The 72,089-nt window shown below is 38.9% G+C and overlaps 1 protein-coding gene across 1 annotated transcript; it reads right to left on the bottom strand.

Annotated features, from left to right (window-relative positions):
* Window positions 1-32,501: 32,501 nt before the first annotated feature.
* Window positions 32,502-68,476, bottom strand: LOC132823308 (membrane protein FAM174A-like). The gene is made up of 3 exons (XM_060836981.1): window positions 67,967-68,476; window positions 52,360-52,494; window positions 32,502-37,479 (listed from the first exon to the last, which is right to left on the bottom strand). Exons 1-3 carry the CDS (start codon window positions 68,284-68,286, stop codon window positions 37,476-37,478), a joined length of 459 nt encoding a protein of 152 aa, XP_060692964.1. The 5' UTR covers window positions 68,287-68,476; the 3' UTR covers window positions 32,502-37,475.
* Window positions 68,477-72,089: the final 3,613 nt, after the last annotated feature.

The following is a 72,089-nucleotide window of genomic DNA, read 5'->3' as shown; positions in this document are numbered from 1 at the left end:
CAATGCTTAAAGGTGATAAAACACTGGGACCAGATGAGATGCACTCAAGAATATTGAAAGAAGTAATCAGAAAATGCCAAAGTCCTGACAGTATTGTTTCAATCATCCCTGGATTCAGGAATGGTGGTGAAGAAATAAAGCATTGCAAACATCATGCCTTTGTCCAAAAAAGGTTGTGAAGATAAAGCAAGCAATTACAAATCAATCATTTTAACTTTATTTTTGGTGAAACTTCTGGAAAATGTATTTGGAATAAGATTCACATGGAAAATATGTGTTAATTCAGTAGAGTCAGCATGCATTTGTTAAAGGAAAATCATGTCTATCTAACTTACTGAAGATTTTGTTAAATGGTGACAGATGAGGGCAATGCTATTTTTGTGGAATACATGGATTTCCCACAGATATATGATATAGTGCCTTATGGGAATAGGCTTGTGAAAATAGTTAGGTCTCTTGGAATAAAATGGACAGTAGCAAGATACGCAATGTCAGGAAGATGAAGGAAAGAAGAAGAAGAAAGAAACGATCAGAAGGAGAGGGAAAAAAAGAAAAAAAAAAGAAATTGCAGATGAATACAAAACATTGCAGACTGTGAGAAAAACAGTATGGAACTTCAAAGAGGTATTGGCAAGTTGATGGTATTGGTGTATAACTGGTAAGTGGGTTTTATTGCTGAGAAGTGTGAAGTTGTGCATTTTGTATAAGGAACATAGCAAGACAGCATAAAATGAAGTGTACTATTCTAAAACATGTTCAGGAGCAGAGAAACCTGGTGTATACATTTATATGTCATTAAAGGTGGTAAGGCAGGTAGGGAAAGTAGTTAATAAAGCATACAGTGTTCCATACCTAATTAATAGGAGCAGAGAATATAAGAGGAGGGACGTTATTTTGAACTTATATTGGACACTAGTTAGGCTTCAGGTGGAGCATTGTGTGCAGATCCGAAATCCATACTTTGGGAAGAATATAGATGTGTTAGAGAATGCAGAAGCAGATTTATGAAAATAGTTCCAGGGATGAGAAACTTCAGTTTTGACGATAGTTTGGAGAAGTTGGCACTGTTCTTGTTTGGGAGGAGAAGGCTAACATGAAATCTGATGGAAGTTTTCAAAATTATGTGAGGACTGGTCAGAATATATGGAGAGTAACCGTTCCCCCTCATGAAGTGATCAAAAATAAGAGGGCACACTTGCAAAGTATTTTGCAAAAGAAGCAAATGTAATGTGAGAAAGAAAAATGATTCATACAGTGAGTGGTCTGCATTTTAAATGTAGCAGAGGCAGGTTCAATCAAGGTATTCAACAAGGCTGTAGATGATTATTTAAACAGAAACATTATGCACAGATATAATGGAAAGGCAAGGAAATGACTCCAAGCCAAAATCTCAGCAAGCCAGTGAGACTCAATGGGCTGAATGGCCTGTAGTGGATTGTAATTCTGACAAAACCAAAATGATCACTAACATATCTAATTTAGGTCTGCTGTATTATAAGGCACCTCCTGTTTGTGCTGTGTACTGGCTCATGATAAAAATCTTACCATTTCACCTACATGGAGCACATTTCAGAGAAGGCTGGTTTTAAAACTGTAAACTTGTTTTAAATTGTTGATTTATTTTGATACATTTATTCTAGTTCAAGTTTTGGACTTTTCTTCTCTAACAAAGAAAAATAAATGTTCTGTCTGGAATTCCAAATATTAATGCTCAACAAGGCAAAGGACTCTGTCAAGAAATGAAAATGTTTAAATATTGAACGGAATTAAAATCTGATCCAAACCATCGTAATAATGGGACAAAATGTTTGTGGGTCATAATTTTCCCAAAACAGTCCTTCTGACCTTTGAAAGATCTCCAGATTCTTCAATGGTTCCTGTAGATTGGAAGGTAGCAAATGTAACTATTATTCAGAAGAGGAGGGACAGAGAAAACAGTTAGCTTTTCAGCACAAGGTAAATGCTAGGATTAATTGTTAAGGAACAATAACAGCACATAGAGAATAATATGTTTAGGCAAGCAATATGTTTTATGACAAATCCATTAGAACTTGTTATGATAAAACGGGAAGAGTAGATAGTGGGGAACTAATGGAAGTAGTTTGGTCAAATTTTCAGAAGGATCTACAGAACAAGTTATTACATAAGATCAGGGCTTGAGAGTAACATACTAGCATGAATTGAGCAATAAACAGAAAACAGAGTCTGAATAAATGGTTTTTTTTTGTAAATGTATTTATTAACAAAGTTTTTTAACATTACAAACATACAAAATTATTGAAAAATACAATAACAAATATCAGCATAATAAAAAGAAAGAAAACACAAATTACAATACAACTACTGTCTACTAACTACTAACCTACCCTATAATACAAAATAAACCCTAACACTATGCAAAGCAAAACCAATAAATAAGTAAATAACTAATAGATTAAAAAAAAATGAAAAGCAAAAAAAAACACAGAATACAAAACAGCTATGCTCGGTGCAAAACTTCCAAACAAAGGAACAGGAGCATTGTAAATATACCCGTATTAACTCAGAAGACCCTCTCCAGGGCTCGACAAGGCTAACCATCCTGGTTAAACAAATGCCCTATTTTAAAAATCTGACAAATCTATATCCAAATAACTCAATGATAAAGGGGCCTAGTGTAATGTATTTTAGTCTCTTGCATCTGCCCCACTCTTACCCACATCCTTGCTCCTGCTGGACATTTCATTAAGCACCTTCATCCCTGAGATTAGGACAAGTATGTGTTCTAGGAAGATTGGCTATCCTATATGTTTAGTACCAAGAACATGCAAAGTGATGCAAAACAATAAGCAAAATGAAAAGAACATTGAAAAGTGGATGTCATACAATTTTGTGAGCTATTTTAATTTTAAACCTCTTGCAATAATTCATGAGGAAATTTGCTTGTGTACACATTTTATTCATAAATAGTTTATGGTTGTAGATTATCCACAAAGGTCATGCAGTTATTTTGGTGATTTTCTTTGTGTGTTTGTTAAGGAGTGAGCTTTATAAGATGGTAAAGGTCAGACAAAGCAACGTGAATTCTAAGGGTAATGTTCTCTTTGTTGTTTCCCAATAATCTACTTTAATCTCAACCTCACAAACTAATTAAACCCTCTTTCTGGGAGCTTTATAATTTATTTTAAATTCCTAGACATTGTCATACATTTCAAACTAGAGCTTCCTGGAGATGCACTGTTAACAAATTTGATTAAAAAAATGAAAATGATATAACACCTCATGTAATATCTCAATTGAACATATTTTTAAAAACGTCTTTCTTATTCCAATGCAACTACTTCTCACACAACCTACTTTACGAAGAAAATATAGCACTTTTGGCAGATAGAGATCGACAATGGTAAAACAATTCAATAATGGATTTAATGGCTTTAGCAAGGGACAAAGATGTCCCTCAAAGTAAGTGACCTCAGCATTTACTATAAAAAAACATTTTATATTAGTTGTATTTGTTCTTACATCTTTTTGGCATTTGGCAGGAAATGTGTAATGATTGTAAAATTCTATAAAAGAAAAATATGGATTAAACCAAAGGCTAAGTTATAAACAATATTAGACATCCTTACAACTACATTTTAAAAAATTCAGAATTTGATGGTGAGGGTTTTCTTTCAAATAGTAATGATAAATTAACTGAATTCCATATTAATATGAAACAAAAAAAACTGATAAATACATCAAGTGCCATTTCCCTGATTTCTCCCCTGTACATTATTCATTTTCACATATTTATTTCCATTCTCTTTTGAACACTTTGATGGAATCTGCCTCCACTACGGTCTCTAGCAGTGCACTTCAGATTTCAACAACTTTCTGTCTGAAAGTTTCTCATGTCTCCATTGCTTCTGTTGTTGATTATCCAAAAACATTGCATCTTGTTCTCAATCCTTCCATGAGTAGGCACAACATTTCCTGATCCACTCTGTCCAAATCTTTCATTATTTGAATACCACAATCAAATTCCCTCTTAGCCTTCTCTTCTCAAGAATTGTGTCTCAGCTTCTCCAAGTTCTTTGTCTCTGAAACTATTCTTGTGAATCTTTTCTGCACTCTGCCTTTCCTAAGGTTTAGCACCCAATACTTCACTGTATTTTATGCAAATTTAATATCACTGTCTTGCTCTTGTCGTCTAGTCCCTATTGATGAAACCAACAGTATGCTTTATTGCTCTTGCAACTTGTAATACCAGCTTCAATCACTTACTCAGGTCTCTCTGATCCTAGATCTCCTTTAGATTTGTACCTGTTAATTTGTATGGTCTCTCTGTTTTCCTCCTACCAAAAATAAACACTTGAACCTCTTTGCATTGAAATTCAACTGCTACTTGCCCAAGTAGTCTATGCCTTTTTGAAGTTCTATATTATGCCCATCACTGTTCACAGTATTGCTAAGTTTTGTGTCACATACAAACTTTGAATTTGAGCCCTGTACACCAAAGGCTAAATCAGGGGGTGGAGTATAGTTTTTTCTTATTGGGGACCGGAAACACATGGACAAAATCAAGTGACAGTTACACATACAATTTAAAAAAAGCAGCTTAATTTTGTTTTTAAGAGAGAAAGCTGAGACATTCAACTCACCTGCTGTCCTAATGCAATGGGTAATGTTGGTTGGCCTAAATGACTCTTTCTATGTCTTCTGGCAATGAAGATGTCACTTCTTGCAACTGTGCCAAATACTCATCTGTTAACCTGGAAGGCAGACTTTTCTTTGAAAGGTAACGATTAGAACAGAATTGCTCGCAGTGATATCTAGTTCTGAACATCAATACAATTCTCAATGCATGTCTCCTTCAAATTTAAAAAGTCAGTGGTATCAACATGAAATATATGAAATTCCAGCAGAGGCAGATAGGGTTACTGTAAGGTTGTGAGGAAGGGTTACTTGACCCGAAACATTAACTCTGATTTCTCTCCACAGGTGCTACCCAACCTGCTGAGCTTTTCCAGAAATTTCTGTTTTTGTTTAAGGTTCCCGTATTCGGCTTTCAGTTCACTGTTGCTTTGTAGCTCCATAATGCGAGTTGAAGATTTCAGGTACTTTGGCTGCTTCAATATGAAATGATTGGCAGAAATATTTAATCCTCATTCTTGAAATAATGCCCTTCTGCACTCTGCATTGAACCAGAGTCGATCTCCTGGTTTACTGGTAGTGGTAGAGTGAAGCTGAGCCATGAGATTGCAAATTGTCTTGGAATATGATTCTGTTGCAGCTGATTGAATGGTGGAGCAGACCTGATGGGTCAAATGGCTGAAAAGAAGCAATGGAGACCATATCTTATGGTCCTAAGGTCTAAGCAAACTGTACTTAAATTATGTTTAGAGGTAATTATATTATGCAAATTATCTTCTCATTTCAAGAATGCAATGTTTTTTGAAGCTTTTGTTTTGAAATCACCAGGCAAACATATTGAAAACATTTCACCACGCCTACATGCTGACAGCAATTATAACCTAGGCTCGTATTATTTTGCAAAGGAGTAATGCTTTCCTTGTAATGTATCAACCATGATCAAGTGGCGGAGCAGACTCGATTGGGTCACTGGAGTCATAGAGATGTACAGCATGGAAACAGACCCTTTTGTCCAACCTGTTCATGCCGACCAGATATCTCAACGCAAACTAGTCCCACCTGCCAACAGGCCCTTCAGTCCAACTCCAAACCCTTCCTATTCATATACCCATCCGAATGCCTCTTAAATGTTGCAATTGTACAAGCCTCCACCTCTTCTTTTGACAGCTCAGTCCATACACGTACCACCCTCTGCGTGAAAAAGTTGCCCCTTAGGTTGAATGGTCTAACTCTGCTTCTATATCTTTTGATGGTCATACGGGTTCATAAATTGCTGAGGTCACTAAAAGTCTGTTAAAACATCTAACACTGAACTACCTGCTCTATTTTTATTTTTATTTCTATTTTTGCTTTTCCATGTGATGCGAGTGTCACTTGCAAACCAGTGCTTGCCCTTCCCTAGTCACTCTTAAAGCTAGTGGTTTTGTAGGCTATTTCAGAGGTCAGTTACATGGCTACTGTAACTAACAATATATTTCATTCTTTAAAGGGCATTTTTGGGAGCACCTTTTACTTCCAAATTTTATTAATTTGTTGTAATTCCATCAGCTGTCTTGAATTTTAACCAATGTGCCCAAAGCATTAGCCTGGCCCTCTGAATTACTGGTTTAGAGACATTACCACAATGCTACCTTCTAATGCTCTAAAATGAGATTTAAATATATGGACAATCTAAAGATTAAGATTCTTTATTCCACTGTAATCAGGTTTTTATAAAAATGAGGATAAATTAATGTTAATCTAGAAAAAGCACAGCATGCACATGGAATTAAGCCTGTAGTTTGGGGTTGAAGAAATTCTTTAATGATCTATCCTTCTTTCCATGAAGCCTTCTTCTCCTGCATACAACCCCTTCCTACAGAGAGGATCCACTCAACTGCTTGAACTGCCTTGCTCGATGTCTTACCCCACCATGACCACCTGTCACTGGAGGTCCTGTCATAGTGCAATCTCTAGTTTTGTCATGCTATTTAGCATGCTAGCTATTGCACTCTGATCTAAATATTGACAGGAAATAGAGCTATGTTACATTATCACAATGTGATTGTGTCAAAAGATATCAAAAGATGATTCTACTGATAATTATATACTGAACTGCTAAGCATGTTGTTACAAAGTTCAAAAAAGTTATGTTTTCAAAAATTACACATTCTCTTGATATTTATTTTAGTTCTCGAAGTGAATAACTGAGCAAAGTATGAAAGGATCTTTCATACTTTGCTCAGTTATCTTTTCCTTGTGATTTCATAAATAACAATTCTTAACACAGTTTAAACAGTCATAATCATATTGCATGGAAACAGGCCCTTCAGCCCAACTCATCCATGCTGACCAGGTTTCCTAAACTGAACTAATCACATTTGCTGCATTTGGCCCATAGCCCTTTAAATCTTTCCTATCTATGTACCTGTAAAAATGTCTTTTAAATGTTGCAATTATACCTCCTTCTACCACTTCCTCGTGCAGCCGTTTTGATATATGCACTACCCTCTTTCTGAAGAAGTTGCCCCTTAGGTCTATTTTAAATCTTTCCTCTCTCACCTTAAACCTATGCCCTCTTGGTTTGCAGTCTGTGCTGGGCCCCTAGTGAAGAAATTGGTGTCATTGACAGTCATAGGTGAGGTGCTGGAGATTGGAGAGTGGTTAATGTTAGCCATTATTTAAGAAAGGCTGTGAGGGACTACAGACCGGTGAGCCTAATGTCAGTATGGGAGAGTTGTTGGAGGGGACTCTGACAGACAGGATCTACATGTATTTGGAAAGGCAAGAACTGATTAGGGATAATGAGCATGGCTTTGTGGGTGGGAAATCATTTCTTACAAATTTGACTGAACTTTTTTGAAGATGTGATGAAGAAGATAGATGAAGGCAGAGCAGTATACATTATCTACATGGACTTTAGCAAGGCCTTCAACAAGGTTTCACATGATAGATTAGTTAGTAAGGTTAGTATCACATGGAATCCATGGAGAGTTAGCCAATTAACTTGGCAGTGGGAAACAGGGGGTGGTGTACAGGGTTGTTTTTAAGAGTGGAAGCCTGTGACCAGTGGCATGCTGCAAGGATCGGGGCTAAGTCCACTGTTGTTTGTCATTTATATAAACAATTTAGATGAGTATATAGGAGGCATGGTTGGAAGTTTGCAGGTGACACCAAAATTGATGAATAGTGGATAGTGAAGAAGGTTATCTAAGAGTACAATGGGCTGTAGATCAACTGGGCCAGTGGGTTAAGAAATGGCAGCTGGAGTTTAATGCAGATAAACATGAGGTATTGCACATTCGTAAGACAAACCAGGGCAGGACTTACGCAGTTAATGGTAGGGCCCTGGGGAGTGTTGTCAAACAGAGAGACTTTGAAGTGCAGGTACCTAGATTCTTGAAAGTGGCGTCACAAGTAGACATGATTGCGAAGAAGGCATTTGGCACACTTGTCTTCATCGGTCAGAGCACTGAATGCAGGGGTTGGGATGTCATGTTACAATTGTATAAGGCATTGGTAAGGCCACATTTGGAGTACTGTATACGGTTCTGGTTACTCTGCTACAAGAAAGATGTTATTAAACTGGAAGGAGTGCAAAAAAGTGTTACAAGAATGTTACTGAGACTGGAAGGTTTGAGTTATAAGAAGAGGCTGAGTAGGCTGTGACTTTTTTCTCTGTAGTATAAGAGGCTGAGGGATAACCTTATAGAGGTTTTTAAAGTCATAAAGGGCATAGATAAGGTGAATAGCCAAAGTCTTTTCACCAGGTCATTTGCAGCTTTGGGGACTTGCTTAAAGTTTGCTGATACAAGCTAGAATGACGGGATCCATTATGTCTATCTCCTCTTCAGTGGCTATTGTACCGGATAAATGTTGTTCATTCCAAGAACTTTCAACGTAACAACTCAAATCATTATCTTTGCCTAGTGCTGGTCAGAACTTACAGGACAGATTCTCATCTCCTATATACAGAGGTGCCAATTTGGGTTCCATTGGACAATGTAAATGTAAGAAAGGAATTAGAATTGATGTTAAAGGGATACAAAAGGAAATGAGATAATACAACTAAATGGAAGAGTAGGGAGACAGATCTATGCTATATTAGACCAAAACATATGGTAAGTATAAGAGACGTGAGTCAGTTCTTGAGAAGAGAAAGAATGGAAAGTAGTAAAATAGAGAAGAGTGCACTATTTAGCTTGCTTCCTTTGGTTTTTGACCATAGCCAGACATTAATGTTAATGACTTTTTCATCCACATTTTCATTACTTCAGGAGACCCTCATTAATCTTCGTTGTCCACACACTATCATTTACTACAATGGTCCTCAATATGGGATAAACTATCACAAGTGCATTCCCATATGCACTCCATCATGGATACTATAGAATTACACTGCTCCTTCCCTTTTCCTGTTCATCTGCTTCTGCATTATTGATGTAATCAATTGTCACCTTCAAACCTGACTATATCTAATATTTTATCCTCAAATCTCCAAAAACTTAAGCTGATCAAACAGTTTGATCTTTCCCCCTCTCTCTCCTTTCATGCACCGACCACTGTCAAGTACCAATGTCCTCCCTGATTTAAAAATAAAGTATTCACTCATATGTTGTGGACCTTGCTGGCTGGCCTGTTTGTGTTCCCCATCCCTGGTTGCCCTCTTCAACTGCTGCAGTCCTCCTGCTATGGGTTGACCCACAATAACCTAAGAAAGGGATTTCCAGGATTTTGACACAAAAACAGTGAAGGAAGGGCAATATATTTCCAAGGGAGGGGCTTGGAGGGGAACTTGCAAGTGGTGGAGTTCCCATGTATTTGCTGCCCTTGTCCTTCTAGATGGAAGTGGTTCTGGGTTTGGAAGGTGCTGCCTAAAGATCTTTGATGAATTTCTGTGGCACATCTTGTGGATAGCACACCCTGCTGTGATTGAATGGAAGAGGGAGTGGATGCTTGACGAAGTGATGCCAATCTAGCAGGCTGTTCAGAGGCAGAAACGTATCAGGAAAACATCCTGACAAACATTTATTCTCATCCTGCCTCCAAAACCACTTCTGTGGGATTGAGAAGACACTAATCAAATGGTAAGCATTAAGGATCATTGTTGAAGAAGGGAATAAATGTATTACTTCAATTTTATGGTGGTTGGGAAAACATGGGCTACATTCATTTGCCAAGGAAGAAGGAGAACAGTGTCTCTGTCTGAAGGGTGGAGGGTTAAATGGTGTGTGGGATTTGTGGACTGGATCTGGCAATGGTGGAATTTCTTTTTGAACTTGTGAAGTTTTGAAGAATAAGTATGGAGTAATGTATTTACATTAGCCTATGGGTGACACAGTGACTCACTGGTTAACATTGCTGCCTCACAGTGCGTGGGACCTGGGCTTGATTCCAGCCGAGAGAAGCAGCCTTCAAGGTTAAATATAACTTATTGACATTTCAAATCTTAGGGGCAAGGAAATTATTGACCACATCAATGCCATTCAAACCATTCTACTAATAATACTTATTATAGAGACCTAACCCCAGGCTAGGTAGTTGACAGTGGAAGGTGAAAACACACAGTGCAATCAGATACATTAATTAAGATCGTGGAAGTTGAAATATGAACACATTGCTCAGCTAAAAGATTGACGGTAGCCATATGGACTGTAACTGAGCTATTTTGTCCAGAATGAATTTGTCCTGACTTAACTAAAGTTGGCAACATTGAGCAGATGTCATGTGTGAGATTCCTTTTCATGAATCAGCTACAAAATGTCACCAAACAGTAAAAATGTAAATATGACTGAAAGTAATTGGATCCATCATATAGGTCACAGAAGATGGCTTTAAGCTGATTTAATTGTTTTGTTTGGCTCTCATATGTGCTCTGAGTCATCACTTTATTTCAGTTTTTGTTAGAGTGACCAGGTTCTCATGGTAACTATGAGAAGAGCGTACAGGCATTAGCAGGCTGGGAAAAGCATTCTGCCCAGTATTTGAATATTTACAGACAGAGTTTTCCTTACTGAATTCATAACAATGAAAGCAAGCATTTCAAATATGACTTTCATCTGCATCATGAGTGCAAGTTATGTTTAACACAATATAATACATTCAAACACTTTTCATGTTGATATTCATTCTTTGCTTTCATTTTTAAAAATCTTTTGCTTTATCATCTGGCTACAGAATTTCTGACTACTTTTCTTGCGGCTCTAAAAAAAGGATATATCCAGTTGATATAATGAATCTATCCCATTGTCATTCTGAATACTGGGATGGTCCATAATATTTCCTTTTTTTTAATTCTTCAGTAATACTGCAATCCCAATCATGCATGTAGGCACATTAATAAATGGTAGCATTATGATGGATTTGATATTAATCTGTTGAACATGTTCAGCTTTCTCTATTGTCCATGATTAAAGAGTACTAAATTCTTAACTTGCTCAAGCAGAAAATAAGCTCTACCTCTTCTTATTTAATCTAATGTTAACATTAAATTGGACAGGCTTTCTAAATAGAATGAAATAATCATACATCAAGATGCACAAGTTTTTTTGTCTTTAGAGTAGAGGTTAGAACACAAAAGAATGCAAGTTGTGCGAATTAATCCTTTATTTAAAAACCTAGATAGGTCTCGGTTGGAGTACTATGGCTAATTGTAAGCACCCCCTCCAGCAGATTCACATCCTTCCGATAGTGTGGCGACGGTAACTGCATGCAGTATTCCATCTGTGGCCTAACCAATGCACTGTAAAGTTGCAAAAATACTTCCCTGTTCCAATATTCTACATCCAGTCTAATGAAGGCATGCTGTCTACCTTTGCTGACACCTTCAGGGATCTGTGGACTTGTATACCAATATCCCTTTGCTCCTCAGTGAATTCATTGTGTAAATCTTTCCTTTATTACACCTCCCAAAATGCATCATCTTGTACTTATGAGGATTAATCTCCATTTGCCATTGCCCTGCCTAATTTACCAGCTGATCAATATTAGACTGCTCACAATCATCACCATCACCCATTTTCATATCGTCTGAAAACTTCCTAATTATACCTTCAACATTCACATTCAAGTTGTTAATGTACATTACAAACAGCAAGGGCCCCAGCACCAAATTCTCTGATGCATCACTGGTCACAGGCTTCTAATCACAAAAACAACTTTCCACCTTCACCCTTTGATTTCTATTTATTAGATTAGATTTCCTACAGTATGGAAACAGGCCATTTGACCCTACAAGTCCACACCAACCCTCCAAAGAGTAACCCCCCCCCTTTATTTATTCCTGACTAATGCACCTAACATTATGGGCAATTTAGATGGCCAAGTCACCTGACCTGCACATCTTTGGATTGTGGGAGGGAACCCATGCAGGAACAGGGCGAATATGCAAACTCCACACAATTGTCTAAGGTGGGAATTGAATCCAGGTCCCTGGCATTGTGAAGCAGTAGTGCTAACTACCATGCCAACCTGTTTGCAACCAAATTTTGGATCCACTTTCCCTACTTGCCTTGGATCTCATGAGCTCTTATCGTTTGGACCAGTCTTCCAAGTGAGACCTTGTCAAAGGCTATACTGAAATCCATTTTAACCATGTCAACTGCACTATTCCGATCAATATACTTAGTCAGCTTTTTGAAAAACTCAATTAGTTAAATAAATCTCCCTCTGACAAATCCATCCTGACTATCCCTATTCAATCCCTGCTTTTCCTAGTACTGATTAACCATGTCCTAAAGAGTATTTTCCAATAATTTCCCTACCACTGATGTCAGACTAACTGGTCTATAATTACCTGGCCTACCATTGCTGTCCTTCTTGAACAAGGAACCATTTTAGCTATCCTGCAGGGGTCTGTCACTTTACCTATGGCCTATCTCTGGCATGGGTCTAGCAATCTCCTCCTTGCCTCCCATAGCAACTGAGGCTACATCTCATCAGACCCTGGAGATTTATGCACCTTTATGCCTATTAAAACATCTAATACCTCCCGCTTATTAATCTTAACATGTTCTAGAACTTCACCAATCCAAGTGAAAGTTCCAGCTACAATGTCTTTCTCCTTTGCAAATACAGATGAGAAATAATAATTTAAGACCTTACTCATGCTGTCTGGCTCCATCTATAAATTGCTCCTTTGGTTTCTAATAAGCCCCACTCTTTTCCTGGTAACCTTCTTCCTCATATTAAACTCATAAAATATCTTAGAGTTTTCATTAATTCTATCTGCCAGAGATATTTCACAGCCTCTCTTTTCTCTCCTGATTTCTCTTTAAGCATCCCCCTTCACTCTCTACACTTCTGAAGGGCATCTCCCGTTTTTAATGTTCTGTACCTTACTGTGAGAAAAAGAAAATCTCCTCATGTCTGGTTTAACTGGCACTCCTAATTCTTAAACAGTGACTACTAGTTCTAGATTCTTCCATAAAAGGAAACTTCCTTTCCTATCAAGACCCCTCAGGATCTTATGTTCTTCAATCAATTTTTCAAGAAAGTCTAGAAAACCTTCCATAAACTGCTTCAGTTTGTTAGTCATTTTTTCCATGCAAATATGTTAATCTCTATACCTGGTGAGATCACACTTGGAATATTGTTTCCAGTTCTGGCTACCCCATTATAGGAAAGATACAGAGGCTTTGGAGAGGGTGCAAAGAAGGTTTACCAGGATGCTGTCTGGACTGGAGGACTTGTCTTATGAAAAGAGGTTGACTAAGCTTGGATTTTTCTTTCTGGAGAGTAGGAGGAAGAGAGGTGACCTGGTCGAGGTATACAAGGCAATGAGAGGCATAGATAGAGTCAATACCCAGAGACTTTTCCCTAGGGCAGGATTGACTGGGACGAGGAGTCATAGTTTTAAGATATTAGGAGGAAGGCATAGAGGAGACATCAGACTTGGGTTCTTTACACAGAGAGTTGTGAATACATGGAATGTGTTGTCAGCGGTAGTGGTGGAAGCAGAGCCATTAGGGACATTTAAGCACCTGCTAGACATGCACATGAACAGCAGTGAATTGAGGGGTGTGTAGGTAAGGTTATTTTATTTTACATTAGGATTAATCATCAGCACAACATCGTAGGCCAAAGGGCCTGTTCTGTGCTGTCCTTTTATGTGTTCTATGTTCTATGAAGTTTAATTTTGAGCAATAATCTTTCATATAGTTCTTTCTAAAATGCCTCTGGAAGTGTAAGTACCCTTTAGCCATAACACATTGTCACTTCTTCAAAGAACTAAGGTCTGCAGAGTGGCTCAGTGGTTAGCACTGCTGCCTCACACACCAGGGACCTTGGTTTGATTCCTGCCTTGGGTGACTGTCTGTGTGGAGTTTGCATGTTCTCCCTGTGTGTGTGTGGGTTTCCTCCCACAATCCAAAGATGTGTAGGTCAGGTGAATTGGCCATGCTAAATTGTCCCATAATGTTAGGTCCATTAGTCAGAGGTAACTATCACATAGGAAAATGGGTCTGCGAGGGCTACTCTTTGGAAGGTCAGTGTTGGGCCAAAGGGCCTGTGTTCATAGTTGGGTAATCTAATCTAAAAACTCCAATAAACTGGCTGAACATGATTTCCCTTTCACAAAACCACACTGATTGGATCTAGTTACTTGAAATTTTTCTGAAGTGCTCTGCTATAAACGTTTTTTGCAATAGCTTCAAACACTTTCTCGATGACAGACATCAAATTAACAGGTCTGTTTTCTGTCTCTCTCCCTTTATACATAAAGGAGTTACATTTCCTATTTTCCAATCTTTGGAACCTTCCCAAAATCTAGGATGTTTTGGAGAATTAAAACCAATGTATCAATTATCTCATTAACCTCTTCATTTAGGATCTTGTCATCAAGTTCATCCAATGACTTGTCAGCCCATGGCTTGAATAATTAATTCAGTTTCAATTTTCTGGTGATGATAATTTTCTTTAGTTTCTCCATTCCTTCCATTTCCTTATTTACAGCTATTTCAAATGATATTTCTTGTATCTCTACTGAAAAGACCAATGCAAAATACTTGTTTAATTCATCTATCATTTCTTAATTGTATATTATTAATTCCTCACACACACTTGTTTTAGAATCAACACTCATTAACTTGTACCTTTAAATAATTATGGAGACTCTTAATAGCTGTTTTTACATTTCTAGCTAGCTTCCTCTTGTATTCTAATTTTCTCCACCTTATTCCTTTTTAGTAATTGCTTATTTTTGTCTTACTGCTTATTCATTTAAACTCTAAAGAGGATAAACTAACATGATGCAATCTATCTTCCAAATTTAAATATTTAGGCACTTGTGTCATTCTGGTGAATATCCTCCATACTCCACCAAGATCAATCTATCTTTTGCATGATCTGGTCCCTACATATCTTCAGAGTGCTCCAGACCCATGCTCTATTTAACTGAAACATCATTTCATGCCTTTTGGTAATGTCAATATTTCATTATCAAGTTACTTTTTATATCTGTGTACATAGAAACCCGAATCTATTTAGTCTTAATCTTTCATTATTAAGACAGTATTCTAATTAGTCTTTCATTGATGACTATAGTTTTCTATAAAGAACTCCATTTATGTTGCCTACTTAGTTAGTCTCTGTCCTGTTGTATATTTCTGTGGCCATCCACCACTGAGTATGTATGACCTACAACTTGAACATACAGCTCTCTATTCTCTCATGCAAGTCATTAATATAAATTGTGAAATGCTGAGGGGCTAGTACACATCCCTGAGGAACAGTAATTGTCATACCGTATCAATCAGTGAATCACTCTCCTATTTTTCAATCAATTACTAATCTACGTCACAAGATTACCTCTGATTTGATTCTTGTTAATGATATCTTGTGCAGAATATTATCAGATGTTTTCTGAAATCCATAGAGACACTATCTATAGGAACTTTCATAGCCATCATATTTGATGAAAATTTCAATTGGATTAGTCAGATATGATTGCAAATCTTATTGCCAGAAAAATACTCGTGAATAAAATCCAAATTGTTGGAAATACTTAACTGGATTATTAATATCTTTCAAGGAAATAATTCTGTTACTTCCACAGAGACTGACCTAAATGTGACTCTTACACTTAACTTACACTGATGTTGCCAAAAATTCACTTAGTTGTAAAGGAAACAGCTCAAAACAGCCTTCTCAGAACAATCCAGATGAGCAATATATGCAAGATTGTTTTTATTATTAAATTGTTTAAAACAAATAAATAATAACATAAGAAATTTATTACCAAAACCTGGGACTTTTATAAAACTTAACCAGTGGAAAATCCAACAGACAAAGTTGATCTATCAGTGAACTACATTGATTTTTGCCATGAATTAACCACTTAGATTGCTCTTAAGTATAGACAGGGTAAAAAATGAGGTCTGCAGATGCTGGAGATCACAGTTGAAAATGTGTTGCTGGTTAAAGCACAGCAGGTCAGGCAGCATCCAAGGAATAGGATGTATAGACAGCTGTGGTTACCTTACTTCATCTGAAAAGAAATTGAAGTTTACTTGTCAGTTGACATGATCTAAGAACTGACCTCAACCAATATGGCATTTAGAAATAGTAAACATAAATACTGTGAATAGTATTTATCCGAGGTAAAATATACTGGCAATTGATGCAGTACAGAGAAAGATCGCTAGGGTGGTCCTGAGTATGGAGGGACTATTTTATAAGGAGAGGTTGAGTAGGTCAGGCCTGTTCTCACTGGAATTTAGAAGAATAAGAGGTGACCTTATTGAAACATATGAGATTCTCAGATAATTTGACAGGGTAGATGTGGAAAGTTTACCCCAATTGTGACAGAGGTTAGGACCAGAGGGCATAATCTCAGAATAATGGGGTCGCCCATTTAAGACAGAGATGAGGAAGAATTGCTCCTCTCAGGGTGTAGTGAATTTATGAAATTCTTTACATCAGAGGGATATGGAGGTTGGTTTGTTAAGGATATTCAAGTCTGAGATAGATTTTAGATCAGTAAGGGAATCAAGGATTAGATAGAAAAAGCAGGAAAGAGGAGTTAAGGATTATCAGATCAGTCATGATCTCATTGAAGAGTAAAATAGACTCAATGGGCTGAATGGTCTACATCTACTTCTCCTATTAATCTTATTATGATCACCATCACAGTGATTCAGTGGTTAGTACTGCTGCCTCACAGCACCAGGGTCCCAGGTTTGATTCCACCTCAGGCAACTGTCTGTGTGGAGTTTGCACATTCTTCCCATGTCTGCATGGGTTTCCTCCCACAATCCAAAGATGTGCAGGTTAGGTGGATTAGCCAAGCAAAATTGCCCATACTGTTAAGGGATGTGTAGATTAGGTGCATTTGTCAAGTGTAATGTAGAGTAATAGCACAGGGGAATGGATTTGAGTCGGATACTCTATGGAGGATCGGTGTGGACTTGCTGGGCTGAAGGGCCTGTTTCCATGCCGCAGGGATTTTATTTCACTTACGTTACAATAACATTATTTATTTTCTTAAAACAATTTTGGAAAACATTTGATGAAGTTCATTTTTGGTTGGGGATTATTTTGCTCACTGGCTTTGTTCTCAGTAGAGGACCCAAGCATATGAATAGCTCACATAATACATAATCAGTCTGAACTTCTTAAAAACAACCTTCGTCTTTTAAAAGGAAGCTGTATATGGGCCAAGGCAGCTGCTGTCTTAGGAAGGCTTTGGTAGAAGCAAGAAGAATGATAAAGTAGCAGCCAAACACATAGGGGGCTCCCAGGTTCTTGGATGCTGCACTGTAAGCCTTAGTGATTGAGGTCAAGAAGAGGAGAGAGATAATGTTTCCACAGGGTGTCTGGATTCCCTCAAGGCACATTCCGTAAAGGGAAAGTGAGAGCATATATCCAGGGAAGTCAATCCCCAGAATCTGACCATAAGAACCTGGCTGAATTGCTGGAAAAAAAGTTTAATTTTCTTGCATGGGTGGTCAAGGTCACCGAGTACACAATGAAATGAGATTGAGTAGCCATCGATGAATAGCATGAACATATTAAATGATGGAATTGGCTTGAAGTGACATGTCATCTACTATTGTTACTATTTCTTACATTTTTCTGGTTGAAACTGAAAACCTGTGATATTTCAGTTCACTTTAGTCAGCTATTAGCAAACAGGACTCAGGCTCAGCATTCAGATACTCCATCTCGCCCTTTCAGACTCATCAAAGTTGACAAATTTTACAGATTCCACAGAACTATAGCTTTTCAACAAAGACAGGGACATTATGCAATAATCTGCATACATTCACTGACATTAAGGAAAAGATTGTACATAGTAACAAAGCGTAGCAGAGAACCGGTGGGTTCCTCGGACCTTTAGAGGAGTCCATATGGCTGAAAAGTGACTCCCCTGCCAGGTCCTGATGTTCAACTCTCAAACAGCTAGAGTTCCAAAGAAAATGCTACACAAATGCTTTGAAGCTCTTCAAGAAATGTGGCAACATTGACATTAACTGACTGGGAGGAGTGTGCCACCAATTGTTCAAAATGGCAACAATTTATTCATTAAGATGCATCATGCTTCGAGTCATATGCCTTAATGACAAAGCTGAGCTGCAATAGGGAAGAAAGGAAAAAAAAAGCGAATGCTGCACACTGGATCCCAAATACTTTATGGAACATCCTACCCCATGTCATAGTCACAGAGATGTATAGCACGGAAACAGACCCTTTGTCCAACTCGTCCATGCTGACCAGATATCCTAATCTAGTCCCATTTGCCAACACTCGGCCCATATCCCTCTAAACCCTTCCTAGAAATTGACTAGGCTGACACAGAACGAACAATCTGTACAGGTAGATCAAGGGTTCACTTCATTGAACAGCCGTCTGGTAGCTGCAATCAGGAGATTGAGTCAGGAGATTCCAATCCGCTGTGAGAGTAGGTGCTAAAGTTTCTTATACTATCATCAATGGGTTTCCATTGTGGTTAGTCCACAAGTGAGGTACATTGGTGCCTTTCAGTTTGAGCATCCTCTCACAGACGATCAGAACCCCCTAACTCAATCACGGAATGATTGCTGCTCCACAAGGCTGGTTGTCCTCTTGATTATACTGTAATTCCCACCATCTAAGGGCAGCACGGTGGCACAGTGGTTAGCACTGCTGCCTCACAGCGCCAGGGACCTGGGTTCAATTCCCGCCTCAGGCGACTGACTGTGTGGAGTTTGCACATTCTCCCCTTGTCTGCGTGGGTTTCCTCCGGGTGCTCCGGTTTCCTCCCACAGTCCAAAGATGTGCGGGTCAGGTGAATTGGCCATGCTAAATTCCCCGTAGTGTTAGGTAAGGGGTATGGGTGGGTTGCGCTTCGGCGGGTCGGTGTGGACTTGTTGGGCCGAAGGGCCTGTTTCCACACTGTAAGTCTAATCTAAAAAATATTACTGTACCCCTATAAAACTGCCTGTGCCCACTGCTCGAGGAAGAGAACCTTTGATCGACCTGTCCGAGTATGTGTCAGGAGTGAGGCTGCCCTTAGGGCTTCAGGATTAATTGTGCTTTCTGAGGACTAGGAATTCTATTGTTAGGCTGTCTCAGGAAGTGCATTCCCCAGTCTGGAAGTGGCTCGAGTCATCACCTGTTTGGTAGTTAGCCTGTCTGGTCAAGGCTGACACACTCTGGGTTGATTCTGTAGTGGCTTAGGCAGACATGGTTTCTTATGTTCTTTCTGTCCATGCTGTGGTGGACAGTGAAGTAGATTTTCTCCCACATATCCCCATCTAGATGTCTTTTAAATGCTGTAATTGTATCAACTTGAACCACTTCCTCTGGCAGCTCATTCCATACATGTACCACTTCTGTGTCAAACAGTTGTTCCTTAGGTCACTTTTATATCTTTCTCTTCTCACCCTAAACCTATGCCCTCCAGCTTTAGACTCCCCTAGCCCAAGGAAAATACTTTGTTTATTTATCTTATCCATGCCCCTCATGATTTTATAAACCTCTATGAGGTCACCCCTCAGCCTCTGACACTCCAGGGAAAATGTCCCCTGCGTATTCAGTCTCTCCTTATAGCTCAAAAACCTCCAACCCTGACAACATTCTTGTAAATCTTCTCTGAACCATTTCAAGTTTCACAACATCATTCCAATAGGAAGGAGACCAGAATTGCACGCAATATTCCAAAAGTGGCCTAACCAATGTCCTGTACAGCCGCAACAATGACCTCCTAACTCCTATATTCAATGCTCTGACCAATGAAGGAAAGCATACCAAATGCCTTCTTCACCATCCTATCTACTTGCAACTCTACTTTCAAGGAGCTATGAACCTGCACTCCAAAATCTATTTGTTCAGCAACACTCCTCAGGATCTTACCATTAAGCGTATAAGTCCTGCTCTGATTTGCTTTTCCAAAATGCAGCACCTGGCATTTATCTAAATTAAACTCCATCTGAAAGATCTGTGGATTGAGAACTGACCCGTTCAGTCACATGAAGACCCCTGACAGAAACTGCATCTCTGAGTCAACTTATCTCAGATGAAGATCTAATCCTCAAATTGAGAGACAGGGATGATGATATTTCTGCTGACAGGCCTTCCAACTGCTTCGGCTTCTTTGAACAACTCTAATGACATTCTCTTATGAATCTAAAACACAGGTAGTTCATGGGATAACACGCATTTCAGAGTGCGATTTGGCTATAATGTCACTGAACAATTAGGGAACAGTATTTTTGAGAACACTTACCTTCGTTGGCAATAGCGCAATTCCAGTAGGTATAGGCTTGTGCGCTTTGTTCTGCACATGCGCCTGACCGACACAGCAGCTGTCAGAGGTACAGAGGAACCTCGATTATATGAAGGCCACGGACAGGGAGTATTTCGTTCGGCTAATCGAATGCCGGATAACATAGTTTAGCCAAGCATCGGGACCTTGTGATCTTGTTCGGATGATCCAAAATTCGGATAAAAGAATGCTGGATAATCGAGGCTCCTCTGTACTGCACAGACAGCAGCTTTCTTATATTTTTTAAATGTACAGTTTAAATTTACTTTTGTTTCATTAATATATATGGTTTCAACATTCATTCAGGCTGTGCTAAACTTTGCGTTAGACTTTTGGGTGATTTTTGAGCGATTATTATGATATATTTTGCTGGTCTGTTCCAAACCTCACTTTCCCCATAGGCCCCATTGTTTCTATTAAGTGATTTTCTATTAAGCAAGGTTTTGCTGGAACACAACTACGGCGTTAGTGGAGAAATACTTGCATTTTCTAAACTCTAACTACACAGTACTTCAACTCAGTCTGTAGAAGTAAAAGAAAATAAACTGAAAGTTGCATATTTTTAAATAGCACTAATGATAGAATGTGTATGCGTAACTTCCCTTTAAGAAAATTCGCCTTTAAGAACTCAATATGAAGTGTATGTACCATGCTGCAATCCTACTTGACAGTTAATCCACAGTGCAAGTGGCATAATGACAATACCAGCTAGTATGCTCCTCCGCCCTTGAGCCCCGCTCCTCCAACCGCCACCAAGACAGAACCCCACTGGTTCTCACCTACCACCCCACCAACCTCCGCATACAACGTATCATCCGCCGCCATTTCCGCCACCTCCAAACGGACCCCACCACCAAGGATATATTTCCCTCCCCTCCCCTATTAGCGTTCCGCAAGGACCACTCCCTTCGTGACTCCCTCGTCAGATCCACACCCCCCACCAACCCAACCTCCACCCCCGGCACCTTCCCCTGCAACCGCAGGAAATGTAAAACTTGCGCCCACACCTCCACACTCACTTTCCTCCAAGGCCCCAAGGGATCCTTCCATATCCGCCACAAGTTCACCTGTACCTCCACACACATCATCTATTGCATCCGCTGCACCCGATGTGGCCTCCTCTATATTGGTGAGACAGGCCGCTTACTTGCGGAATGCTTCAGAGAACACCTCCGGGCCGCCCGAACCAACCAACCCAATCACCCCGTGGCTCAACACTTTAACTCTCCCTCCCACTCCACCGAGGACATGCAGGTCCTTGGACTCCTCCACCGGCAGAACATAACAACACGACGGCTGGAGGAGGAGCGCCTCATCTTCCGCCTGGGAACCCTCCAACCACAAGGTATGAATTCAGATTTCTCCAGTTTCCTCATTTCCCCTCCCCCCACCTTGTCTCAGTCGGTTCCCTCAACTCAGCACCGCCCTCCTAACCTGCAATCCTCTTCCTGACCTCTCCGCCCCCACCCCACTCCGGCCTATCACCCTCACCTTGACCTCCTTCCACCTATCCCACCTCCATCGCCCCTCCCCCTAGTCCCTCCTCCCTACCTTTTATCTTAGCCTGCTTGGCTACTCTCTCACATTCCTGATGAAGGGCTTATGCTCGAAATGTCGAATTCTCTATTCCTGAGATGCTGCCTGGCCTGCTGTGCTTTGACCAGCAACACATTTGCAGCTAGTATGCTGTTATGTCAGCTTCGCAACTTATAATGTGTTTTACTGTTTTACATGAATGAGACAATGGAGTTAAACCATCTCCAACAAGTGATGGATCATTTGACCATCATCATTAATATAACATGGTGAACTGAAGTGGAAAATATTGTGTTGGTAAAGCCTACCAGGTTTGAGCAGTCAGCAAACAAATTAATCTCTTTACAAAACAAATGGCTCACAATCTTGAACTACATTAAAGTGCATGAGACAACCCTTGGTGACTTAGTTCATGACAGTGAAGAATATTGAAAACACAGCTCATTCATAAGCAGATAAATCCATATCATGAGGCCAGGTCAGCTAGTTATCAGGGTGTATGTCAGATCAATAGGGAGGGAAGCAAGGTCAAAGGCATATTGTTAAAACGTCCACAAAATTCCCCAGTTTAAATTAGGATGCAGTGTATTTCCTAACAGAATGTAAAATGTTTAAACAGCATTTTGAAGTATGGATTCTAGAGTCAGGTTTGTCTGATGCAGAAAAAAACAAGCATTGCTTAGCAATTAGGAATGATGGTTTACACAGATCTAACACATCAAGAATAATAGCTAAACAGTTAAAGAAACACTAAAAGACATGGATCACATTTGAAAACCAATTCAGGGACAGATTAAACTTTAACATTCTTGACTAGAATACATGTAGTTTAAAGAGAAGCCTATAGAATCCAGAGACCAATTTGTGAACTGAGGCAGAGAGAAGTGCTCACTAAGTGATTTGTTTTTAGATGGAGAACTAGCAAACTAAATTAATAATGATTACATCCACTCCCATAGAAGATTTGCAAGACCAGCCGAAGACAGCATGAACAGAATACTGAAGTTTGGTTATTAGTAATAAGTAATCCTGTTCTGATAAAGGGTCACCGGGCAAAATATTAGCTCTGCTTCTGTCTCTACAGCTGCTGCCAGATCTCTTGAGATTTTCCTGAACTTTGTTTTTTTGTTTTTGTTTCAGAAGTTATCCTCATGGGTTGATGTTTACAGGTTCTAAGTACAAGCTTAACAGTTGATACAATCACTAGAACACTCAAAGCTAACAAATATATCGAAGGCATGGCCTTCTGTATTTTCCAAAGGAAATGCCTACTTTTCAATCAATTTTGGAAGGCATGTGGTAGAAAAGGCCATTGCCAAAGACTAAATATGAAACCAACCAGATCTGTCAATCTACATAATGAGACAAAGTGAAGTGAACACGTCTTACAATGTCAATCTCATAAGCATCAATGTCATAACAACTTCTGAATTATCAAAAAGAGAATTGATATTTTTTATCTGCAATTATTGTTGATTTCTTCAAAATTCATCAAAGAACTTTTGTTTATTAGTTAAACATTCATTTCTTTCCCATTTAAGTTTCAATTAGCCTGATCAACAAAGCCTAGTTTTGGGTTGTGCTGAAGAAAAGTGGGTGATGGGAGGGCAATGCCCAAACTTCACCTCTAAATTACTGCGTTTTTTTCTGGCAACTCCTCTTTACTGTTCAGCCTCTTAGATGGAAATAGTGCTGGGATAGTGAGGTTTAAGTCTCAAGCACTGCCCTCGTTCTTTTGTGGTTCCAACTCCCAAGAGTACGAACTTTTACATAAGAGATTGCATAGATTTTGGAGGTGCCACAAGGATCATCAGTGTAAGGGCCTCGATTATTTATCATCTTTTTTTTATTCATTCATGGAATGAGATCATCACTGACTAAGCCTGCATTCATTGCCCATCCTAACTGTTCTTGAGAAGGTGGCAATTAGCTGTCTTCTGAACTGCTGCAGTTTCATAGGGCTATTAAGGAGGGAGGCCCAGGATTTTGTTTTGGATGAAGAAATAAACTATAGAATAAATTCATTAATGATACAAAGATACATAGGAAAGCACATTATGAGTAGGATACAAACAAACTGCAAATGTTTACACATAGGTTAAGTGAGCGAACAATCATTTTGCAGATGGAGGATAATATGTAGTTGCTCACTATGGCAGGAAGAATAGAAAATACTATTCACATTAAGGCTGCAGAATTCTATGGTACAGAGGATCCTTGTATCTGAAGTTGCTACACTGATCTTGAGATAAAGAGATAAAATAGAAGAGCATGGAAGTTCTGTAAGAACTATATAAGAAATTGGTGAGACCACACTAAGAGAATTGTATACAGGTTGCTCTTCTAACCTAAGAAAGAATATGGTTGTACGGAGAAGCAATTCAGATTTGGGTCACTAGGCTGATTTGCCAAATAAATGGGTTTTATGAGGAAAGGTTGAACAAGTTGATGCACACTCAATCATGTTTAGAAAAGTAAATGCTATCTTATTGTAACATAAAATGCTTTGAGGGAAGCTTAACTAAATGGATGCTTGGAGGACGTTTTCTCCTATGGGGAAATCTAGAACTCCAGGGTACAGTTTTTAATCAGGGTCTCCCCTTGAAAGTGGAGAGGAAAAGGAGTTTCTTTGCTAAGTGTCATTTGTCTTTGGGATTCTCTTCTCCAGTATGGGAGGTGGGGTAATTGAAAATATCAAGGCTGACTTTGACAGATTTTTAATTGACAAAGGGTGTCAAGGATTACAACACAGGCAAGGAAGTGGGGTTAAAGTTAAAATCCTTTTATCTATGAATACACTGATTTGAAATGAAAACGTTAGATTTAAAATGATTATGCAATATTTTTGGGGTGAATCTCCTAATTATATCCTTCCTGTACTGTGCTAATCGCCTGTTGTCACATGGACAGCATAGTTTGCACAGTAGAATTACACATAATGGCTCCTTACAAACCTGCCTTCAGTGGGTGATATGAGTAGTCTTCTGCCTTCTCACCATGAAATGCTTTCCATTGAAAGTGCTGTGTCCAGGGAGTGCAGATTATGAGTTAGAAATACTTACAAATGCTATTCACTCATGTCTATGTTACAGTTTAGACAGACTCAAAGTCGACAGCCTATTATATGTGGCATATGATAAAAGCACTTTCCTTTTAAATATTATAGATCACTTTCAAGTTTCTTTTCACAGTCAGAGCAACATTCTCCTCAGGTCTTGATTTTCTGCAATCAACTGTTTGTTTGATGGAATGTTTTAATCGCTTGAGTGTTGTGATTTTCCACACTAAACATTAACCAGGCTTTTGGTAAGTTAGTTAAATCAGAAGATAAATATTTATTCATGCAACATGGAATGTAAACACAATGGACACACTCCTTTCTTGAGTTCTAGAAAATGAAACATGCAACTGGATTATTAATAGAATACAAATGCAACTCACATTCAGATTGAGTCAACATGTGCCCAGTGTAGGCCTCATAAAAGTAATTCATCTCGCACTGCGCGAGCTGACTGGTTGTTAAACAGGACTTTTATTGGGTGGAGTGATTATCTCTCTTGTTAGTTTCCAGAACAACTTTTCTTTGTCTAGTTCTTTGAATAGTAAAATTCATTTTCTGTAGCCAGTTTAAGTCACATGGTGAATATCTTTACTGGCTGTTCAGAATAATTTAGTTCAGAATAATTGCTATACAAATAAGATTAGATGATTGTCTTGTGCACGCATGTACAATTTGACTGGTTTCTTTACAGCTCCCGCTGTGAACTTTCAAGCTGGGATGCCATTTATTAATTCCTGCATCTTCCCAAAAATGAGGTGTGAGAAATTTACGCAGTCATCTTGATACACCCTTTCAAGGGAGGCACCTTCACCATGAACAATTACATTTTAAGAATTTTCCAGAAGTACTTTCAGACACGATTAATCCTTTGTGCAGAAATCACAGAATGAAACCTGAAACTCAGCAGCCATCTTGGGTCAAGGTAAATTGTCCATAGCCATGCTGCTGTTTCATTTTTAAAAGTGAAAATGACTTGGAAGCATATGATCAGAGTGTGTTATTATAATAAACCTTTGGTATTTCATGTGCTAGGTAGAATTTTGCTTGAATCAGCAAAATAATCCAATTATGGTTCACATGATAAAAATATTAATTTATTACTTGTTCAATATACAAACATTTTTAGTTTTATTAAGAGCTCATATTAAAATCAGTGGTCATTTTTAAAAATCTATATAAATAGGAGTTTTGGCTTTAAGATACAATTACTATAATTATATTTCAATTGTAATAACCAGTGTAATTACTACTTAGCAACACTTAGAATTATGCAAACATTAAATTTATGTTTCACTAAGCTTAGGTCATTTCTTTCATTCATGTTGTATATATAATTGTTGAGACGGTAGTGCATTTAACATTTTAATAACTTTAAATACATCTTTATTGCATGACAAAGTTAAAAGATTAAGGAGAGTTTGAACACAGGAATCAGAATAGACAATAAGTCAATTGAGCCAGCACCCGCATTCAATATAATCATGGCCGATCAAATGCTTCATTGCCTTTTACTCACATAATGCCCATTATGTACGCCACTGGAAATCATAAACACGTAACTTAAACATACTCAAAGATTGAGCTTCCACATCCCTCTGTTGTAGAAAATGCCAAAAGGTTCACAATCTTCTGAGTAAAACAATTTCTACTCAACTTGGACCCAAGTGGCTTTTCCCCACTTTTCAAAAACAAATTGCGTCCTGGCTCTAGACTTCCCAACCAGGGAAATACTTTACTTGTCTCTACTCTTTCTATCCATTTAAGTAGTTTGTAGGTTTCATTGAGATCATTTCTCATTCTTCGAAATCCTAGGGAGTATAAGCCCAGTTGCCCAAATCTCTTCACAGACCTGCCATCCTGATATCAAGTCTGGTGAAACTTCATTACATTCCTCCTATGGCAAAGCTGTCCTGAGATAAAGAAACTAAAACTGCACACACTAGTCCAGGTACAAGCTAGTCAAACCCCTCTGCAATTGGAGAAAGTCTTCATAACTCTTGTACTCAAATTCTCTTGAAATAATGGCTAACATGTGATTAGCTTTCTTTATAGCTTATTTACCTATATAACTTATTGACACCTAACTATTCTTTGTGCATCTATACTTCCCAACCTCTTACCATTTAAAAATACATCACACATACTTCTATCAAAGTATAAACTTTATATTTTCCACATTATATTTCATTTGCCATACTCTTGCCCACTCACTAAGTCTGTTCAAATCCCCCCTGAAGTTACTTCAAATCATCCTCATGACATATACTCCTACTTAGCCCATCATCCGTAAATATAACATTGGAAATATAACATTTTGTTCCCAACTCCGAATCACGATATTTATTGTGAATAGTTGAGGTCCCAAATACAGATTCTTCTGGTACCCCATTAGTTGCATCCTGCCAATCTAAGAATAACCTATTACTCCTACATTGTTGTCTGTCTGTTAGCCAAATCTTACTGCATGCCAATACAGTAACCACTATTTTTTAATTTTAATTTTTCTGATCAGTCTTGAGGACTTTAGGAAAAGTCTCCCAAAAATCAAAATATACTAAATTCATTAACTCTATTGTATGACTTTTGTAAATAACATCTTCAAAAGAACTCCAAGTTCATCAAAGTTCTTCATTCACAAATCCATGCTGACTCTGCCAATCAGATCATTATCAACCAGGTATCTATTTGTCTTTTATTATAGATTCCAGCACTTTCCCTATACTACTTAATGCAAGATTAACAAGTCAGTAGCTCCCCATTTTATCTTTTGCTCCTTTCTTCAACAGTAAGGTGAAATTTACTACTTTCCAATCCACAGGAATCACTCTAGAATCTGCAGAATTTTGCAAGACAATCACCAATGCCTCGACTATCTCTAATGCCACTTCCTTCAGCACTCTGGGATGTAGGCAATCAGATCTTGGACATTTGTCAACTTTCAGCTCATTTATTTCTCCAGCACAATCTTCTTACTAATGCTAATTTCTTGCAAATTCTCATTGGACCGAGTTGCTTAGAGTGGTATCTTATTTTGTGAAAACAAATAAAGTATTAATTTAGCTTCACTGCCATCTCTTAATGCATTATAAATTCTCCTGACATTGCTTGTAACATTTGATTTAGTCAAACCTTCTATTTTATGCACCTGTAGAAGCTTTGATGGCTGGTTATTGTTGTGCAGTTGAAAATTTGTACTGTCAAGACTTGGACTAGAATGAGACATTGCTGAAGGAATTTAAAAAAAAATACTCACTTCAAGTAATTATCTTCCCTACTAAAATATGGTTATGATCTTATTACTGCTTAAATGTTCAGTAATATTAGGAGGATTCAATGAAAATCATTACTGGAAACAAAGCATTTGAATGGGTGAAAGGTTGTAGTGAATCTTCATTGTAATATCAATGTTTAACCAATGCAAAGGATCTGGGAATTTAAAATGTAGGAGAATTCTACTCAAAAAAAAATCACTATGCTTGTATTTCTCACAATCTTGACAAGGGCTCAAGATTCACTTCACCCAAAACAGATGGCACTAGAAAAGTGGCCATGTCAAAATTGAGAAATTCCACCAATTGCATAAAGCAAAGCAATTTGGAGAAGCAAGTCATTCAGCCCCTTGGGCCTGTGTCACCACTCAATAAAATCACAGTTTATCTTCTACCTCAACATCATTTTCTTGCAATATCCCCATTTTCCATGATTTGTACAAAATGAATTTGAAGAAACTTGGTAGTACAGAACTTGAGAATTGCTAATAAAAAAGAAAGACTTTCCTTGAAGCTAATTCATAAAAATCCCAATCCATCGGGGGAAACCAACATTTGCGCACACACTATACACATTGGTTTTCCCCTTCAATTGCTTTTCCTGCAAATTGTCTTCATGCATGTAAGATGAAAACCTATACTTGTTTTTTCCAGAAATACGCTCAGTTTTGAAAATACATAAGCCTGAATCTCCAGGGACAGAGAATTGCAAACACCAAATCAAGAAATGTCTGCTCATTTCAGTCCTTTGAGTAAGTTTCCCTGAGCCTCCACTATTAAGCCCTGTAAGAATTCTGTATGCTCGAACAAAATCACTTCTCATTCTTCTAACCACCAGACAATATAGGCCTTGTCTACATAATTGTTCCTCGTTGGTCAATCCATCCACCTCAAAAATTAGTTTGATAAATCTTTATTCTACTCCCTCTATGGCAGGTTTATTCTTTCATAACTGAAATATCTAACACTATACATAATAATTTAGATGTAATCTCATCAAGGCTTTAAATAATTGCAGTGAGACATTTTTACTTTTGTACTCGAATTTTCTTTTGTACTCGAAGGCCAACATATCATTGCAAACTATTTGCTGCACTTGTACATTAACTTTCAGGAACTCACAATCCAGGACACACACGTTATAGAGATATACAGCATGGAAACAGATCTTTTGGTCCAACTCATCCATGTCGACCAGATATCTTAAATTTAATTTGCCAGCATTTAGCCCACATCCCCCAAACCCTTCCTATTCATGTACTCAGCCAGATACTTTTTAAGTGTTGTAATTGTATGAGCCTCCACTATTTTGTCTGGCAGCTCGTTCTATACACGCATCACTCTCTTCGTGAAAAAGTTGCCCCTTAAGTCTCTTTTAAAATCATTCCCCTCACCTTAAATCTATGCCCTCCAGTTTTGGACTCCCCTACCCTGGGGAAAAGACCTTGGCTGGGCCAAGTGCTGGCAATTGGGTCTAGATTACATAAGGATATCTGGTCAGCATGGGTGAGTTGAACTAAAGGGTCTGTTTCTATGCTGTACATCTATAGGACTCTATAACTCTAATCACCCCACACACGCCTCTCATGATTTGACAAACCACTATAAGATCACCCCTTAGCCTCCAATGCTCCAGAGAAAAAAAATACTAGCCTATTCAGCCTCTCCCTATAGCTCAAACCTTCCAGCTTTGACAACACCCTTGCAAGTCTTTTCTGAACCCTTTCAGATTTCAGAACAACCTTCCTACAGCAGGAAGACGAGAACTGAACACAATGTTCGAAAAGTGGCTTAACCAATGTCCTGCACAGCCACAACATGACTCCCAACCCCTATACTCAATACACTGACCAATAAAGGCAAGCTTTCCAAACACCTTCTGCACTATCCTTTCTACCTGCAACTCCACTTTCAAGGAACAATGAACCTGAATTCAAAGGTCTCAGTGTTTGGCAATACTCCCCAGGACCTTACCATTGAGTGTGCAAGTCCTGCCCTAATTTGCCTTACCAAAATGCAGGTCCTTGCATTTATCTAAATTAAACTAAGTTTCCTCGGCTCATCTGATCAAAAGTCCCATTGTACTCAGAGATAACTTTCTTGGCTGAGTCTACACCACCAATTTTGGTGTGATCTGCAAACATACTAACAATACCCCCTATATTCACAACTAAACCATTTATATAATTGACAAAAAGCAGTGCACCTAGCACCAATCTTTGTGGCACACCGCTGGTCACAGGCCTCCAACCGGAAAAACAACTCTCCACCACTACCCTCTGTCTCCGACTTTTGAGCTAGTTATGTATCCAAATGGCTGGTTATCCTATGAAGTTCAAAGTTGAATAAAGCTCTTCAAATCTGAATTATTTTCTCAGCCGCAAGAAGGCACATTTTAAGATTAAATACACTTTGAGAAATTAAATGGCATTATTCAATGAAATGCTTAAATTCTTCAGTACATCTGATTTTCAATCAATTTACTCATAGGTAGGTAATTTGCACCCTTACCAAAGGTCACTTTTTGCCAATAATCTCAGTTTTAGCTGAATTAATAAAATTAAACTAGGTTACTAACCTTAACTGTTTCAAGTACTACTTTTTAAATAGTAATAATTGTTATATATTATTATTGACCCACCCAATCATTTTATTACTGTGAAATATTCTCTACAGATACTTCAACCAGTTTATTCCTCAAAATGTGTTCACCCAGGTGCTCATACTATGAGATAAACAAAAGGACTGGTTTAAACTTACTTTCATTAAGACACTTACAAATTAAAGAAAGAACTCTTACAAGAAATTAATTTCCACCCCGCCCCCCCCAAAATAAGCTGACAGCCTGAAAAAACACACATGCTACATGCTGTGGTGAAATTGTTTGGGCTACTGGATTCAATTGATGGATGCATGGAGGGTCGTCTTGGTACAAAAAGGTGGGTTTCACATGGAGTCTTCGCTGACCAAGTCTTCACTGAGGGAAAGTGAGGACTGCAGATGCTGGAGACCAGAGTTGAAAAATATGGTGCTGGAAAAACACAGCAGGCCAGGCAGCATCTGAGGAGCAGGAGAATCGACGTTTCGGGCATAAGCCCTTCTTCAGGATTCCTGAAGAAGGGCTTATGCCCGAAACGTCGATTCTCCTGCTCCTCGGATGCTGCCTGGCCTGCTGTGTTTTTCCAGCACCATATTTTTCAACTCTGGTCTCCAGCATCTGCAGTCCTCACTTTCTCCTCCTTCATGGAGGGAATGCCACCAAAGGGGTATAAGAAGGGAAACCTGATGTGTTCTTTGCCTTCAGCCAATGGAATCACAGGGCAGAGGTCACAACAACAATGAAGCGAGGCCTGGTCATCTTAGGTGCACTAATTTTCTTTACAAAATTTGGTTAATTCAAGTTGCCTAGGAATCTGTCCAATACTGGGGAATACACAAACTATGTCTTTCCCTATTATTCTGGCTGACTACCTCTTTAATGGCTTTCAGGTTATAACTCTCCCATTTAGGTCAAACATCTCTGTTCCATATGTAGAACAGGTCTGCAGTGGTCCTCATTAGCTTTCAACCCTTGGTAAACTATGCAATGTAAAAAGGCATCAGGTCTTCCTTTCAGAAAATGTTTAGCCAATTTTATGTTGGGCCTAGTTGCTTAGATCATTGGCCACTTGGCTGTGTATTGATGCATGGCAGATTTTCCTTTGTGATTATGAAAATTTAGCAGAAGCTTGAAGTGAACTCTAACCAGTGAAATTTCAATTACAGTTGAAAGCTGAACTCTCACCACAATATACTTAGCACATTGCTTTGATTCTTTTTATTTAACATCTAGATTTTTTTGGTCTTAATACTAAATTAAAACATGAAATTTTAGGACTTTCAATTGTGAAGGGAGGCAAATCACCATCCAATTCAACCAAAAACAATAGCAGATCTTTCGCTTTTCTTGCTACACAGCAGTGTTTACAACAGATGAATGGTTACCCATAATGACCTCAATTTAAATTATTTCAATGACAGTAATTTCCTAACAGTCTACCATAGATCACCAACTTGCTAAACTAGCAGTGATTGTGTCACAATCAATCATTCAAGATTCAATGCATTTTCAACAGTTGATACAGCATCCACAGACTCAAGTACAATCAACATTTGTGGGGTAGAAAAAAAATGCAAGATTGCCACAAATGCTAGAAGTGTTTTAAATATGATTTATTAACCAAGTATTCAGTTTAATACATTCCTCCAAATGCCAAACACAGCATTAAAAGTTTACAGAAATCATTTGTAGACAGCACAAAATTTCACATAAATGTTACCCATGAGTAAAACAGAATTTAAAAGTAATGTTAACATATTGTGAACATTTTTCAATAGCTAGTTTCAATCTTACAGTTTTAAAAATTAAAAATATGTTCAATAGTTGTGTTACAAATATTTTAGTTGTAAAAACAACCACTCTGGTTTGAAAGAGGCTAAAACAATGTATAAAGCTTAACCTATTTTTAACAATGAGCTGGCACAAATTTTTTTTTTTACGAAATTCTCATGTTATGTTCAACTAGAACTCTAGGTTAAGAGCTGAAAGAAAATGTTTGCATGTTGGTGAAATTACAAAATGGTGTTTGCTTAAGGAGTCTGAAATGCAAACACTTCCTTGAATAGTTAAGAAAGAATAGCAACCAAAATGGCTTCTTGGGAGGCAAAAAACTACTGACTTTTACTTGTAAAGCATCTTCATGATCTCATTTCTTTTCAAACAATGAAGTACTTTATGAAGTGCAGCTACTGCTATTTTGAAGGAAACACTGTAACCAATTTGCACAAGAAAAAACAATTTGTCTTCAGTGAAATTTGTCAAAGGCACCAAATATTTAGGTTTCTGGCTAGTTGTGCATCTTCACAATACAATAAAGAGGTGTTCCACACAAAATAAGGTAAATTATCATCCTTACATATACAGCCATTTTTTAAAAATAGGATATAATTCATTGCCTACTAATTAGCTATTTATATAGGAACGTGAACTTTAAGGCTAACCTTTAACACTGCGAGCAATTGAGCATCTAGAAAGGAGAAGACATGCAGAAATCTATAGAATAGCTACCAAGTATGGACGGCTTTTTGATATCACAAGCTTAATTGAAATTGAAAGTCAATAAAGACTTCTAAACAAAACAAAACTGGTCAAAATATTACTTTACCGATGCTGCAGCAAAACGTGCTGAGCACAAGTTTAACCTTTTGCCATCACAGCACATCAAATTAAAAGGCTGCATTTGTGGCCATAACCACCACTAGGTGGAGCACCACATGTAAATACATGGAATTAACTTGTTGCATTCAAATTCATGTCACTGAAGTGTTCGAAACTTACAAACTTGAGGACCTTCAGGTAACAAACAGACTGGTGACAATTTAACTATTCTATAGACAAAATGCATTTTTAAAAGTAAGCAATTTATTAGGGTTCAGAGTGACTCAGATTCCAACACAAACCTGAGAATAGTAACAGAATTTGCTGCACCTTTTAGTAAAAGCAAAATGCAGTGGATACTCGAATCTAAAAAAAAATGATAAGTGCTGGAGAAACTCAGCAGATCTGACAGCACCCGTGGATAGAGAAACAGAGTTAATGTCGAGTCCAAAAACTCATCTGTGGAATAATTCTGTAGTCATCTTTGGACTTCAAACATTAACTCTGCTCCTCTCCTAATGGATGCTGCCAGATTAGAGTGTTTCTCCAGCATTTTGTTTCTGTTATTGCACCTTTAACCTGGAAATGAGAGAGGGAGCACAGAAGCCTTAAGAAAGTTAATCACTTATGTGGTAGTATTATACTGCGAAAAGGAATTCAGGGGCTGAGATGATGATAATAGGACACTGAATAAGTTGGGAAATACAGTTAAACAGGATTTAATTGGTTTCACCGAAGTCATTTGCTCATTTACATCAAACCACACAGGTGCATAATGCTCTAGGCTACCAGCTCAAATGCACTGGGAACAGATTCTGAGAAGGAGTCATCCTAAGTTGTCTGATGCAGCAATGGGATCAGAGCTTATTCTTGTTTATCTTAAAATGGTTACATGGCCTGGAAGAAATAAAGGTCAATTAAGACTACTCAAGAGTCATTCTGTTTCAATAAAATCTAATGTTGAATTCAAACAGTGGCATATGACAGAAGGAAGGACCTGAATCTATCCGTACACAAACTTTCAAAATTGTTGTGCTGCTTGAGGAAGTGGCGAATAAGACATGTGGGATCCTGGGCTTCTTTAATGGGGGAATGGAGTGCAAAAGCAAAGAAATTACAGTGGTGCTTTATAAAAATGTATTAGCTTCAAATTGGCATCATGTCCCTAATTCTGGATATTACGATTTGGTGGGTGAAACACGGTCATAAATACTTTGTAACGAAGAATGATTAGCATCAATTATTTTTTTTTTAAAAATGCCTGAATCTACGATTAAAACAAAATTGATTTTCACTACATATTTAACTATTCTTAGTGGCTTAAGAAATGCTTTCAGTCTAAGTCAATGGCATAGCATTTTAATATATCCTTCGAGTGAATATCACATCCTATAAAGCTTCCATTTGCACTCTTTCACTTAAATGAGAAAAAGGTAGGTGTATACCTATTTAATGAAGCTCTGGCAACAGAACAGCAATCAGCAAATATCCTAGCAGCCAAATAAATACGAAGATACAGAATTAGAGAATCCAAAGTTGAATAATTAGTGCATAAATAGGTAAAAGGCGGCCCTTCAATCAGGGATGAGTTCACTTACAGAACACAAGTGTGATTATAAAGGTAATTAATTAGCTGGACAAACAAAAATGTCATTTAAAAAAAAATGGGAATTCTTCTGACTTTCTTCTTAAAATATAGAACAGATGAAGAATTGTTAATTAAAGACAAACAGCTATAAGTGGAAACCTGTTTGCTCCAGATTTGGTGGATCTATTGCATTACAAGTGATGAAGACTTTATTAAACAATATTAATGTAAGTTCAAGAGCTTGTGCTGAACTGGATCAACACCTCTGAACTCTGGGAAGTTTAGGGACATCCAGAGGTATAATTTAAATGCCACAATATGTTGCTGTCACTATTCAATGATCTAGAAAAATAATGGTTTTAACTGGATTCTTATCATACGAAGCTGAGGATGGAGGTATTTTTAAAAAAAGAAGAATCTCTACAGTGTGGAAACAGGCCATTCGGCCCCACAAGTCACTGACTCTCCAAAGAGTAATCCACCCAGACCCATTCCCCTTACCCTATATTTACCCCGACTAATGCACCTACTCTACTAACCCTGAACACTATTGGCAATTTAGCATGGTCAGTTTACCTAATCTGCACATCTTTGGATTGTGGGAAGAAACCAGAGCATCTGGAGGAAACCCACACAGGCACAGGGACAATGTCTGTGTGGAGTTTGCACAGTCACCCAAGGCTAGAATCAAACCAGGGTCCCTGGCACTTTGAGGAAGCAGTGCCAGGGACCCACTTACCATGCTGCCCACGTGAAGCAGAGGAGTAACCTAAACTAGGAAGCACTTTAACTGACCTGTTCAAAAGGTAGGTCTGAGAGTAGCAAATTATTACAAGCTCTACAGCCATATCTTAATTATTAAACGTGAAGATCTCAGTACCAGATGAATGAGGATAATTTAGAAAATTGCACCAAATCCCTGAATTCATCGAAATTTTCTGGACTTACACTTTCTACGCTCTTGTTGTACAAACAAAGGATTTCAGATGTGATCTGATAAGTACTAGCATGGTCACTGGGCTTGAAGCTAGAAAACTGTTTATTTAAGAATAGGTGGAAGAAAAGCTTTTTTGAATAAAATCAAAGCCTCAAATACAATTCTCATTAGGAACCTGAACTGAAGACACCAAGGAAATGTAGTGGATACAAATAAGTGTGGCTTTAATTTACAAGAGTCAAAACATTATATTTGTCAGTATTCTATTTTATTTTTTAAAAAAGCTGCTTTATCCGATAGGAGATGGTTTGTGGAGCAGTGGGTAGCATTCCTGCCTCTGAGCCTGCAGGTCATGGTTCAAGTCTCAGTCCAGGGATTTGATGGCCAAGGAAGGTGTATTCATAAAGTGGCCAAACAGGTTGAGCGTCAACTTTCAAAATCCTTCCAAACAATGGCAGGCAGCAAGAATGGAAAACATTTCTGTGTCAGTCATGTGATGGGATTAAATTAGAGCTTCTGCCGTCACTATCCATAACTCTGGGCAACATGGAGTTTGATTCCTGTTCCACCTAGGGCAAGTTCTAGGACCTGCATCCTTTCTCTGCCTGTGGTGGGGATTGTTGCACAGTGGGCATAAAACTCAAGATGTCACTTTGAAACATATTTTGAAATGGTGCGCCTACTCAAAAAGTACTGAACGATCATCATTTATCAAAAAGCTATAAACTATTATAGAAATGTAATTGTGAAGCACTGATCAACATTAAGCAAAAATTCTTTCAAATTTCTATGCTGCTTTGAAAAAAAAGGAAAGAAATGTAGGAAATAAATAAAAGGAATTCTCTTCAGGTAGTTAGTTTGTAAACATTTGCCTAGTTTGTTCATATAGTGTATATTCTGTACAAAACATATGCTAATATTTAATGCTTATATAATACACATTATCTACAATATTGACATGACAGAAAAAAATCATTTTAAACAAATTACTATACAGTACCAATACCTTCTCATAGGGCTCCAAGCCACAGTAACAATTTATATTGCCAAGGAAATCTTATTACCTCTAGATCTAATTTTAGCCACCAGTTCTTTTTTTTTACGATTCCCATCACTAGACTATTATTATAGGAGTCTGATTGCAATTTTAAAAAGGGGCTGGAGTTTGACTCAGGAACAGATTTGATTTTTTAAACCAGCAAAAACTCTATCTCCCAGATTATTTCTGTTTAAACTCAGATTAGCATTCACAAGTACAAAAGAAATGTCGAGAATTTGCAACCTTAAAAAAAAGATAATTCTCAGTTTTAGCAAGGAATTAAAAAAATACATTCTCAATTTTAATTTACATTTATTATCAGAATCAAAAGCTTTACCTTATTAAAATAGTGCATTTTTCAAGAAATTAGAGCTACAAAATTACACTAACTTACAATCGCGCACAACACACAGACTTGGAGCTCATTCTGGTATATCAAGATGTAGGTAGTTTCTTTATATTACTCTACAGCTTTGGTTTTCTTGCAGGGCACCCTCTTAAGACTGTCTGCATTTACCTGCAATTAAATCAAAACAAATTTTTTCAGCTTTTGAAGTGCAAGTGTGAAGGTGCTTTATTATCTAAATAATGCAATGCCTTTGAACAGATTAAGTCTATTTGCTATTGAGGTAATACTTAATTCTTACTGTAGATACTAAAAGTGGAAAATGCTCTGTTCTCTGGTTACCTTTTACCTGAATGAAAGCAGAAATTGAAAAATAAATTTCAGGACAGCCACAAAATTATAATAGAATTATTTGTCAGCTGATGATTTCAGTTTTACATCTGTTATTATCATTACAAGTTTAAAGGAAGTCTTGGTTTTACATAATTTTAAAAGTTGCGTACCTTTTTTCTATTAGATTAACTGAACAGATATTATCGAAACAATAAAGCCATTTGGAAAACTGAAAAGCTATCATAGAACAGAATATCTGACATGCTTCTGTTGTTGAATCACCAGTATGACTTTTATCATGTTTTTAACTTTGGCTGTAAGTGAATTATTGTTCATAAATTACAGTTAAATGTAAAGATTTCCACTTAGGCAGTGATAAGGTGAGACAAGAGACTGTTAATCTGGCCTGGTAAAGGCAGTAGCCATAGATGTGGAAACAATAGGGCTGACTCAAATTATAATAGGGAGCTGTTCTTCTTAAAACTTGAACCTCAGCAATTGGATAATTTTTTTTGAGTGATAGGAAGCACGTTAGATAGGCATTTCAAAACCATGGCCACGCAGCCCTTGAACTCAATCTGTTATGCAGCAAATTATTTTGTACATGGCACTGAGAGTAATAGAAATAGTTATGATGAAAGTCAAGAAATATCTAAAAACACAACTGAGATAGGAAACACCAGATAATCAAATATTTCTATTTCTCAACGTGGACATAGGCATGCAATAGATGCTGGTACTTAGTAAAACTGTTAACATTTATTTAACATTTTGAAAATAGGAAAAATGATGCAGATGTAAAAAGCGATCTTAGTGCCACAGAGACTATATTACTAGTGCATGCAAGCAAAGTCACAAGAAATGGAATCCTTAGTACTACATCTAGAGTCACAGAACATAAAACACAAAGGGAATAATGTCATAATTTTACAGAATTTTATTTGGGCCACAAATGGAACATTATACAAGTTTGGGCATGTTATTATAAGAATGCATAGGCAATGGAGCAAGTAAAGCACAGATACATTTACACTTATATCAGGAATAAGAGGTTACAATTACAATGTGATGCTCAGCTCGGATTTCTCTTCATTGGAGTTAGAATCTTGGGGATATACAGCATGGAAACAGACCCTTTGGTCCAACTGTCCATGCTGACCAGTTATCCTAACCTAATCTAGTTCCATTTGCCAGTATTTGGTCCATTTCCCTCTAATTCCTTCCTATTCATATACCCATCCACATGTCTTTTAAATGCTGTAATTGTACTAGCCTCCACCACTTCCTCTGGCAGCTCATTCCATGCATGCACCACCCTCTGCATGAAAAAAAGGTGCCCTTAGGTCCCTTTTATATCTTTGCCCTCATCACCCTGAATCTATGCCCTCTAGTTCTGGACTCCTCCACACCAGGGAAAATACAATAAACAATAGATGCAGGAGTAGGCCATTCTGCCCTTCAAGTCAGCACCACCATTCATTATGATCATGGCTAATCATCCTCAATCAGTATCCTGTTCCTGCCTTATCCCCATACCCCTTGATTCCACTACACTTAAGAGCTTTATCCAACTTACCTGTTTATCTTATGTATGCCCCTCATGATTTTATAAACCTCAGCCTCCAACGGTCCAGGAAAAACAGCCCCAGTCTATTCAGCCTCTCCGTATAGCTCAAACCCTTCAACCCTGGCAACATCCTTGTTAATCTTGCAGCATGTTTTGAAGAAGATAAACAATAGGTAAGGTTGGAAGATAGACTACATTCATTTGTAAGCAAGATATAAAGGAGGGTGCAAATTTAAGAACAGACCCTAAAATAAGTCTCAAATTATAGCTGTATCAAATTTTTTGAAAATTAAACTTCATAGTTATATGAAACAGGTTAATATTAAGGACACATAGAGCATGATTAGATAGGAAGAAACTCAGGAAAAATGTTGATTAAATGGGACCTTTTTCTTTGTTTTTGTATTCTAAGCTTGCTGATACAGAAACAATTAGCTGGATTTTATAGTGCACCATGATCCCTGCTCTATGGCAAAAAAAAACAGGGAAGTCCGCCAACAAACCCAACAGCTACCAAGCAGATATGTAATAGTGAGAACAGCATTCATTGTTTTAGGGTGAGAAATTGTGCTCTTGTTTTGAAAAGAAGTCTTACCTTAAGAGGGTTGCTGGCCAATTAGATGGGAGCAGTGGCCACTGTTGGGCGAATAGAGAATTAGGAGTGCAATTATTTGGAGGTTTGAAATAGATTGGACCTATAATCCACTGGTCTTGAAGAACACAAGGAAGTTTCTAGAATAGTTTACTGAATGGGCTTCAATCTTAGTGATTGTTATGAAAATTCCTTTACTTAATCCTGCTTTGGAGGGCTTATATTTTGAAGGCTTGCCAGAAATCACATGACTCACTATAACTGCTTGTTTTATTGTGAAACCTGCTGGGGTTGTTTTGAATAGGTGCTTGTTTATCTGGTTTGGCCAAAAGCCTGCCAAGACTAAGCAGATTTGGAGGAAGCAAATAAAGAGAATGCTGGAGAACCTCTGCAGTTCTAGCAGCATCTGTGGAAGGAGAAACCGATAACTTTTTCAATTTGGGATGACTCTTCTTCAGAACTAAAACTACTTTGAAAAATGGGTTTTTGTTATATTTTTGACAGAGGTAAAGTCCCAGTGCAAAAAAACTAAGGGACTGTTAATGGTGGGTAAGAAAATAAAAATGGGTGTAAAGTAAAATGTGAAAGGGAGAGAATTGGTCCTCTTCTAAATGCAACATAAACAAGACTCTAATTATACAAGGCAAGTGGAAGGCACAGTTATATCAACTCTTATACCTTGCTTCCTGCAAGGATTCCTTTCCATTCGGAGTTTCTCCATCTCACCCGTTCTGATAATGCCACCTCCCACGTGGTTACCTCCGCTATCACCTTTTTCCTTAAGGAAGGATTCACCCTTATAGCGGCTGCAGGGCCTTTACTCTTGTCAGACTTATTTCCTGCAATTTTGCAGTCACCCCTTCACCTCATTCCAGAATGAGGGGATTCTCCCTACCTTTGCTTTTCAAACCAATAGTCTCCACACTCAAATGATCATTCTCCAACATTTCCTGCACCTCAGCTGGCTGCCTCGTCCACTCCTCCAACATTCAAATGCTTCCTCACTCACCATAGCACCTTCTAATTTGCCTGCTCCCTCCTCACTGTCCTAGGACCCAAACCCACCTTCTCCAGCATCTGCAGACCTCATTTTTTACTCGAAGATTTTAACCTACTGCGAATCCTCTTACAAGGATGCCTTCCTTGAAGAAGCTCTCTTCCTCCCTCTACAAGGATTTCAGTGAGTCCCTCTCTCACTGCACCCCCCAGGTCATCTCCTCTGCACAGAAACTCTTCAGCCACGTTCTCAAACAGACCCGCTACCACAGCCACATCTCCTTCCTCAGCACCGCCCTCCTAATCTGCAATCCTCTTCCTGACCTCTCCGCCCCCACCCCACTCCGGCCTATCACCCTCACCTTGACCTCCTTCCACCTATCCCACCTCCATCACCCCTCCCCCTAGTCCCTCCTCCCTACCTTTTATCTTAGCCTGCTTGGCTCTCTCTCTCTTATTCCTGATGAAGGGCTTATGCTTGAAACGTAGAATTCTCTATTCTTGAGATGCTGCCTGGCCTGCTGTGCTTTGACCAGCAACACATTTGCAGCCACCTTCTAGATGAAGCAGCTTTTCACTTGCATCCTAATCTACAGCATTCACTGCCCACAACGTGGTCTCCTTTACACTGTTGAAACTAAAAACAGACTAGGCAAGTGTTTTATGGAACATCTAAGTTCTGTCTGTAGGAATGGCCTTATCCTTCCAGTTCCATTCCATTTCAATAAACCACCTTGCTCTAATGTTAACGTTTTTGTCCTGGGCCTACATGTTCCATGTTCTAAGGAGGCACAACAATTTCAAAAGCCAACATCTCATATTCCACTTGGGCACCTGACATCCTTGATGTCTCATTATTGTGTTTAATAACTTCAGAAACTGGCCACGTCATATTTGTTTTCCATTTTCCTTACATTATCAGCTCTCCTGTATTGACCAGAGTATTTTTTTCCAGAAAACCATAAGCAGCAGTTGCTAAAGATAGCACTGATGTTTTAATATTAAGTTCATAATGAAGATAGGGAAAGTAGTACATGTTGATGAAATGGTATGAAGTAAATAGACAGGGAAGCTTGTGTGGAACACCAATGCTCAAATGATTAGATTAGATTACTTAGTGTGGAAACAGGCCCTTCGGCCCAACAAGTCCACACCGACCTACCGAAGCGCAACCCACCCATACCCCTACATTTACCTCTTACCTAAGACTACGGGCAATTTAGCATGGCCAATTCACCTGACCCGCACATCTTTGGACTGTGGGAGGAAACCGGAGCACCTGGAGGAAACCCACGCAGACACAGGGAGAACGTGCAAACTCCACACAGTCACTCGCCTGAGGCGGGAATTGAACCCGGGTCTCTGGCGCTGTGAGGCAGCAGTGCCAACGACTGTGCCACTGTGCCGCCCAATGATTTATCTGAATATTTTATGCAATTTTGTTCGGTATACTTACAGCTAATCTAAAAGTGTTTGTCTGTTTCAACTGCTGTTTAGTTCCTAGCTAAAAATGTAAGAAGAGGGCCAAACTTTTCAACTGGTACTTCCACTGACTAGGAAAAATCCAATTATTATAATAAACATGAATGCTATTAAGTCTAATCATGTGCCACTGTGTTGATAACTAGCAGAAGTGCGCTCTCATTTTTTTTGAAAGAAGTTGTAGAAAATATAAACTATACATCTATATGCTAATTCATTATACATAGAATATTAACACCACCACAGTGCACACGAAGTTCTCAATTTGCAAGTTGTTTTTGTAGAATCTGTCATCTTGATAACAACAACTAAAGCTTTAATTTGAAATACTTTTAATTGAATAAAATTTACATACTGATAGTACAAGTTAGGTACCATTTAGCTAAGTAGCAGGAACACTCTTTATTGTTCCCAAAATATTCATGCAGCATCTCATTGTATGTGCTGGAGCTGCCTACGCTGAAGGTAACATGAAATAGCTAACTTAAGATGGCTGAAGAAAATGGTTAGTTGAACTCAGCAGTTTCCACAATCAGAATCATGGCCTTCATGCATGTGGCAACACCATAAGGAAGTGCCTCATAGACGATCGTAATGGGAAAGAGTGAAGGAATGCAGACGTCAGACATCTGATAAGGGAAGCTCAGATGTAGCAAGCCAACTTAAAACTTGTTATTTATTATGGAAGGAAGGGGAGAAAGTACACTAACATTAACCAAGATTCTTTAGGTAATTATAAGCACATACAATAATTTTAGCTTCAGTGTATTAAGCAACAGGAAATTAGATTCCTATAGGGAGTCAACTCTCGACACAGAGAGACATTCTTCATAAGAAGTATCCTTGAAAAAAACTTAGATAAATGCCTGGTACCAACTAGTCCAAAGTTTGTTATTCAGAAAAAGTGTAGATAGGCAAGTCTGATCCCACCACGATGAAGACTTTTTAGTAATTGCCATTACATAACATATACATAGATATGCTGAAATTCTAAGTGCAACCAAACTAATGTTCAGGAATCTAACTGAATTTTTTGGACAAATGGCTGCCGATAGTAGAGAGAAGCTCCCAACCTGTCAGTGGGAGGATGGGAATTGAAGGACAAATGATGTAACACAAAAGGACCAGAGGACATATGACAAATGGTAAAAACATCCAGGACTGGAGGACAGATGACATTCATCCTGTCATTTCTGCAATTCCACAAGCTCATGCTGCAGTGAACAGATGAGCTGGAGATTTCCTTGATGCAAATGATAGTATCTGGTTTCTTTTTGAAAACTGGTTTGGTGGATTTTAAAAATACAGGTCATGAACTGAACTAGTTACTAATAAACTAAATAATAAAGAGAACTTTAATTACCTGAACAGAGGCAAAGTGTAGAACATGCTATCATGAGGGATAGTTCAAACAAAAGTATTCAAATATTTAAAGGGACACCAAGATAAGCAGGAGGGAACAAGGTATACATGGATATTCCGATACAGTCACATCAAAAGGGTTGGGAGCAGGCTGATGTGGAACATAATACAGTTATAGACTAGTTGGAATAAATGCCATGTTTCTGTTCTCGATACTCTATGTACAAGTTCAATTCAAAGATTATTCCATTCAACATTTTAAGAGCCACTGTATACACCCATGTGACCACCAGGTTCCAACATATTCTAACAATGAAAACTAAGTCTTACACATGTGAAGAAACATAACACAATTAATCCTTAGAGATTGGAGAGTCATTTACCAACATTATTACAGAAAGAAATGTGGGACCTGAAGCACAATTTTCAAAATAAAAAAAGGGTTCTAGAACAATGTTTCTAGGATAGAAAGATATACCACACATCTATCAAACTACATATTCTACTGTCACATGGACAGGCAAGTTATGAAACCTGATTATCTGCATTTCACATTTCTGCAAATAGCTGTGTTGCTTCTGCTGGTTTTCTTTCTCCCAGCCTCCCAAAGTCTCCTCTCAGTGAATTTCTATGGCAGTTGGGGGCTCTTATGAAGTGGTAGCAATAACCCTAATGCTGGGGCAAAACACCAAAAAGTTTAAGACCCACCTACTCCATGAGGTATATCATAACAGGTCTGAATAAGCCTATCTGAAAATCACAGATGAATCCGTGTACTGGTTTTCTCAGCTGAGCTGCATGAAATAATTAGAGTTTAATCCTGTTCAAAAGCACTAAAATTAGTATTTTTAAAATCACTAAACTTTTACAGCACTGCATTATTTCAATTATTTATGATGATTTTTTAAAAGTCAAATTAACCACAAAAAAGTAACAATGGATACAAAATGGATTTTCACATATTATCTAAGAGAGACTATGAAGCTCTATCATTAGCTCTAATGCAGAGATAATATGCCAACTAATAAACAAAAGTTATCTCATTGCATTTAGGAACAAAGACGCAACAGTAGGCTATTCAGTTTTCATTGAGGAAGGTATAAGAAATCTCCCATAATTATAGATCGAAGTGACTGAGAGAATGAGGAGTTGAAGGAAATTAGTATTAGTAAGATGATACTGGAAATATTCATGGGGCAGAAAGTGTGTGTCGGAGGAAGTGTTAGGGAGGAGGGAAATGAAGATTGTGGTAGAAGTGGAAAGAGACAGTGTAGTGATTATGTTGCTGAACTGGTCAAACAGAGGTCCAGGAAAATGTTTTGGGATCATGGGTTCACATTCCACTGTGACATATGAAGAAAGTTAAATTCCGTAAAGATTTGGATTTAAAAGCTAGTCCTCTAATGGTGATCATGGTAATAGTGATCTCACTATTGGTTGATTTTTGTTTTTTAAAAAAAAATCTCATTTGATTCATTAAATATCTTTTTGTGGGGTACTGCAAGAATTAGTCCTTGGGCCTCAGCTATTTGCAGTGTATATCAGCACACTACACTGTCTCTTTCCACTTCTACCACAATCCTCATTTCCCTCCTCCCTAACACTTCCTCCAACACACACTTTCTGCCCCATGAATATTTCCAGTATCATCTTACTAATACTAAATTTCCTTCAACTCCTCATTCTCCCAGTCACTTTGATCTATAAATTATGGGAGATTTTTCCTCAATGAAAACACAAATCGGTTATCCTAGTATAAATAATATTCTGTTAAATAAAATCTGATTTTTCAGCAATAAAAAACTATAAAGAATCTGGGGAACAAAGTTAAAAAAAAGTTAGAAACAAATTTCTTCATTAAAATTATGTCAGAAAGCATCCAGAATCAAATACTTTTTTGTATCCTATAATTTTCTCCTTGAATTCCAGAAAGGGAAAGATCTGCTCTCCTGACAATTAACAATCTATGAAACCATTAAAAGATTTGTAATTTTAAATGGTTTACAGACAGATAGTCTCCTGAACTTACATGTTTACAATTCTATGGAGGTCAACTTTGAAGTAAAAAAAAAGGAATTCGACACTTGATTATATAGACAACACTACACATGCTACACAATGATCATCCAAGGCATTTCACAGGAGTATTATAGAACAAAGCATGACAGAGCCACACAAAGAATTAGGTCAGATGACAAAAATGGGTTAGTTTTAAGCAGCTTTCTAAAAAGGAAAGCAAGGAACTTTTTTTTAAAAAAAGTACACTCATGGGAAATGGCATGACTAGTTGGCCAGGATTCACTGTCTATCCCTAATTGCCCCTTAGAAGATGGTGAAAATGTGTTGCTGGAAAAGCACTTTTCCAGCAACACATTTTCAGCTCTGATCTCCAGCATCTGTAGACCTCACTTTCTCCTTTAGAAGATGGTAGCAAGCTGCAGTCCACATGCTGTAGGTTGACCCACAATGTCCTTTGGGAGAGAATTCCAGGACTTCAACCCAGCAACAGGAAAGGAACAGCGATATATTTCTAAGTCAGGATTAAGAGTGACTTTGAGGGATCTTGCAGGTAGTGGTATTACCATGCATCAGTAATACTGCCCTTATGACCACTTCTATCTTGAAGGATAAGTTTGGAAGGTGCTGTGTAAGGATCTTTGGTAAAGTTCTGCAGTGCAACTGACCGGTGGTGGTGGTGGTGGTGGTGGTGGTGGTGGTGGTGATGTATAGGGAGGACATTCCCGAGATTTGGTTCGAGGCAACTGAAGGCACAGCTACCAAAGCAACTGCTACGAAAATCAGGATAATCTAGATGAGCCTTCAGAAATAAGAATGTAGATATCTAGAGAGTGTTTTGGGATTGGAAGAGATTATAGATGTCAGAAACAATGAAACTCGGAAAACAAGGTTGAGACTTTCAGAACCAGGCCATTGCTTGGCCACAAGCAAATGTGGTAGCACGTTCATGATGATGGAGATCTGGACTTGATGCAGGTTATGAGACTAGCAATAGAGCCTTCAATGGCCCAAAGTTTGTGGAGGTTAAATATGGAAGATTAGTCAAGAATGGACTGGAATACTTGAGTTACAGGCAATGAAGGAGAGCTAACTGAGACATTAGGATAGAAATAGATTATTTTAGGGATGGCACAAATTTGTTTGCAAATTATATTCATTCACAGATTTGCAGAAAGTATTTTATTATTAGGTGCCACACCAAAAGGTTATTGTAGGAAATAAAAAAAAATTATGGTATCGGGGTAACATAATGGCATGGATAGATGATTGCTATATTCTGTTAGCTAGCCAGTCAAAAATGGGTCATTTTCTGGTTGACAAAAGTATAAGAGATGCTGTGCCTCAGGGATCAGGGCCAGGGCTTCAAGCTTTTACAATTATATAAATGACTCTGATGAAAAGATTAAAGGCCTAGTTGATAAATTTGCTAATGACAATAATTACTTTCCTATGTATCTTTAAGAGGACATAAGGAAAGTTACAAAAAAAAAGAGCTATGTGTCGTTTAAGTCAGTAGGCAAAGATCTAGAAAATGATGCATGATATAGGAGAATGTGAAATTGCCCATTTTGGCAAAATATTAACGCATATTATCTAAAAGGTAAAGAATTGCAGAACTTCAAGATGCAGAGGGATCCAGGTGTTCTAATGCAAGAATCATAAAAGGTTAGTTTGCAGGTACATCAATTAAGAAAACTAATGAAATGTTATCATTTATCATGTTATCATGAACTGAATACAAACATAGGCATGTTATAAGGGCATATGCATCACAACCTTTGGAATACTATTTATAGTATGGGTTCTTTAACTCAAGGATGGATGTAAATATATATAGAAGCAATTCAGAAGATTTACAAGACCAATACTTAGAACTGCTGAGGTTCTCCAGTACTTTGTTTTTGAAGATGGAAGAGTTGACATATGAGGAAAGGTTGGACACATTAGTCTCATGTCTGTTGGAGCTTACAAGAATAAGAAACAACTTGACTGAAACATGCACGATCCTGATGGACTTTACAGGATAACTGTGGAAAGTGGTTTCTTCTTGAAGGAGAATCTAAATCAGGAGGTCACTGTTTCAAAATAATATGTAGCCAAGTTAAGATAGAGACAAGGAGAAATTTGTTCTCAACAGGTTATAAGTCTTTGGAACTCTCTTCCTGAAAAGGTAGCAGAAGCAGAGTCTTTGGCTGCTTTTAACAGCAGAGGTAGATTGATTCTTGATAAACAAGGGGCTGAAAGTGGTTAGAAATGTAGAGAAATCAGAGCAGTCATGATCGCATTAAATGGTGGAGCTTGCTTGAGACGCTGAATGGTCTATGTTTATTTCCACTTCCTATGCTCATACATACTAATTTATATTGTGATTTTTGTCCTACATTTGTGTTATGAAGTTGTAGACGTACTGTACCTTTAAGAGAGTTGAAAGGTTGGCAAGCACACAGAATACTGGAAAATTTAAAAATGCAACATTTGATTGAACAGCTAGCAGTAGCTGGATTGCTATGAGACAAAAACAAATTCAAATGTGGCCAGTTTAAATTATGTCCCAAGATATTAAGCTCCAATCAAGTTTGAATTTCGTATTTTGACAATATTTAAACTAATGAAATGATCCGCTATTTCGGGGTATAAATAGCAGACATTTTGAACAGTTGGCCAGAGCGACAAAGCCATCAACAAATTGCCAGCAGAACTGCTCTCTAAAAAGGTACCTTTATCTATTAAAGACCTGTGAAGCAGAATCCCTAAGAAGCAGAAACGACGACAGAAAAATCTACAGAGGAAATTTAGCAAACCTGATTTTTTTTTTGGTAAATCGTAAATCGGGATTTTTAAAAAAAACTTCAGACTAGTATTGTAGAGGGGGAGATAAAAGATAAGTTTAAGAGAAAGGAGTTGGAAATAGTTGCTAGTTAAATATCCTCTGTTAGACTTGAACAATAAAGTTGCTAATTTTAACTTTAATAGTGATCTTTGGGATAGTTTCTTGAATTTTAACAGAATACAGCATGGGGTGAATCTGTGTTGCTGGTTTAAGTTAGCAGAGAGGTTTAACCCATGTCGTAACAGTTGCACTAATTCAACTAATAAACTTTTGAGACCCAAATTTATTGATTTAGTGGCCGAAAATTACCAAAAATACACACATTCAGTGAACCTCTTCCTAGCATTGATATATTAAATATCAATTTAGTTGATTCCATAAAATTATCAGTTACAGGATTAGGGTGTAAAAAATACTTCGAAATAGGAGATCCAAAAGTATAGTAACAGGACAAGAACAGAGGTTATGAAATCTATAACTAAAAATGGGCCAAAATAAACCAAAAAACTAAATATGAACTCCATTACTCTAATATAAAGTTCACCAGTAAGATAATAGATAATAATAAGATAATAGTAAAATCTAGCTTCGTAGAAAGTTATGAAGCAGATGCAAGGACCATAGCTATTAACATATCCATAATTGCTCTGCTCAGACTTCTTTATAAAAAAAAACTTTGAGATGCATTTGGCAAAGGCAAATCAGGGCAGGATTTATACACTTAAATGGTAAGGTCCTGGGGAGTGCTGCTAAACAAAGAGACTTTTGGAGTGCAAGTTCACAGTTCTTTGAAAGTAGAGTTGCAAATATACAGGATAATGCAGGCAGCGTTTGGTACGCTTTCCTTTATTGGTCAGAGCATCGAGTATAGGAGTTGGGAGTTCATGTTGCGGCTGTACGGGACATTGTTCAGGCCACTTTTAGAACAGGGCATACAATTCTGGTCTCCCTCCTATAGGAAGGATGCCATGAAACTTGACAGAATTCAGAAAAGATTTACAAGGATGTTACCAGGGTTGGAGGGTTTGAGCGATAGGGAGAGGCCGAATAAGACTGGGGTTGTTTTCCCTGCAGTACTGGAGGCTGAAGAGTGAGCTTAGAGAGGTTATAAAATCATGAGGGACATGGATAGAGTAAACAGACAAGGTCTTTTCCCCAGGTTGAGGGAGTCCAGAACTAAAGGGCATAGGTTTAGGGTGAAAGTGAAAAGATTTAAAAGGAGCCCATGGGGAATGTTTTCATACAGAGGATGATGTATGTATGGATTGAGCTGCCAAAGGAAGTAGTGGAGGCAAAAGGCATCTGGATGGGTACACAAATAGGAAGGGTTCAGAGGGATATGAGCCAAATGCTAGCAAATGGCACTAGATTAATTTAGGATATTTGGTCAGCATGGAGGAGTAGGACCAAAGATCTATTTATGTGCTGAACATCTCTATGCATCCAAACAGTTTTGTGTAAAGTTAAAATACCTCAATGCATGTTGTAAAAGTGAAGTGTTTTAAAAGTTTTCAAATCAACCTCCCCAGGGAAAAAAAACTAGCAATTTTGTTTCTTCCAACATGAAACACATTCTTTCTCAAGATAAATCCTATCTCGTTACGTCTAGAGAGCTTAAATGTAGGTTATCAAGAGAGATGATTTGAATATGTATAATAATACTTCTGCAGGTTTAACTAGCTAAAAACCACAGTGCTTACTAAAAAACGAAATAGTAGCAAGCGTCCATATTCTTGACAAGCCAAGCCCACCCACATCGAGAGGTGTGCTGACTTAATTGAAATGAGGTGGCAGGAATGTCAGACTGCAGTATATCTATCTCTCCATTCATAATTAATAAGTCAGTTAGAATGTTTATTCATCTGTATGGTGGAGACCTGTAGCATGCCTAACTCAGATACAGGATTACCAATTTTACCAAACTCTGCCCGAGAAAATCAGCTTCATGCTCACGAGTGAATGACCTGGTTTGAAAAGAGAGAGAAGCACATATCCAAGTTTATAGATGTTAATAGGTACAGTGAAGGAAAAGGGCAAAGGGCAGATAAATGGATGGATCGTGAAATGATACAAATGTAGTAATGAAGTGTGAGGTAATCTATTTTGGAAATGAAAAGCAGATAAGGAACCATAGGGTGAAGATTAACAGAGGGAGTTAGGTACCCTAGTCATTAAAAGCTAGTTCTCTGCTGAAATCAAGAATGAGAAAATATAAATACAAAAGAATGTTAGCCAGGTCTCCTTTGGACTGTCTTATTCAGTTTTGGACAGCCGCTTTAATACATTGTTCTCAATTTGTGACTGGATATACATTTAGGGTCATTAGGTTTTACATTGAAAAAGTGACTGCTCACCTACATTGCCCACAGAGAGAAAAAAAAGACTAAATCACTTTCAACTATGAACTCGCAGATAACCTGAATAAGTAGCTTTAGAGGAGCCAGTCAGGAACATGTAATAGTTGATGTGAATGATCATAAACACAGAGCCTTGAATAAATATATAGCCTTGCTTTTATTTTTAGGTTTGACATCTTTTAAAATAAACCTTTATACCCAGCATGGTAAAGGGAAAGTTATTAATCCTGTTAGTCATGATACAGGAAGAGGATTTTACTATAGACTTTGTCATACTGTGTTTCACAGTTTGCATTCCTTTAATAAAGTTTTATTAATATGATGCAACCCTGAGCAGTATGGAAGACTTACAGGATGCAAAGGTTACTTACTTAAATCAAAAGGATAACAGTGCTAACCCATAGCCACCACTCCCCCATCCCACACCCTGTCCCCACCCAAAATAGTACTGAGACATGGTAGGGTAATGGGAAACATCACTGAGATGAAAATAGATGGTTTTGGTGATGGTGCAGATATGTAGCCAGAAGCCCATCTCAGGTGTCAAATAGACACCAATGATGTGAGCAATTTAGTTTAGTCCTAGACAGTTGCAACAAAAAAAAGGATTCAAGTCAAGTTGCCATAGTTTTACCAGACCACAGGGCTGCTCTTTCATTAGAAAAAGATGACTGGTGATTATTTAACTTGAAGACCACCATACCTCAAGTAGTGGGGAGTGGTTAAGAATAACCCTTCATGGTAACCTCAGCCAGTGATGAGAATTGAGCCCACACTGTTGCTATCCCTCTGCTTCACAAATCAACCATTCAACCAACTGAGCTAAACCAACCCCTGCTTAACTTGACATTCTATATTCATCTGGATTTTCAGGTGAAAGTCTATTTTTGTGGTAAATCCACATTTAAAGTACACTGAAATTTTCTTCCATTTCCTAGCACGAGTGATGTGTTTGTAGGAAAGAGATAGTGATTTTCAATTTCAGGTCACTCAGTTGGAGTACTCAGTTATTCAATGAAGTGAAGTGAACAGGCTTACTTGAACACTTAGTTGTTTCCTATTATTAGTAAATTACCGCAATTTAACTCAGATACTTCACAAGCAACTCCATAATGCTGCAGTGCCAAAATTGAGTTTTCAACGGAAAACACTGATGCTTGATTAATTTATTTATGTGTCAAAGCTGCTTTGCATTTGTTGATGTGCAATTTTATATACACCCAAGTTTATTTCTTCTTCCATTAATTAGCATCTTTATGATGATTAAAATTTGACTGTGGCATAACTATAACAAAAAACAAACAAACATTCTGAACAAGAATCATATGGGCCTTGAAAAGTTAACTTTCTGTCTCCACTAAAGGTTGCCAGACCTACTGCATTTTTCCAGCATTTTGCTTTTATTTAATGTTTTCACAATCTGTGATATTCTGTTTTTGTAAGACCGAACTAATTTCTAAGCTTGACATATTCAACATTCTTTTAGACAGAGAACATATTTTCAGCTTCTCACCTTCTTGATTGATGTACATCAAATAATGTGTCATCCTCATCATCATCTTCCTGATCTAAAGGCTTCATTTCCATGTTTTCAAGATTTGTACTCAGTACACCATACTTCCGGTTCTTTCTGTGAATCTTTCTTATCCTAGAAGGAAATGAGAAAGTTATTATAATCATCTCATACAGATCACAAAATACCAGCAGTTAATTTTAGTAATGCAGCTTGTTTTGGAGGATGACATAATACAAGGAATTCTGTCGTAGTAGTGAGAAATATGACTGTTCAATTTTGCAGAGTATTTGAAAGTTCAACAGCAATTACTATGTCCCATCCTGTCGCCGCTATTATATTAACAACTTGTCAACAAAAGGTCACAGAATGTACTCAGGGTGGAGGAGAATTTCAGAGTCAAATCGCCCAGACTGATTCAGTAGCACTGCTACTCAATGAGCCAGTAAGATCCCAAAGGGACATGGTTGACAGGTTGAAAGAGCCAACAATGGGAAATTAAAAGACCTCATTATCACCAATTTAATTGATAGGAGTATCTGTCCATCACTGTGTTGGTCAGCATGACAACCACACAGAGCTTGGAACAGGTCTGTTAAATAGCAATATTACTGTCGTAGAATGATATTCAGGATGGATTTTATGTCATAAAACGGGGCAGCCGTGAGTCACTTTGTATCAAAAAGCAGTAGCACAACCATTATACCACAATCCACGACTTCACATTCCAGCATACCTCCCACTCTATTATCATTAAGCTATAAGCCCTGCCTGAATGAGTGTGTGTAAAATATGCCGGACAGCACTAATATACCTTAGAATACTAGGTGAAAATAAGTAGTGCAGATGGTGGAGATCAAAATCAAGATTAGAGTGGTGCTGGAAAAGCTAAGGAGCAGGAAGATCTACGTTTGGGCAAAAGCCCTTCATTAGGAACCTGAGAACGCTGCCGACACTCTGAAGATACACTACAGGATTACATGCATGTTAGTGATATATTTATACCAATGGATTTGATCAAAGCTCAGAATCCTGTCAAACAAGCAATAAAGCAGGTAACAACACGTCATCAATATCTCTACCTTCAATTACAACAGAGGTTAGCACACAAGCAGAAAAGACCAGATTGAAGAGTTTGCAACTACTTTAACCAGAACTACAAACTGGACCTGTTTCCTCAAAAAGTCCTATCCATCATTATGCCATTCTTCCGACAATTAAATTCACTTCACCTGATGTTAGAATCAGTTAAAAACAATGAATAAAAAGGAAATGTTATGGGCTCCCAACAACACTCTGACTTGTAGAGATGAAGACTTGAGCTCCAGAAATAGTTACGTTATGGCTAAACTGGTCCAGTATTGTTACAACAGTGGCATCTATCTGACAAATAAAAATTTCCAAGTAGGTCACGTCTACTAAATGGACAACTCCAATCTAACCATCAGCAAAGTGATAAATGGCATTGTTAATAGTGCCATCAAGAAGCACTTACACTTAAAATACCTGTACAGTCTTCAGATGTTCAACTTGGATTCCAGCAGGACCAAGGAGCGCCACATCTAACTGCAGCTTTGCCCAAACACAAACATCAAGGCAACATTTGACAGACTGGGACGGAGCCCCAGCATAACTTAAGCCAATGGAAAACCATGCTCTGGCTAGAATACAAAGACGGTGTGGTTGCCAGAGGCAAACTTCTCACACAGGGGATGCTGGAGGAGTTTGTCAGGCTGGTGCCTGATGTGCAACCAGTGCTAGGTACTTAAATGAATAAACTTCCCTCCATTATAAGATTCGTAAGCCGATGCAAAATTCATGCTGTGGCTAAGCCTTGGTGCCTACATCAGTGGATGAGTGTTCCAAACACCTTCATGGAGATTAGAGCTTAAGTTCTACATGTCTTCTTACCTGCTGGCTCTCTATTTATTTTTTAATTCTGGTTTTGTAATCAAGGTAGTGCTCAAGACTGGTGACTTTACACACTTTTTACTGTACTCACATATCTTATGTAATAATAAAATCTAATTTTCCAACATTATATTCCATCTGCCATGTTTTCACCCACTCTCTTAGCTTATATGTTCAGATTGTGTCATCATAACCATTTGCCGTCTTATCTATTTGGGTCATCAGCAAATGTTGCTATAGTATATTCACTTACCTCATTCAAGTCATTGATTTTGTAAATAATTCTTGCCCAGCACCAATCCTTTTGGCAGTTCACTGGTTACAAGTTGCCATTATTTATGAAATTTGCCTCATTACACAGCACCAGATGCAAAACACCCTGATCTATGGTTGGACCAATAACAAGTTGTTTTGTAAAATTTTCCTGAACACAGGCTATGAACTCTTCCTCATAGCTACCTCTGCCAATCTAACCATCCCAATCTACATGATGATTACAGTCACTTGGGATTAATGCACCACCTCCTTTACATGCCCTTATTATCTCTTTATTTATTCTCAGTCCTACTGAATAGCTACCATGAAGGGGCCTATAGACCACTCTTACCATTGTCATATTCTCCTTCTACTTATTGCCTTCAAACATGTGGACTCCACATCTTTTGATCCAAGGCCATTTCTTGCTATCATACTTATTCCATCCTGTACTAACAGTGCTAACCCCATCATCCTACCTTTCTACTTGTCCTTTCAGGAAGTCACAAATCCCTGAATATTTAGTTCCCAGCTTGACTGCCTTGTAACCACATCTCCATTACGGTTCAAAACATTTTGGTTAACTTGTACTTATGCTATTAATCCATCTACTTTGTTTTGAATACTAAACACATTCAAATAAAAGGGCCAAACAAATAAAAGCCATCAATTTTGCCTCTTTCCCATTTATTCCCCCTTTGTTCATATTTATTGCTGTTTTCTATGTCTGTACACTCTTAACTTTCTGTTCCACTTTGGGTATTGTTATCCAAATAGCTTCCCCGTAATACTCCTCTTGGAAGACAACATTTCCTCTTATACCAGTACTGGTGCCAGTATCACAGGGACTGAAACCCATTCCGCCCATACCAATTTTTAAGCCTCGTATTTAATTGCTTGACTTTATATACCCAATTCCAATTTGCCTGTGGCTATGAAGTAGTAGTCCAGACATTATTACTGATTAGCCAGAAATGTTTCAGCTTCGATACGTTCACATATACCATTAAACTAGTGAAGTATGAACATACATAGACTTTTTTAAAAATGCTTTTACTTAATGAGAGGATTACCAGCATGATACTAGGAACTATGTATTTGTTTCAGCTACAGATAACTTGTTTCTAACTTAAGTTCTAACAAAACCTCAGGACTACTAGTTAGTGATTTTTGTTCAAACTGTCAGCTTTACTTAGAATTGTACTGGGCTGCTGAATGGACGATAATGATTGTTACTTAATTGGACACAAAATCTAAAATGTTGCCTCATCTTCATGCATTCTAAGGTTCATAAAGACCATATTAGGGATATCTTCATGTACCTTGTGATGATGTACATGCATTACATGATGAATATGGTGGACAATTTAAAAACGTCTTTCAAGTTGTTGAGATCATCACTCTTATTTTTTTCGTTTTGATTTGGAACCAAGCTCAATTTGAGAATCAAACTTCGAAGAGCAGCTTGTTTTGGAAAGGAGAAAAGAGCAAACAAACTGATGTTTGTTTATGGGAACTGGACTGGAAAAGATAATTGCTGACGAGTTAGTGTCCCAAGAACACAATGAAAGTAGTGACACCAAGTTTGCGTATAGACTTAGAGTGGCCCTGAAAATTTATGCATTCATGTCACAAAAACATAATAGCTCTATGTTAAATAACTGTCAGAAAATCAAAAAGGTTAATTCTCTTTTAAAATGGAGTATAATATAAATTCTGCAATTGTTCACTTGTTAAAATCTTTGTAACCTTCGTTAAAATTCAGAAATATGTTATCGAGAAACTGTCAGTAACTTGGGGTTGCCGTTTAGCACAACTGTCTCTTTCTTGGTCCTTTGCTTTTTATCCTCAACTTCAGTGGTGTTCATAATAAAAACTGATTTTCTTAGTTTAGGCCCTGGAGGCTTGAGATTCCATTCACCACCAACTTTAAAAAAATCTTACATATAAACAGAATTTAATGTTTATTTTTAATAGTGGGTCTAAATATTGAAATTCATAAGGTTTGTAGCTCAGGTTGAGTTTTAGGGTGTAGGTTTGCTCGCTGAGCTGTAGGTTTGATATCCAGATGTTTCATTACCTGGCTAGGTAACATCATCAGTGGCGACCTCCAAGTGAAGCGAAGCTTTTGTCTCCTGCTTTCTATTTATATCTTTCTCCTGGATGGGGTTTGTGATGATGTCATTTCCTGTTCGTTTTCTGAGGGGTTGATAGATGGCATCTAGATTTATGTGCTTGTTTATGGCGTTGTGGTTGGAGTGCCAGGCCTCTAGGAATTCTCTGGCATGTCTTTGCTTAGCCTGTCCCAGGATACATGTGTTGTCCCAGTCGAAATGGTGGGTTTTTTTTCCAATCCATGTGTAGGGCTATGAGGGAGAGAGGGTCGTGTCTTTTTGTGGCTAGCTGGTGATCATGTATCCTGGTGGCTAAATTTCTTCCTGTTTGTCCTACGTAGTGCTTGTGGCAGTCCTTGCATGGAATTTTATAGATGACGTTGGTTTTGTCCATGGGTTGTACTGGATCTTTTAAGTTTGTTAGTTTTTGTTTGAGAGTGTTGGTGGGTTTGTGTGCTACTAGGATTCCGAGGGGTCTCAGTAGTCTGGCTGTCATTTCTGAAACTTCTTTTATATATGGTAAGGTGGTTAGGGTTTCTGGCTGAGTTTTGTCTGCTTGTCGTGGTTTGTTCTTGAGGAATCTGCGGACTGTGTTTTTGAGTATCCGTTCTTCTTGAATATGTCGTACAGGTGGTTCTCCTCTGTTTTTCGAAGTTCGTCTGTGCTGCTACTAGCTTCATGATATTTTCATTGGTAATTATCAAAAACACCAAAATAGAGGAAGTCGAACAATGATCTCATTCGATGTAACAGCACTGTTCACCTCCATCAACAATCGACCTAGCAAAGGAAACACTCGCCACACATTTAGAACAGACCATCACACACACACACACACAAACCACCAATCACATTACCAACAAAAACATCGTGAAGCTAGTGGACCTGTGCCTCACCACCCACTTCACTTTCAACAACATAGTCTACAAACAAACCAATGGCACACCCATGGGATCTCCGCTATCAGGATTCATAGCAGAAGCGGTAATGCAAAGGCTAGAACAAAACAGCCCTACCAACCATCAAACCAAAAATCTGGGTCCGCTATGTAGATGACACCTTTGTCATCACAAAACGAAACAAGATAGAAGAGACATTTAACATCATCAACAACACCCTCACATGCATAAAGTTCACCAAGGAGGAAGAAACTGACAACAAACTCATTTCTGGACGTCACAGTAGAAAGAAAGGACAAGGGAGAATTACAAACCTGCGTATACAGAAAACCGACAAACACTGACCAAATACTCAACTACACCAGCAACCATCCCAACACACACACAAACGAAGCTGTATCAGAACACTATTCCAATGAGCCACCACACACTGCAGCACAGACGAACTTCGAAAAACAGATGCGAACCACCTATACGACATATTCAAAAAGAACGGATACTCAAAAACACAGTCCACGGATTCCCCAAGAACAAACCACAACAAGCAGACAAAAACACAGCCAGAAACCCTAACCACCTTACCATATATAAAAGAAGTTTCAGAAATGACAGCCAGACTACTGAGACCCCTCGGAATCCTAGTAGCACACAAACCCACCAACACTCTCAAACAAAAACTAACAAACTTAAAAGATCCAGTACAACCCATGGGCAAAACCAACGTCATCTATAAAATTCCATGCAAGGACTGCCACAAATACTATGTAGGACAAACAGAAAGAAAGTTAGCCACCAGGATACATGAACACCAGCTAGCCACAAAAAGACACGACCCTCTCTCCCTCATAGCCCTACACATGGATTGGAAAAAAAACCCACCATTTCGACTGGGACAACACATGTATCCTGGGACAGGCTAAGCAAAGACATGCCAGAGAATTCCTAGAGGCCTGGCACTCCAACCACAATGCCATAAACAAGCACATAAATCTAGATGCCATCTATCAACCCCTCAGAAAACAAACAGGAAATGACATCACAAACCCCATCCACGATAAAGATATAAATAGAAGGCAAGAGACAACAGCTTCGCTTCACTTGGAGGTCGCCACTGATGATGTTACCTAGCCAGGTAATGAAACATCTGAATATCAAACCTACAGCTCAGCGAGCAAACCTACACCCTAAAATATTGAAATATTTTCTGGTTTAGCCATTTTTCTCAATGACTGTAAAATGGCAGATATGAAATTGACGACACGAGAGTCATCTCGGCACAGCTGATTTGCTGAACTCCACACAACTAGAAATAGAAAAACAATACAATATGGATTACCAATAACAAACACAGCATATAACAAAACACCCAAATTTAACAATCCCAGTGCAAGATCTAATATTCTCAATAGAAATCAGCTTACTGCAACAGACATTTCAGTGGCATGCAGCTGGACTGGCTCAGAATAATATGATGTAAGCTGGGGCCAATATATTATCTTTCCATATCACATTTCTGCCTAATGCCTGATGAGACGGTTTTCTATTGCACACAAACTGCAGCGAAGCTGTGAGAGGAGTTAACTACTCGTTCAGAGGCCATTGGTTAAAGACATTATCTTAAAAATTAAATGCCATTCGTACTAGGTAGCTTCAATCTTGCTTACATCCCAAATACATTTTCAGGATATGTGCATGACTAAAGTGCCTATCCTCACACCATTTTTTCACGTCACCTGAGCAAATCCTCCCCAGAAAATTAAAAAGAGCCCCTTCACTAGTTCAACAAGCTAGGAACTTCCTCCATTCCAAGTACATCACAGAGGAGGTGCCCTTGACATTAAGGGCACATTTCACTAAATGGGGCATCAAGGAGCCTGAACAAAACTAAGATCAACAGAAGCTGCGGAAAACTGTCCGGTGATTGGAGTCACACCTAGCACAAAAAGACCAAATGAATTTCCACTCATTATGGATCAGAGGTTGTGATGTTTACCAACAGCACAGTGTTTCGTACCTTTAACAATTCCTTGGGTACTGAAATAGCCATGTACAAACACAGCAAAATCTCGACAATATCCAGACTTCGGATGACAAATGAGAAGTAACATTCATGTCACACAAGTGCTAGGCAATGACCATCTCCAATAAGACAATCTACCTATTGTCCATAGATAGTCAATGCCATTAATTGGATGCCAACTATCAATATCACAGGAATTATGACTTCTCATCCCCTGTGACTTAACAGGGAGTCAAAGGCTATGCATCTTAAAATGATTCCCTAAAACCCGTACATCATGTATAATGTACTGGTCAAAAGTTTGATGGAATACTCTCCATTTGTCTGCATGACTGCATTTCCAACAACATGCAAAAGGCTTCAGGTCATCCTGGACAATGCAACTTGCTTAACTGGCACTACATCCACAAATATTCACTTCCATCAAATGATGCGTTTGCACAGAAATTCACTAAAGAGCCTTAGACATAACCTTCCATCACACAAACGCTATCATCTAGAAAGAAAAGGACAGCAGGTACATATGAACATTACAACCCTGCAAGTGAATTGCCAAGCCACTCACCATCCAGACTAGGAAATTTATCACCATTCCTTCAACATCACTATCAAAATCCTGGAAACGCCTGTCCAACAGCATTGTGGCTCTTCCGTAGCAGATGGACAGCAGCAGTATTAGAAAAGGTCTCAACGAGAAGAATAAACCATTCATAGTTAACAAAAGATTGTCAAGGAGAGTATCCAGTCAAAGGCACACAAAGCGACAAAGATAAATGGGAAATCAAAGGATTTTGAGGAACCAGCAGCACATAACTTGAAAGCTAATCAAAACAAAAAAGTTATTCATTCATGAGAATTGGCTGGAAATATAAAAGCAAACAATAAGTGTTTCCATTGGTATATAAAAAGAGAGAATCTAAATTAAGTGAAAGAACTTTGGAAGATGCAAGTTGGAAATGAATAACAATTAAACCAATATTTTGCATCAGTTCCATGGTGGAAGACACCATAAACATCCCAAAGATAACAGATAAGCAAGGTGCTAAGGGGAGGAAAGATCCTGTAACAGTCTCTACCATGAGGGTCAAAGTACTTCAAATTAATGGAATTAAAGTCACCAGGACTCGATAGCCTGTATCCAAAGACTTTAAAGGATGCTAAAGGATGTCGAGAGAGTTGAAGCATTGACCAAACGATTCCAGAGCTCAAGAGATTCTGAGAGGGGTCTAGCAGATTGGAGTACCCCCAATCGAATGCCGTGAACAAGAAGCAAGGGAAGAAATTATGAACCTTTTAGCCTAATATCTGTTGTTGGCAGAATATTCAGAAATGCTTAACACGGAGGGTTGTGTTTCAGACTGGAGCCCTGTGACTAGTGGTGTGCCACAAGGATCGGTGCTGGGTCCTCTAGTTCTTGTCATTTATATAAATGATTTGGATGTGAGCATAAAAGAGGTATAGTTAGTAAGTTTGCTGATGACACCAAAATTGGAAGTGTAGTGGACAGTGAAGTTTACCTCAAATTAAAACATGATCAGATGGGCCAATGGGCTGAGAAGTGGCAGATGGAGTTTAATTCAGATAAAGGCGAGGTGCTGCATTTTGGGAAATCAAATCTTAGCAGGACTTATACACTTAATGGTAAGGTCCTAGGGAGTGTTGCTGAATAAAGAGACCTTGGAGTGCAGGTTCATAGCTCCTTGAAAGTAGAGTCACAGGTAGATAAGATAGTGAAGGTGGTGTTTGGTATGCTTTCCTTTATTGGTTAAGAGTATTGAGTACAGGAGTCGAGATATCACGTAGGCCGCTGTTGGAATATTGCATGCAATTCTGGTCTCCTTCCTATCAGAAAAACGTTGTGAAATTTGAGAGGGTTCAGAAAAGATTTACAAGGATGTTGCCAAGGTTGGAGGATTTGAGCTATAGGGAGATGCTGAACAGGCTGAGGCTGTTTTCCCTGGAGTGTCGGAGGCTGAGGGGTGACCTTATAGAGGTTTACAAAATTATGAGGGGCATGGATAGGATAAATAGACGAAGTCTTTTCCCTAGGGTCAGGGAGTCCAGAACTAGAGGGGGTAGGTTTAGGTTTAGAGGGGAAGATATAAAAGAGACCCAAGGGGCGACTTTTTCCACACAGAGGGTACGCGTATGGAATGAGCTGCCAGAGGAAGTGGTGGAGACTGTTACAATTACAACAACATTTAAAAGGCATTTGGATGGGTATATGAATAGGAAGGGTTTGGAGGGATATGGGCCGGATGCTGGCAGGTGGGACTAGATTGGGTTGGGATATCTGGTCGGCATGGACGGGTTGGACCAAAGGGTCTGTTTCCATGCTGTACATCTCTATGACTATGAGCAAAACAGAATCAACATGGTGTTCCACAAGGCAAATCAGTTTTGACAAATTTCTAGAGTTCTTTCACAAATAATAGCACAGTTGATAAGAAAACTAGACGTCCAGAAGGCATTTGATAGGGTGTCACATAAAAGGTTCATTGAGTGTGAGCAAAAACTTGGCAACGGAGTTTAACATAATACAAGGTCATGCACTTTCATTTTCTTTCCAATCAAAAGGCAGATTATTTAAACTAGAGAGCCCCAAGAAAAGTGCAATGCAGAGGGATCTGGATGTTCTTGTACATGAAACAAAGTTAGCATAACAAATATATAAGAAAGCAAATGGAACTTTGCCCCTTATTGCTATGAAGTTAGAATTTAAAAGTTGTGAGGTCTGTAAGGGTATTGGTGAGAAACCACTCCCGAAGTGCTGTATACAGGAGATATACTGGCATTGAAAAATGTCCAAAAGAGATTTATCATGCCGATATCTTGGACGATAAGTCAACCCCTTTAAGAATAGCTAAACAGGTTAGGAGTTTATTCATTAGAATTTAGAAGAACAAAGGTTGACCTTATTGAAACACAGAAGAATCTGAATGTTCCGATGAAGGTCACTGGACTCTAAACGTTAACTCTGCTTCTTTCCCTAAGCACTGCCAGAGTTTCTCCAGCACTTCATGTTTATCCTGTCAAGTCCTCTCAGAATCTTAAAAGCAAAACAGGGAGATGTTTTTAGTAATGGAGGAAATCGAACTGGGGGCATAGTTACAGATTAAGGGGATACACATTTTAAACTGATGTGAAGACAATGAGTATCTAGAATTCTTTATCCCAGAGTGTTGAAGGCTAGACCACCAAGTACTTAATCAGGAAGCACATAAACTTTTCAAATATCAGGGAGTTGAAGGCGATGTTGCACTGGCATGAAAGAAGAGTTGAGGCCTGAGGCAGATTAGCCATGATCTAATTGAATGATGGAACAGACATGAGGGGACAAGTGGCCTGTTATTATTTATTGTTCTTATGTACCCAGAAGACAGCTCAACTCCACCTTCTGAAGGGCAAATAGAGAAAGGCAACAAGAAGCCCATACATCATTACTTTTTTAAAAATTAAGTAAAGAAACTACAACATTGGATAGGAATTTCCCAAGATGAGCAAATTGAAAAAGGAGAGATTTGACTCATGGAAGAAAAACTACTCTTAGGTCATTAGACAAAGAGGAACAAGGCAGGTATGTATTATATTATTACTGCTTATTCACGGGAAAAGAAAAAGTTACACACACAATTATTGCATATTTAATGTTTTGTATGAACAAATAGTTTAATATTTCAAAATCAAAAGCTGCTCCAAGTTTTAGCCCTGAACAATGTGTGTGTTTTGTGGGTTCAACATAAAAACAGAGAATGCTGGAGAAACTCAGCAAGTCTGGCAGCACCTGTGACAAGTTAAACAGAGTTAACATTCAACCCAAAGACCTTTTTCAGTACCAACATCCGAGGTTTCCTAAACAGTCTTTGGAGATGAAAGGTTAATACTGTCTCTCCAAGATGCTGCCAGACCTGATTTTCTCCAGTATTCTGATTTTACTTCAGATCTCCAACATAGCGCAAAAAAAAATATTGCCTATTTTCAACATTCTTTTTCTCTTCCACAGGCTATGAGTCAGGATTTATCAAAATTAAGCTACATCAGTGTACGTAAGAGACACATTGAAATTTTAGTGCTTACATTTTGTGGGAAAATTTATACCAACTGATTTCAGTATCTTAACAAGATTACTGCCTTTAATTTCTCTTATTCCTCCAACCTATAACAAAATTAACAGATGCTTCAGTCAAGTGTGACAAATTAATCTTTAAACTGCAAGCAGATTCAGAGAATCTGCAGATCACCGTGTCAATTGATTTGGAAAGATTACTTCTTACACTGAAATAGAAACATTGAAAATAGTAGTTAGTCTTTCAAGCCTGCTCCACTATTTAATGAGCAAGGCTCATCATCCAATTCAGTACTCTTTTCCTGCTTTGTCCCCATACTCTTTGAGCACTTCAGCCCCTAGAACTATATCTAGTGCCTTCTTGGAAGCATTTGATGTTTTATCCTCAACTGCTTGCGACCCCTGGTTCTGGGCTACTCACCATCAGGTACAATCTTCTTGTTCCTGTCTAGTCCTGTTAGAATTTTGTAGGGTTCTATCGGATCCCCCTCCCCCACTCCCCAATTCAGCTAAACTCTTACAAATGTAGCCCTAAACAATCCAGTCCTGCTCTCTCAGGAATCAGTCTGTTACACTTTTGCCCTCCTTAGCCAGAACATCCTTCCTCAAATAAGGAAGCCAAAGCTGCAGACAATATTCCAGGCCCAGTATCACCAAGGCACTGTAGAATTGCAGCAAGATATCCCTGCTCCTGTACTTGAATCTCCTTGCTATGGAGGCCAATATAGCATTTACCTTCTTTACTTGCATGCTTACTTTCAGTCACTGGTGCACAAGGACATCCACATTGGGAAATGCCAAGGTGCAATGCAATCTAACACCATTAAGATAATAATCTGCCTGTTTTTGCTACTATCCACATTATATTTCATCTGTTATACAATTGCCCACTAACTCAACTTGTCTAAATCACACTGAAGCATCTCTACGTTCTCCTCAATTTAATATCCCGCCCAGCTGTTGACTGAAACCTTGGATATATTACATTTAGTTCCCTCATCTAAATTAGTATATGTCAGAAATAGCTCCGGTCAAACTAATGCTCCCTGTGGTACCCCACTCGTCATTTTTATGAGGCAGACAGTGACCTATTTACTTCCTGTCTGTTGACCAGTTCTCTGCCCACGTGCGTACACTACCCTCAGTAGCAAGCACTTCAATTTTACATGCTAATCTCTTATGTGTGACCTTATCAAAAGCCTTCTGAAATTCCATGTAAGCCACACCCACTGGCTCCTCTTAGCAACTCGACAAGTTACATGATAGGGAAAAAAATTCTAACAGTCAATAAACCGCTGTAACATTAGGATATAGCATTCATATTTATCATAGATTTTTATAAATTATGATAAATTGTGCTCTAGATATATCAGCAGAGTTTCAACCAGTTAGACTTGTTTGCATTCTCAAATTTTTGTTCACAGAAGTTGCTAGTAGTGCAAGTTTAAAACTGCAGCAAAGGCAACAGTACATTTGGCACTCTGATGAATTCAAGAAAAACAATGTGATATATTGCTATAACTAATATTATAAGATTAAAAATGAACAACTGGAGGACAGAGAAGGAAGATGAATTTGAGTGAGTGAACGCTACATCAAATTAGAGGGAAATAAAGAGAAAGGAAGAAAGAGTGACAATACCACAGAAAAGATTGTAAATAAAAGGTGTGCTCTTGGAATAAAAGGGCCAGTAGCAACATGGATACAAAATTGTGATTTGAAAAAAACTTGCATTGTTGGTACTTTTTGAGAACTTGTGTTTGAAGGTTTGTGAAAATTGGTCCATTTGACATACTGAGGGATCACGGAGATCTACTTTTTCCTTTAAAGGTCTCTGAAAAGACAGTCTGGACACTATTTTACAAAAAAGAACACAACGGAAATGGAGACGCTGAATAGGCTAGGGCTGTTCTGTCTGTAGCATCAGAGGCCGAGGGGTGACCTTATATAGGTTTATTATATAATGAGATGTATAATAGGATAAATAGACTCCACCTGCCCCCCAGATTGGGGGAGTCCAGAACTAGAGGGCATAGGTTTACGAGAGAGCAGAAAAGGTTTAAAAGGGACCTAAAGGGCAATTTTTTCATGCGACGAGTGGTGTGTGTATGGAATGAGCTGCCAGAGGAAGTGATGAAGGCTCGTACAGTTACAACATTTAAAAGGCATTGTGATAGGTACATGAATGGGAAGAGTTTAGAGGGATATGGGCCAAGTGCTGGCAAATGGAACTAGACTAACTTAGAATATCTGATTGGCATGATCGAATTGGACTAAAAGGTCTATTTTCATGCTATACATCTCTATGGCTCTATGACATGACGTAAGCTAACTGCTTCAGCACACTGAAAGTCACATGTCTGAGTTGATGGCTGTTAGAAGTGTGACTATTTGATAAAAGTTTGGGGTTTACCTAAAGTATAGCCTGTGAAGAGATATGATGCCTTGCTCAGCCTGTACCATTTGCTGAAAAATCTTCCTTTGGATTTATATGAAAATGGAAAAGCTATTCCACTCAAAAGACTTCTTGAGGCTTCCTCTCAACATCTTGAGTGTGTTTCCAGTGAGTTGTCTGTATGTACAAGGCCACCAGACTGAAAGCAATCTAGATCATTTCACATATTAACCTTTCATTGGCCAAAGTAATTGTACATTCTCGCACAAAGTATTTTTTTCTATAGTTCATGTCTTCAAAGAAAAGGTTCCTTGTTTTAAATTATTTTTAAGTTGTATGTGTATGTTGGGGCATTTATAAGGGTAAATATTAATACTTTTATATTTAAACTGTACAAAACTTGGCAGCATTATGAATACTGAAGAGGATAGTGTAGAACGTTAAGAGGACAGACAACTGTACATCTATGTCACATCTCTGCGACTCGATGGAAGTGTGAAGTGATTCATTTTGATACAAAGAAAAAAAAGACTGTATAAACTAAAAGGGTACAATTCTAAAGAGGATTGAGGAGCAGAGACCTGAGTGTAAGTGTGCATGTGTCATTCAAGGTGTCAGGACAAACTGAGAAAGTAGTTAACAAGCTATAATAAGTTCTGTGTGTTATCAGTTATGGGATAGATAACAACAGTAAGGAGGGTCTTTTAATTTTGTATAATGTGCTGGTTCAGCATCAACTGGAGTATTGTAACCAGTTCTCAGTGCTGTGCTTTATTTGAATGAAGTGAAGGTATTTTAGAAAGTGCAGAAAGGATTCATGAGGATGATTTCAGGCACGTAGAACTTCAGGTACATAAGCAGTTTGGAAAAGTTGGAAGTTTCTTTTGAGAAAAGAAGGTCGAGAGGAGATTTGACAGACATACAGAAAATTGTGAGGGCACAGAATAAATATGGAGAAACTGTTCCCACTAGTAGAAGGATCAACATTGAGAGAGCACTGACATGAGGCAATTGGTATATCAATAATGGAGTAAAAAGGGAGAAATCTTTCTCGAGGAGAAAGTGAGGACTACAGATGCTGGAGATCACAGCTGATAGTATGGTGCTGGAAAAGCACAGCAAGTCAGGCAATATCCGAGGAGCAGGAGAATCACCATTTCAGGCATAAGGCCTTCATCAGAATTTTTTTTCTGGATAGAGTGATGATCTGGGATACACTGCTTGTGTACTGCAGGTGGGTTCAATTCAGCTTATTCAAGAGGGAATTGGATTATCTGACATTAAACCTGCGCAGGTACATAGGCAGAAGATGGGGGAAATAACATGTACCAGGGTCGAAATATTTGAGCTATAGGAAGAGGCCTAATAGGCTGGGGCTGTTTTCCCTGGAACGTTAGAGACTGAGGGATGACCTTATTGAGATTTTTAAAATCTTGTGGGACATGGATAACTAGACAAGGTTTTTTTCCCTGGGATGGGAGAGTCCAGAACTAGAGGGCATAAGTTTAGGACGAGAGAGGAAAATTGAAAAAGGACCTAAGGGGCAATTTTTTCCACAGAGAGGGTGGTGCGTGTACAGAATGAGCTGCCAGAGGAAGTGGTGGAGGCTAGCACAATCACAGCATTTAAAAGGCATCTAGATGGGTATATGAATAAGAAGGCTTTAGAGGGACATGGGCCAAGTGCTGGCAAGTGGGATTAGGATAGTTGGTCAGCATGGACAAATTGGACGGAAGGGTCTGTTCTAAGACAATGATACCAGGTGAATTACTCATTCAGGTGTGGCACTGACACGACAGGCTACAAGGCTTCCTTCAGAGCTGTTATGATTTTGAGATTTGCTCTTATTATTGCAGACTTGCTAGTTGTCCCCAGTCCATCCTGTGCTACTAACAGTGTTAAGATGAAGCAGTAACATGGCTGTAGATGGGAAACCCTCTCCCTCACCTGATGGTCCTCACCACGAAGTACACAACCACCAAGGCGGTGACAGCGACGAGCACATAGAGAGCCCGCTGGATCATCATTGTCTGTTCATCAGCAGGCACATTGCTGTTGTACTCGCCGTCCTTGATGGGTTTACCTCCGGCCGCCATGCCAGGACTGCTCCCGTTGTTGCTGCTGCTGTTATTGCTGTTTACTTGCTGCACAGGGACCTTGTTGGGTAGGTTTTCTTGCATCCTCCCGTACGTCTTCGAATTGAACACCGCATCCGCGGCCCACATCAGCGAACACAGCCAAAGCAACCGAGGCCCCAACAGCCACATGGCAAAACCGCGGCTCAACCCGGGTGCGACTCCAGCTCCGGCGCGAGGCCCAGTTCCCGCTCGAGGCCCGGCTCCAGCGCGAGGCCCAGCCTTTAACCGTTACTGAGGGAGCGCGAGCACTCTGACAGTCATGCCGGACGTGGAGCCGCTTGTTTATTTCTCCAGAGAATCCGCCACGTGGAGAACAAACAGGACATCATGGAAATGCGGACTGGAATACAGTTTACTCCCGGACTGGAGTTTACTCCTGGACTGGAATACAGTTTTCTCCCGGACTGGAACACAGTTTACCCCCAGATTGTAACACAGTTTACTGCCAGAGTGGAATAGAGTTCACTCCAGACTGGAACACAGTTCACTCTGGACTGATTAGATTCCCTACAATATGGAAATAGGCCCTTCAGCCTTTCCTAAGTCCACACCAACCCTCTGAAGAATAACCCTCCCAGACCTATATTTACGCCTGACTACAGGCAAATTTCCATGGCCAATTCACCTGACCTATACATCTTTGGATTATGGGAGGAAGCTGGAATGGTGGAATCGAATCTAGGTCCCTGGTGCTGTGAGGCAGCAGTGCTAACCACTGAGCTGCTGTGCTGCCAGTTGGAATAGTGTTTACTCCCGGGCTGGAACCTTGTTTACTCCCACACTAGAATACAGTTCATTCCCAGACTGGAACAGAGTTTACTCCCAGAGTGGAATAGAGTTTACTCCCACATTGGAACACAGTTTATTCCTGGATTGGAATAGAGTTCAACCCGGACAAGGTCCCGGACTGGGCTTGAGTTCACTCCAAGATAGAACACTAGACAGGATCTTACTTTGGGCTGCAATTCACCGAATATGGTCCTGTCCTCAGCACCAAATAACAGTGTGTGGTACTACCACAGCCTGTCTTGTCCTCTGTGCAAAACAGAAATATCTCATGATCCAGCCTGCCAGTCCTTTGGAGTGGACCTGTTTTTTTTAAATATAGTACCTTGTTCCCTCTGTACTGGACTGAAATATGTTACAATCCAGCATGCTGTTCTGCCATTTGTAAAGAGAGAGGTATATTAACAAAGTTAGCAACTGTCCTGTCTTCTGTAGTGGACATAATTATTACAGTCCAGCACCCTGTTCTGTCCACCAGCCTATCCTGTGGTGTCTTCCTTTCAAGTGGAATTGTACTATAATACAGCACCCTGTCCTATCATTAGTGCCAAGCAAATATTTATTACAGTCCATCAGCCTTTCCTGTCCTCCATCCCTTGGATGAGTATATTACAATCTCGCAGCTTCTATATTTGGCACAAAAGCAAGTTTCTGGATTACTACATGAGCTAAAAGCTAAATGGGTTATGGGAAATAAGATTAGTGTGACTCAAAGATGGGTATGGGGAAAAAAGGTTTCATTACATTCAGCCCATCGAGTCTGCCCTGTTAATCAACAGGATTATGGCTGATTGAATACGCTGATACCTTTTACCCACCCTCATCCACAAAGCCCTGAGTGCTATTGGTAATCCGGCAATAGTATAAAGTAGTAGTATAGGTAAATAATAATCAGGATGACAGAGCATAGAAGTAACAGAGTGGACCAGCAAATTTGTTCAAGGCAGGGAAAACTTATAAAAAGAGAATTAAATGCAGCGTTCATATGAAAATATTAATGAACTAATAGCACAAATTTTACATGATATAAAAGTTAAGGAGGAATGTGTTGCAAGTAAGATGTAAAACATTTACAAGGTGGATTCGGACAGACAGTGATTAGGCAAGAATATGGTGGTTGGAGTATAATGTGGAAAAATATGGTTTCACGTTCAAATTGTGGGACATTATTAGTGCATAAAGTGTCATAAGGGCGTTCAGAGAATGTAGAAAATCCAATTCATCAGATAGACAGGAAGATGATTTGTTGGAGGGGGATGAGTCTAAAACTAAAAGCATCATAACAAAACCAGAGTAACATCCTAATGATGATCCAGTAGCCAAACTGGCTCAGAATGAGTTCATGAATTCTTTGTCAGTTGCAACAGATAATAAACCTTTGGCAGAAAGGATAAGGAGAGGCAATAATGTATAAAATACACAGTTTTATATAGTACATATGGAAAGATTGTCCTGGGTATAATAAGTGTAAAGGAGAAAGTGAGGACTGCAGATGCTGGAGATCAGAGCTGAAAATTAGATTACTTACAGTGTGGAAACAGGCCCTTCGGCCCAACAAGTCCACACCGACCCACCGAAGCGCAACCCACCCATACCCCTACATTTACCCCTTACCTAACACTACGGGCAATTTAGCATGGCCAATTCACCTGACACGCACATCTTTGGACTGTGGGAGGAAACCGGAGCACCCGGAGGAAACCCACGCAGACACGGGGAGAACGTGCAAACTCCACACAGTCAGTCGCCTGAGGCAGGAATTGAACCCAGGTCCCTGGCGCTGTGAGGCAGCAGTGCTAACCACTGTGCCACCGTGCCGCCCATCAAAATGTGTTGCTGGAAAAGCGCAGCAGGTCAAGCAGCATCCAAGGAGCAGGAGAATCAACGTTTCAGGCATGAGCCCTTCTTCAGGAATGAAGAAAGTGTGCCAAGCAGGCTAAGATAAAAGGTAGGGATGAGGGACTTGGGGGAAGGGCGTTGGAAATGCGATAGGTGGAAGGAGGTTAAGGTGAGGGCGATAAGGTGAGGGTGATGGGCCGGCGTGTGGATGGGGGAGGAGAGGTCAGGAAGAAGATTGCAGGTTAGGAAGGTGGTGCCGAGTTCGAGGGTTGGGACTGAGACAAGGTGGGGAGAGGAAATGAGGAAACTGGAGAAATCTGAGTTCATCCCTTGTGGTTGGAGGGTTCTTAGGCAGAAGATGAGGCGCTCTTCCTCCAGCCGTCATGTTGCTATGGTCTGGCGATGGAGGAGTCCAAGGACCTGCATGTTCTTGGTGGAGTGTGAGGGGGAGTTGAAGTGTTGAGCCACGGGGTGGTTGGGTTAGTTGGTCCGGGTGTCCCAGAGGTATTCTCTGAAATGTTCCCCAGTAGGCGGCCTGTCTCCCCAATATAGAGGAGGCCACATCGGGTGCAGCGGATGCAGTAAATGATGTGTGTGGAGATGCAAGTGAATTTGTGGTGGATATGGAAGGATCCCTTGGGGCCTTGGAGGAAGTAAGGGGGGAGATGTGGATGCAAGTTTTGCATTTCTTGCGGTTGCAGGGGAAGGTGCCGGGAGTGGAGGTTGGGTTGGTGGGGTGGTGTGGACCTGACGAGGGAGTCACAGAGGGAGTGATCTTTTCGGAACGCTGATAGGGGAGGAGAGGGAAATATATCCCTGGTGGTGCGGTCCATTTGGAGGTGGCGGAAATGACGAAGGATGATACGATGTTCATGGAGGTTGGTGGGGTGGTAGGTGAGGACCAGTAGGTTTCTGTACTGGTGGCGATTGGTGGGGCGGGGCTCAAGGGCGGAGGAGCGGGAAGTGGAGGAGATGCGGTGGAGAGCATCGTCAATCACGTCTGGGGGGAAATTGCGGTCTTTGAAGAAGGAGGCCATCTGGGTTGTTCGGTATTGGAACTAGTCCTCCTGGGAGCAGATGCAGCAGAGATGAAGGAATTGGGAATGTGAAATGGCGTTTTTACAGGGGGCAGGGTGGGAGGAGGTGTAGTCGAGGTAGCTGTGGGAGTCGATCGGTTTATAGTAAATGTCCGTGTTGATTTGGTCGCCCGAGATAGAAATGGAGAGGTCTAGGAGGGGGAGAGAGGAGTCTGAGACGGTCCAGGTAATTTTGAGGTCAGGGTGGAAGGTGTTGGTAAAGTGGATGAA

The sequence above is a fragment of the Hemiscyllium ocellatum genome, chromosome 2 (assembly GCF_020745735.1).
Source record: "Hemiscyllium ocellatum isolate sHemOce1 chromosome 2, sHemOce1.pat.X.cur, whole genome shotgun sequence".
NCBI lineage: Eukaryota > Metazoa > Chordata > Chondrichthyes > Orectolobiformes > Hemiscylliidae > Hemiscyllium > Hemiscyllium ocellatum.
This window is presented reverse-complemented; position numbering and strand designations above follow the sequence as displayed.

What these genes read in the sequence shown, in the direction of transcription:
- LOC132823308 (XM_060836981.1), bottom strand. Translation starts at nt 68,286, where the DNA reads ATGTGGCTGTTGGGGCCTCGGTTGCTTTGGCTGTGTTCGCTGATGTGG. An exon ending in TTCGTGGTGAGGACCATCAG is followed by an intron (nt 52,495 to 67,966) that starts GTGAGGGAGAGG and finishes ATTTCCTTCTAG; the next exon opens with GATAAGAAAGATTCACAGAA.